At 40.2% G+C, this 55,923-nt stretch overlaps 1 protein-coding gene and 1 pseudogene across 2 annotated transcripts; both read left to right on the top strand.

Annotated features, from left to right (window-relative positions):
- Positions 1-71: 71 nt before the first annotated feature.
- Positions 72-7,585, top strand: LOC126505165 (transmembrane protein 179B-like; annotated as a pseudogene).
- A 17,415-nt stretch (positions 7,586-25,000) lies between these two features.
- On the top strand, positions 25,001-52,709 carry LOC126505164 (zinc finger protein 431-like). 2 transcript variants are annotated; one of them, XM_050147918.1, is made up of 5 exons: positions 25,001-25,252; positions 43,093-43,176; positions 47,683-47,809; positions 48,056-48,116; positions 49,331-52,709. In XM_050147918.1, the coding sequence occupies exons 2-5, from the start codon at positions 43,165-43,167 to the stop codon at positions 50,364-50,366; spliced, it is 1,236 nt and encodes a 411-aa protein (XP_050003875.1). In that variant the 5' UTR covers positions 25,001-25,252; positions 43,093-43,164; the 3' UTR covers positions 50,367-52,709. The 2 variants fall into 2 exon arrangements, with proteins under 2 accessions (XP_050003875.1, XP_050003876.1); XM_050147919.1 differs by lacking the exon at positions 25,001-25,252 and adding an exon at positions 38,589-38,717.
- Positions 52,710-55,923: the final 3,214 nt, after the last annotated feature.

Here is a 55,923-nt window from a genome sequence, read left to right as displayed (position 1 = left end):
CCCCTCCCCTCCCCTCCCCTCCCCTCCCCTCTCCTCTCCTCTCCTCTCCTCTCCTCTCCTCTTCCCTCTTCTTCTCTTCTCTTTCTTTTTTCTTTGTTTCCTTTTACACATTTCAGCCATTTAAAGTTTGTGATTCATTAGTTTGACTATAGTCACAGAGCTGTGCAGCCACCACCACGTGCATATTGAGAACATCTTCTTCTATATCCATAGTCAGAACAGTCGTTTCTTATCCCCCCATACCCCAACTCAACATCAATCCTTTTCCATTCCTATGTGTTTTCCACATCTGGATGTTTCATGCATACAGAGTCACATAACATGCAGTCTTGCCACTGGCTTACTTCACCTAGAATAATGCTCTTAAAATTGATCACCAAAATCTTGTCAAATCCTTTCATGTAGGAATGAACACTTCCTTAGAGGTCTCTCAGCAGACTTCCCCTCAAGATTCTTTGGACTCGTTTGGGATACATGGCCAAATTCCTATTCTAATCAATAGCCAAAAAGAGGAACTTCTATGGTTACTGCAAGAGAGAATAAAACGGTGGGGACTGGGTGAAAGAATCACCTGTGACACAGTCACAGGTAAGCAGGGCATGGGAAGGAGGTGGCCTGAACAAAATTAGGTTCCTATAAGGAATAGGTCGATATATGGATGCCAGAGAAGGAAGTAAAATGGGAACCACACTTCGAAACAACACGGTGGTTACAAGTGGAACTATGAATCAACACTGTCTAGGTTTCTATTGCTGTGCAGAGACATCATGACCTCGGCAACTCCTATAAAGGAAAACATTTCATTGGGGCTGGTTACAGTTTCAGAGGTTCAGTCCATTAGAATCATGGTGGGGAGCACGGCAGTGTGCAGGCAGACATGGAGCTGGACAAGTAGCTGAGAGGTCTACATCTGGACTGGCAGTCAGCAGGAAGAGCCCTGGCTTTAGACTTCAAAGCCTGCTCCCACAATGGCACACTTCCTCCAGCAAGACCACACTTATTCCAACAAGTTCACCCCTCCTAATAGTGCCACTCTCTATGGGCCAAATATTGAAACACATGAGTATAGGACACTCCTATCCAAACCACCATAAACAGGAAAAGACTCTGAGATTTTGGTTTGTTTATCCTAACAGACAAATCTTCATATTTTATTTTCACATATAACCTTCAAACTCTAGGACAGTGGGCGCCAGGCCCTACAAATCCACTCCAGAATTGATTCTATCACCAGGTTTAGCTAAGCTGACCTACTTCAGAGGGTACCAGGGAGCAGTAAAGGCAGGAGGGAGTAACTGAGGTGTAGGAGCCTCCCTATGCAAAGGAAGTCATGACACACCAGTTTGGAAAGACAGCTTTGCTTTTAGCTTTATGTAGTTGATGAATGTATGAGAAGGCAAGAATGGTGTGTGTGTGTGACAATACTGATTTAATCTCATTCATGTGGAGAAGAAACTGAGACATGGAGCTTTTTAAAATCGTGGTTCCTTCTCCCATGGTGTAGCCACATATATCCACATTCTCTTTCCTCACAGAGGTTGATGTGGGAGGTCACCATTCTTCCATTGTGACAAAATATATCAGAAAAGTAAGTTCCAGGCTAAAGAGCTGGCTCAGTGATTTTGCTCGGAGAACATTTGCTGCTCTTGCAGAGGACCTGGATGTAGTTCCCAGCACTTATACAGTAGCTCACAACCATCCATAATTCCAGTTCCAGGGAATCCAACACCCTCTTCTGACCTCTGCAGGCACCAGGCAAGCATATGGTACACACACAGGCAAAACAGACACACGGAAGATGAATAAATATATTAAAAAAAAAAAGCGGCTGGGAAAATGGCTCAGTGGTGGAAACACACACCTCCCCAGTGTGAGGACTAGAATCTGAAAACCCAGAAACTCACACAAATGCTAGTTTGGTATGGTAGCCCTTTATCATTCCAGTCTCTGGGTATTCTCCCTAGGATTCTCCTAGACCGAGTTGGCTAGCAAGAGTAGCCATGGTGCAGAGCTCTGGGTTTGACTGAGAGATCCTGTCATCATGAATACGGTGAAGAAACGATGGAGGATGATTACCAGCATTGGGCTTTGGCCTTCTCAGGCATGTATACACCCCCACACATATATGTGAAGCACCCCCAAAACCATGCATACATACATGCAAATCACACACACGTGTATGGAAAATGGAAAAACTAAGTTTAAGAAGCAAAGATTTATTTATAGTCATGATTTTAAAGGTTTGGGCCTACAGTCACTTGATATCATTACTCGGCCTCTAGTAAGGCAGAACTTTACAGTTGTGAGGACCATGCTCATCTCATTGTGACTAGGATGGCAAGGGAAAGAGTGAGGGTTGGGGGTCCAATAGGCCTTTCACAGTCACACCCACAATGCTCTACTTCCTCCAGCTAGGTTCTGTCCCTTAAAGTCTTACCATTCTGACAACATTTTCAGGAGACATTTCAGAGCCAAGCCACAATGGCAGGGTGGGCCGGACCAATTGGGATGTAAATGCTCCTTATTGAACGGTTGTGCCACTCTTGCCTCAGTTTCTTCCCATCCTACTTTTAGACAGAGGTCATTTCTCTCTAATATCGTCTGAGCCAAGAGAATGGTATCTCAGGGTTGTTCTGAACTAACTACAAGCTACTGCATTTCAAGATGGTCTGTGAGAGTTTCCTGCTGAAAGACTACACTTCCCAGCTTCCCTTGCTGACTATAGACATCCTTTCTGTCCCCATAAGGGACAGCTTCCCATTTTCCAAAGATGCCCCCTGGCCATGAATAAGCATAGTCTCACCTAAAGTTATACTGAACCTCTCCTTTACTTTCCATCTCTCCACAGCTGCTTTTAAGTAATCCAACAATCTGAGATCATTGGGGAGGGATTCTATACATATTGAGACTGATTAAGACTCTTCTGATTCTGGGATCTACAGGATATCTCCAATAACCAATATCATAGTCCTCCAATGTTTTCATTGGAACACGGATTGATTTTATAGGTAACAAAAGCCCATGCTTTCGATGTGTAGCTCATTTCCACTATACGGAACATGCCTGTGTGCCAGAGTGCCTGGTTTGAATAAGAGATTCTAGTCCCTATCTTTGGCAGTGCAAAATGTTCCTTTCCAAAGATTCCAGGCAAGTGCTCACTGTTTCTGTTCCTCCAGTCAGCTCTGTCCCATCAGCAGGCTTCCAATTAACCACACAGAGCCTTATTAGTATAATGGCTCGGCTGATAGCTTAATCTTGTTACTAACTAGCTCTTATCTCTTAAATAAACCCATATTTCTGATCTACACTCTGCCACATGGTGGTACCTTTTTCTGCAAGGTGTGTTCATCTTCTGCTTCCTCTGCATCTCACTGGTGACTCCTGTTGACGGTGCCCTTCTTCCCATCGTCCTCTTAGTTTAATGTTCTTGCCTAAAATCGTTCTGCCTCACTGTTGGCCAATCAACTCTTCATTAAACCAATAAGAGTAATACATAATCACAGTGTACAAAAAAGGATTATTCCACAGCTTGTTGGGGCAACTTCCAGTAGCTTCCAAGGAACACTTTCCTGCTCTTTGAGAACTTCTTTCAGTGATTTCACAGTGGTCAGAGAACACGGGATTGGAAGAGCACAAGCCAAGCCTGTCTTTTCATCTCCATGTCTCTTTGGCTTTCCCTGTGGCACAGACATGTTTTTGAACCCGGGATCTGTGCCCAAGATGCTGCCCCAGGTACCTAAAAGCCAATCATGTCAGACACACATGCTCATTTTGTTCCAGGGAAAAAGCTCTGCCAGATGTGTCCAACTTTGGATACTGTGACAAGACACTGTCATTTACAAAGTGTATACTTAGGAACCATGTCGTTAAGATACAAAAATATCAGAAAAATAATATTTTAATTAAGTTTGTGAATTCATGTTGGGTGACATTCTTGGCTATCCTGGGCACATGTAATCCAGAGGAGGCAAGTTGGTCATGCCAATAAGGATTTCCACAGCTGTGAAAGAAGACTAGTCCTCAGTTCTTGAGTAACAGGAGGTCTTGGGGCTAAGTCAGTGTCTCATAGACTGCAGAAGATCATGAAAAGCCGGTTAGTGTTAAGACTGATGATTTTATAAGCTGCATCTTGATGAAACAGGACTTGGAATACAGTAGAATTGACACAGGTCTCCAAACCCAACCTTCTTACCCACATGCAGGTGAGCATTCAAAAAGATCAGGCATGTTCATGGTTTTATGGTCATAGACTTCAGGTATATATTTAGAAATTTGTCCATTACCTTTGATGCCTTCATTCTTATAAAAAAAAAAGTCAAATTTGATACCTAAAGTGAGTGATGCACACTAGAAACATCACCCATTACCATTGTTTGGAAAGGGTCGGGTCAAACACCACGTAGGGAGGGGAAGCCTGGATAAGGGTATAGGCATGATGGTATTGTCGACGTATTTTCTGTGACTAGACAGAACACTGCAGCTATAACTGATACATCTAAAAATGAGTCTGTACTTAGTCCATGGATCTGAAAGCTGGGGATTCCAGCTGCTGAAAGTCTTTGGGTAGAAGGATAGGCAAACACTCATGAGAAAAAAAAATCAGGCCTAACTCACATGTGGCCAGCAGGAATCTGCTCCTTGATAATGGCATCAATCAATTGGTAAGGACAGGGTTCTCATTCTACTAACTTCATTAAAGGTGTCATCTCCTCTCACCCTTCCAACCTAGTAGTGAAATGACAATTAACCTTGACATGAGTTTGCAGAGGACACTAAATCCATAGGAGATGAATAGGGAAGGGGCTGGAGATACTATTTTGTAGTGGGGATGCATGCAGGAACCCACAGATGGCCTTATGCAAACAAAATGCCAAACATGAATAATTAACTACAATACTAATCTACTGAAAGTGCAGTATCAGTCTGGCACAGCTTGGCTTTCCTAGGAAGCATATTCCAAGACAATGCGTGCTAATCTCTTGTGGCTGCTTAACAAATTGCCCTTGTTTAATAGTTTAAAAACAGTCTTGGAAAACAGAGTCTAAAATGCATCTGTGGGGTTGGCTTCCTGGTGGCCCAGGCGCCATGGCGCTGCGCTGGTTGCAGCGCGTTGAGCTCGCGCTATTCGCTGCCGCCTTCCTGTGCGGGGCTGTGGCGGCTGCGGCACTCACCAGGACCCAGAGGTTCTATAGGACTCCGAATTGCTTTGGCCATCTCAGCTATAGCCATCTTCCACATCTTAGTGTCTGCCTGTATACGTCGATTTGGCACCCGTTCTCTCTGCAATTCCATCATCTCCTTGAACCATACAATTAGCTGCTCTGACGCCCAGAAAAATCTCATGGACACCCCCTGGAACTGCTGTGCAGTTTTACTCCAACCACGAAATGTTGAAACCTCTTCTTGGGTGAATCTGGTACTGTGGTGTCTGGTTTGGATGCTCCAGGTCGTACAGTGCAAGTCTGAAGCCACCCAGGCTCCAGAGAGGGGTGACCCAGAGTGGAGCTCTGAGACCGCTGCTCTTGTTGGTCACCGCCCATCTCGCTCCTGAAGAATGTTCAGCATGCTCTCTGCAGCCAGAAGCTCCATGCCCGAGAGCTTTTACTCTTGTCTCAAATACAGCCCTGTTTATACTGAGAGCCTCAATTTTCCCTCCAGGAGGGAAACATTAGAATAGACTCCCCCCCCCCCCGCCGCCATACATTTTCACCTTAACATTTTTTTTTGTACCAAAATAATATATATTACTTTTCTTTAAAAAAAAAATGCATCTGTGGAGTTACATTCCTTCTGATTCTTGGAGAGAATTACAGGCAAACTTAGAGTATTAGAACATTCCATGTAGTCAAATTCACACTAACACCGAATAATCATGTGATTTAACATATTAAATGTAATAATGTGATAATTACATTTAACATAGTAAAAATGGCAATCTTACTGAAAGCAATCTCCATATTCAGTGGAGTTCCCATCAAAATCCCAGCAAAATTCTTCACAGACCTTGAAAGAACAGTACTGAACTTCAATACAAAAAAGCAAAAATTCAGGATAGCCAAAACAATCCTTCTAGAGGCATCACAATCCCTGACTTCAAACTCTCCTACAGGGCTACAGTACTGAATACAGCCTGGTATTGGCATAAAAACAGCCAGGAGGACCAAAGGAACTGAATTGAAGACCCAGATCCACACACTTATGAACACCTGATTTTTGACAAAGAAGCAAAAAATATCAAATGGAAAAAAGAAAGCATATTTAACAATTGGTGCTGGCATAACTGGATATCAACATGTAGAAGAATACAAATAGATCCATATCTATCACCGTGCACAAAACTCAAGTCCAGATGAATCAAAGACTTCAACATAAAACCAACCACACTGAACCTCATAGAAGAGAAAGTAGGAAGTACACTTGGACGCATTGCCACAGGAGACAACCTTTTAAATATAACCCCAGTAGTAGAGACACTGAGAGAAAAAATTAATAAATGGGACTTCCTAATACCGAGAGGCTTCTGTAAACCAAAGAACATGGTCAACAAGAAAAACAGCAGCCTATTGAATGGGAAAAAATCTACACCAACTCCACATTAGACAGAGGGCTGATCTCCAATATATACAAAGAACTTAAGAAATTGGTCATCACAGAAAAAATAATTCTATAAAGAAATGGGATGCAGAGAACTCTCAACAGAGGACTCTAAAATGGCTAAATGACACTTAAGAAAATGCTCAACATCCTTAGTCATCAGAGAAATGGAAATCAGAATGACTCTGAGATTCCATCTTACACCTGCAAGAATGCCCAAGATCAAAAACATTGATGACAACTTATGCTGGAGAGGATGTGGGGAAAAGGGAACACTCCTCTATTGCTGGTGGGTGTACAAACTGGTACAGCAATTTATCAGAAAATGAAAAAACAACCTTCCTCAAGACCCAGCAATACCACTTTCGGGTATATAATGAAAAGATATTCCATTATACCACAAGGATATGTGCTTAACTATGTTTATAGCAGCATTGTTTGTCATACCCAGAACTTGGAAACAACCTAAATGCCCCTCAACTGAAGAATGGATAAGGAAAATGTGGTGCATTTACACAATGGACTACTACAAAGTCGAAACAAATAATGACATCTTGAAATGTGTGGGCAAATGGATGGATCTTGAAAACAGTATATTGAGTGAGGTACCCAGACTCAGAAAGACAAATATCATATGTACTTACTCATAACTGGCTTTTAGACATAAAGCAAAGAAAAACCAGCCTACAATTCACAATCCCAGAGAACTTAGATATACATGGACCTAATCCACATGGGAAGTAGAAAAAGGCAAGATCTCCTGAGTAAATTGGGAGCATAGGGACTATGGGAGAGGATAGATGGGGAGAGGAAAGGAATGGTGGGAGCAGAGAAAAACATATAGCTCAATAAAATCAATAATAAAAATGATACTTTCAACCCTCAATCCCAGCACATGAAAGGCAGAGACAAGAGGATCTCTGTGAGCGCAAGGCCAACCTGGTGTACATAGAACTTCCAGGGATACAAAGTGAAACAGAGACAGCTTGGAGAAAAAAGATAATTAACCCTTCAACAATATTGAATTTAAATCCCCAAACATGATATTAATCTCTGTTTATTTAGATACCACTTAATTTATGTCAACAATGTTTAAGGGTATGTCTTACATCCTTAAGTATATTTTTAGTTTTAGATATATTATAAATGGTATTGTTTTATTGTTTTCAATTTCAATCTCTAGTTGCTTGTTGCTAGAATATTGAAATAAATTTTTATATTTACTTTGGAGTCCTACAATGTTACTAAGCTAAACTAGAATCTATAATAATTTTATTGTTGGGTGGATTTTCTATGTATACAGTCAAGTCATCTGCATAAAAATGTTACTGGTGACAGGACAGAAGTCTGACTTTAGGGGGCCCAGAAAACCATATTTAATTACATGTAGGCTTGGAGCCAGGTGTACTGCAGTGTGAAATGAACTTAGTCTGGGAACACTGTGAAGGAAAGAAAGGACCACGCTATTATTAAGCCCTGCTCTGGAGGGACCAGCGTCCTAAGCTCTGTTCTAGAGGGACCAGTTTTCTAAGGCCTTCCCTGGAAGGACCAGCATCTAGACCCTGTGCTGGAGGAACCATCAACCTAAGACTTGCCCTGGAGTCACTGAGAACATTTACAGGGTTCTGCAGAGGAAAGGCAATGAGGAAAACAAAGTTATACTTAGTCAAGGCTCTGTGGTCATACTGTTCCTGATTGACCATTATCTCAAGTCTGACTCTATGAAGTCCTGTTGGTGTGTATGTCTCTGCAGTTGCCAGAGGTTCAAATTCCATTTCATCAAGAGAAATCTGTCTACAGTCTCCCTGTTCCAGGAACCTGAGATAACTGAGGAGAAATGACTCAGACAGAGATCATGCAAGAGGGGAAAATGGAGTTAGTTTGGATAATGACTGAGTCCCCTTTTATTTCTCTTATGGGAATCCCTGTTACAAAGGCAGTTTTAATAATAATCTGAACACATGCATGTTTTACTTCTATATCTCCCCACGGCCATATTAAGTAGAATTGGTAAGTGTGGCTACTGTTTTCTCCTTCTTAATCTAAGAAAAAAAGCACTCAGAATTTTACCATTTGAGTGAGCATAGCAATACATTGTTCAGAGATACACTTCATGTTCACTAAGTCATCAATATTTTCTAATTTTGAAGCCGTTATGAATTATTGTTCACGCCTCCTATCTGCATGTGTTTCCTTAGGACTAGACTGTAAGTTGAAGCATCATAATCTGTTATATATTCCTGTTGAAACTTACCTGAGCACAATGCCTATGCTCAGTGTGTGGCACCTCCACCAGGACACACACACACACACGCACACACACACACACGGCATTTATTGATCTCATAATTCCAGGGGCACAAGGATACAGACAACTTATAACTAACAGCAGCACATCTCGTGACAGGGCCCCTCGGCTGCATTACAAATGGCAGAGAAGGGGAAAAAAAGAGCTGCAGGCAGAAAGGGCATTTGTGTGAGCGAGGAAGCAAGAAAGTGGGGAAATACCAGGCTTCCTTTTAAAACAGTGTGAATCCATGGGAATTAATTCACACAAACTTGACTCACTCCTATGAGACAGCATTAATGTATTCATGAGGGTAGAAACAGAGGCTTCATTACTCTGTCTCTTAAAGGTTTCTCCACCAAACCACCACCAAGTTGTGTTGTGGTGTCATGATTCAACTCTTCTTCTTCTTCTTCTTCTTCTTCTTCTTCTTCTTCTTCTTCTTCTTCTTCTTCTTCTTCTTCTTCTTCTTCTTCTTCTTCTTCTTCTTCTTCTTCTTCCTCCTCCTCCTCTTCCTCCTCTTCCTCTTATTCTTATTCTTATTCTTATTCTTATTCTTATTCTTATTCTTATTCTTATTCTTATTCTTCTCAAGACAAGTTTTCTCTGTGTAAGAGCACTAGCTGTCCTGAAACTCACTCTGTAGACCAGGTTGGTTTCAAACTTACAGAGATCTCGAGAAGATTCAAATCCTATTTGAATGAAAGTACTCAGCACAGGGTACTGAGTCCACTGGCATAGGCTGAATGTTTGAGGATAAAGAGTTTACATTCTCTTAGATATTATTTCTTCCTAATACTATTTCTTTCAAATCTCATTAAAACCTTCCCAGTTAGAGACTACTTAGGCATTCTACATATCCCCACGATGCACAAGGGACTGATAATAAAATGGATAGTGCTTTGTTCAAATTGTTTTGCTTTCATCAAACTGACAAACACTAAGAAAACTCAGACTAGGCATGAGATGAATGGATGAAGATGGCTGCTGGAGTGAGAAGAAGCCCAAGAGGAGGATAGAGGGAGCCTGAGATGCATTGTTATTGTCATTGATGATCCCGGTGACAAGCAACAAATCACTAAAATTTTGTTCCCTTATATTATTCTTTCTTCAGTAAGGATGATTACAAACAAGTACTTGACATGAAATTATGCTTTGAACTATTTTGGCGAGTATGTCCTAGACCTATTTCAAAAGACTAGATATATAGACAGAGTAGGTGAGTCAGAGAGATGCCATGTAGCTGCCGAGGAAGACATGCTGGACGCTTACCAGTAAGCCACATCCTCTTGGTGATACACAGATTAATAGAAATGGATTAATTTCAGATGTAAGAGTTAGTTAATAAGAAGCCTGAGCTAACAGGCCAAGAAGTGTTGTTATTAATATAGTTTTTGTGTCATTATTTAGGTCTGGACAGCCAGGAAATGAAAGCACAGCCTCCGCTTACAGTTATTCATCACTATAAACATCATATTACGATTTGAACAAATCAGTAGATGTCAAATCACCTAGTCTGATATCTATAGCAAAAAAAGTACAAATTCTCCTTTTAATTCCATGCCAGATGTTTGCTAAAGTGGATTTTAAATATTCTTTATTAATAGTACAATTAATATAATTATCATTCATTAGCAGTAACTTCGAGGATTTAAAATATATAGGGGCTTGGAAAACTCCTCAGAGTTAAGAGCACTTATTGCTCTTGTAGAGGACCTGGGTTCAGATCCCAGCACCCACATGATAGCTCACAGCCATCTGTCACTCTGAGCTCTGAGGGCGTCTGCATGCAAGCATGCATATACTCAGGCACACACACACACACACACACACACACACACACACACAAACACACACATGTAAAATAAAAATAAATCTCAAAAATAAATATAGAAGTGGAGATAAATTTTTGCAGGAAATAAAGAAGACAAGAACCACCATTGTAACTATTTAATGTGTGTTTACATTATGAGAATTCTAGGTCCTGCCTGAGAGACAGTGGCCCCGTTCTTTGGGATAGTAGTTTACAGGTTCAGACTGGACTAAAGCTGACTGACCCATCCTTAGACCATCAAGGCAATTTTGGTAAAGCACAACAATTTCGAAAGGGAACGGCTACTCTGAAGCAGTAATACAAGAGGCCAAAGGCGCTTCACTCAGTTGGGGTTCTCGTCTCATTTCCTAGACATTTGGCCTTGGACATTTAATGAAGGCTTATGCTGGGTCAGATTCTCTTTTCAACTTCTCAGCTCTTCGTTGCCAGTGCACAGACTGAATGTTTGATCTTGGCCTCATTGTCCAAAATTGCCCAATTTCCAAATTTTCACGATTTGTACCCTTATAAAATCCTGCTACTAATTGCGCGTGTAATGGCTGAGATTAAGTCATGTGACTTAAAATTCTGTGACCTTAATCATAAAGCTCTTGATTTGTTCATTACCATTTGTTCTCTTCCTTAAGAGGAAGGCTTTCATCCCTGCAACTTTAAACCAAGGCATCTGGATCCCAGTTTCCTTTGTGAAGGCGCCAGATTGAGAAGCATACCACGAGGTGGCGCTAAAGACCCAGCAGAAGCAGGAGACTGGAAGACAAACTGCGTGGTATTTTCCTGTGTTGCCCAGCATGCCTGGGATCTTAGGGGAAGTTTTGGTTTGAGTCTGATGGAGTCTGGTGCAACAGTCTTCCCACAGTGCTCGGCATCTAGCGAAAAGGTCTTGAGTTTTGCAGTAGCTTTCCAGCATCTTTACAGGATCGTGAGTGACCCATTCTCCTGCCTCTCCTCCCTTTTCTTCAGTTCCCAAGTCTGGGGACCCAGCGGATGCATCTTCACTCACTCGTGTGAGTATCTACAGCCCGGAATTATGTGCCATCCACGTAGTCAGGAGTTTGATCTCAGAATCCAGGTCTTCGGTTATTTGTGGTTTTTTAACCTGTCATCGGAAGGAGGCTCGGGTATCATGGAGTGAGGGTGTGCTTATGTACTTGGGAAACAGGATTCTGGGAGCTGAGCTGTGTTCAGGAAAGGGGCATAGGGAAATATAATTCTGGTATTCATGGCCAGTCCACAATTTATCCTTTGCCAGTACACACTATCTGCATCCTCTGCCAACACACACTACCTGCATCCACAATCCATCCTCTGCCAAGATGCACTAGATGCAGGAAATCTTATGTTCTGTCTATCTATTCATTTACACTAAACCTCCCTTTTATCCTTGTTTTTTCTTTGATGCAGTTCTTGGACATTTAATTTAATTCTAAGGCAAGATAGTCTCTGGTCATTTTTTTTTCAAGGAAAAGTTTTTGGGAATGCATTTCTAAATATTTCTAAATTGGAATATTAATCAGCAACAAAACAAAATGAATTAGGGCTGAAGAGATGGCTCAGTCAGTCAGGTGCTTGCCATGTGTCTTAGTTAGGTTTCTATTGCTGTGATTAAAAAAAAAAAATGACGAAAGCGACTTGGGGGAAAAAGCCTTGTGCTCAACATGACAGCTATCATCGAAGGAAGTCAGGACGAAACCCAAACAGGGCAGGAACCTGGAGGCAGGAGCAGTGCACAGGCAGAGCAGAGGGCTGCTTCCTGCTTGCTCCCCATAGTTTTCTTCCTTCCTTTCTTCCTCTCTCCCCTCTTCAACATTTTTAATGATTTATTTATTCTTATTTTATGTGCGGTGGTGTTTTGCCTGCATCTATGTCTGTGTGAGGCTGTCAGAACCCCTGGAACTGGAGTTACAGGCAGTTGTGAACTACCATGTGGGTGCTGGGAATTGAACCCAGGTCCTCCGAAAGAGTAGCCAGTGCTTTTAACTGCTGCGCCATCTCTCTAGCTCCAAGCCTATGTTATTTATTTATTTATTTATTTATTTATTTATTTAAGATTTTTGTCTCTTCCCCGTCACCGCCTCCCATTTCCCTCCCCCTCCCCTAACCAAGTCCCCCTCCCTCGNAAGAGCAATTAGGGTTCCCTGCCCTGTGGGGAGTCCAAGGACCATCCACCTCCATCCAGGTCTAGTAAGGTGAGCATCCAAACTGCCTAGGCTCCCACAAAGCCAGTACGTGCAGTAGGATCAAAAACCCATTGCCATTGTTCCTGAGTAGTCCTCATTGTCCACTATGTTCAGCGGTTTTATCCCAGGCTTTTTCAGACCCAGGCCAGCAGGCCTTGGTGATTTCCCGATAGAACATCCCCATTGTCTCAGTGTATGGGTGCACCCCTCGCGGTCCTGAGTTCCTTGCTTGTACTCTCTCTCCTTCTGCCCCTGATTTGGACCTTGAGATTTCAGTCCGATGCTCCAATGTGGGTCTCTGTCTCTGTTTCCTTTCCTCACCTGATGAAGGTTAATATTCAGGAGGATGACTATATGTTTTTCTTTGGGTTCTCCTTCTTATTTAGCTTCTCTAGGATCACTAATTATAGGCTCAATGTCCTTTATTTATGGCTAGAAACCAAATATGAGTGAGTACATCCCATGTTCCTCTTTTAGGGTCTGGCTTACCTCACTCAGGATAGTGTTTTCTATTTCCATCCATTTGTATGCAAAATTCAAGAAGTTTTTGTTTTTTACTGCTGAGTAGTACTCTGATATGTATATATTCCACACTTTCTTCATCCATTCTTCCATTGACGGCAGCTAGGTTGTTTCCATGTTCTCAAGCCTATGTTCTTATAGAACCCAGGACCACCAACCCAGGGAAGGCACCACCCACAATGGGCTGGACCCTCCCCGTTTAATCACTCATTAAGAGAATGCTCCACAGGCTTGCCTATAACATGATCTTACGGAGGCATTTTCTCAATCAATGTTCCTTCCTCTCGGGTGACTATAGCTTGTGTCAAATTGACAAAAACAATCCTGCGCACCATGTGTTTGGGTCCCCAGCTATGTTAAAATAAAAATCTGACCACAGTGGTGTGTAGCTGTAATTCTAGTGCTGGGGAGGGGGAGACAGGAGAATATCTGGAGTTCCACGGCCAGCTGGTCTTGCAGAGTCTGTGAGTTCCAGGTTCAATGTGGAACGCTGACTAGGAAAGTACGGTGGAGAGTGATCAAAGACAACCAGCATCAACCTCTGACCTCCGCAGGTGCATGGGCACCTATAGACACACGCACACATGCACACACACACACACACACACAGACAATGGGGGTGGGCTATCAAGTTTTCAATGAAGAGGCAAGGGGGAACATTTTAGGCGAAGGAGCCAATCTGAAAGGGTAATATTTTGCAAGATTCTGACAGTGGCCCTGCTGAAGCCTTGACTTCACCTTTCCAACCCATAGAACTTGAAAAGGAGTTCCTGCTGTCTTAGCTTTGCTGTTGTGGTTGAACAAATACAGTTCTCATCTGACCAGATGCTTACCCTAAAGGCCCCCTTAGTTCCCATGGTTTAGAACCATTTACGGATAGGCTGTACAGTAAAACTAAGTTAGGCAGACAGTAGTTCAATCCAACTCACATAGCAAAGAAAACAGTTCCTACTTTTTCCATATTCACTTTCCATGCCCATAAACCAGAATCTATTTAACCTTGTTCTGGGGATGATGGTGTTGGCGAGGTGAATGTGTGGTATTAGTGGCCACAAAGCAAGAAGGAAAGCAAGCTAACTTCTTGTGCATGAGCCTCTAGGAACTATGGTACAAAATTCTGGGGATTTCTATGGGCCTTCCCTAAATGTTTGCCTCTGGTCTTGTATGCTGATTTAGAGATTAAACCTGAGGTCAGGTGAGTTTCACTAATCGTCCCATGCCCAATAGCCAGGCCTTATGTGTGTTTACTTGGACTTGGTTATGAACGTCTCATACAAGCCGTCTTCTCCTCCTCACCTGTCTCCCACGCTGTTCAAAAACAATCTCAGGGACTACAGAAATTGCTCAGTAGTTAAGAGCACTGGCTGCTCTTCTAGAGGATCTGGGTTCAGTTCCCATCATGGCACCCACATGGCAGCTCACAATCATCTGTAATTCCAGTTCCAGGTAATTTGATGTCTTTTCTGGCTTCCATGGACATCTGGCACACACATAGAACACATATATACATGCAGGCAGTCCACCCACCCCCACTGACGAACACATACACACACACACACACACACACACACAAACACAAAAACCCTGGAAAATATAGTCTCTGGGAGTTCCTGTATTCAGTTTCTCCCCTACATCTAGTGTTACCATAACAACCAGACATTGTGATACCATAGGGAAAGTAACCAGAAATAGCCTCAAAGCGATCCCTACTTACATTGGCCCCCATGGTGTCCATTTGTCACATGACAGCAGGTGTGTCCTGGCTATGCTGTTTAAAATACTGAAAACATCTCTCAATGCCTTTTGCATCATCTCTGAAACCCTTCCTGGGCTTGCAAGCTGCAGTGCCAACCCCTGGCCTGCTCCCCTACTAGGTGCTGGGTCACCTCCCTATGGTTTACTGCTATGCTGTCTGCCTGGCTCTTTTCCTTCCATATCAGACTCTTTCCCACCCAGCTGCCTCTGTAGGCAGGAAGGACCTCGTGTGCAAAGACATTTCCATGGACGACTTCTCCTCAGCCTCAGGGCTTAGTGGGAACTCACCTTGTGAAAGGCATGCCTCCACTCCCTAGTCTTTCTTCGGAGTCTCACCCTTCTCTTGTCACCTTGTCCTTTCCTATGAGCACTGACTGCAGTTTGCATTTAGACATTCAGGAATTAGTTTCTTTCTTTTTTCTCTTCCTTTCCTCCCTCTCTCCCTTCCTTCCTTTTTTGAGACCTATATTACACATTTCCCATACTGGCCTCTTAACTTGTTATGTAATCAACCTTGTATCAATGTAACCTTGATCTTCTGATCCCCCTGTCTACACGACAGCTTTGATTATTGAGGTTCACCACCATTTCTGGTTTATGTGAAATATTGAGGGCAGAACCAAGGGTTTTGTGCATGTTAAGCAGGCTCTTTCACTAAGGTATGTCACCAGACACTATTAGTTTCTTATAAAATGCCTGCCCCATGGGGCCTGCATCTTATTCAAGCTGTAAGTTTTATGGGGATAGGGGCATTACCTGTTCTTTGTCATCATTGTATATTTAGTATTGGCCACATAGTAGACACTGAAAAATTAAAACCCAACAATTGTGACAATTACTGGGAGGGACAAATCCATTTTTCTGAAGACAAGTATAAGCATGGATAGACATGGGCTGAGATTATTGGAGAGCTGGTCTGAGGAAGCTACGCTGATGTGCAGACCTGAAAGATTGTAACTGCTGGATAGGCCAAAGGATCAGGGCTGGGTAGAAAGCCTCCAGGCCTAGAGGGAGCAGTGAGTTTGAAAGCCCTGAGCTGGAAAGGGATATAACACACGCTAGGATCTGAAAGATAGAGCTGAGAGAACAAGGAGAATATTCAGGAACAGGCTACTTCAGGTGGGTCCTCAGGCTCTTTAAAGAAGGTCTTTATTTAAATGCCATGTTCTACAGATCTTTGTAGTGGTTGAAGATTACCTATCTGTGCAGAATACAATCTCTATGTATCTAAAGAACCTAATTAGTCTGACTAAAAGTATAATAAACATGAACAACTATTGACCTATAGTACCTAATAACTATATAAGTTAAAGATATTAATATCTTCATATCAGAATATTAAAAAAATCTTTAAATAACAGTGCAAAAAAGGAGGACAATGACCTCAAAATGCAAACAATGTATAAATATTTTGATCAGAGGTAGAAGTATATAATATAATATAATATAATATATATTACTGAGGGACAATGGCTTGTACCCTGTCAATTGTATTTTAATAAAATGCTGAATGGCCAGTAGCCAGGTAGGAAATATAGATGGGACAACCAGGCAGGAAGTAGAGGTATGATGACAAGAACAGGAGAATTTTGGAAGAGGAGTCTGCAGTTCTGATCCAGCCACAGAGCAAGCAAGATGTAACTGCCTTGCCAAAAACGGTACCAAGCCACCTGACAAACATAGACAAGAATAATGGGCTAATATAAGTTATAATAGTTAATAAGAATCCTGAGCTAATGGGTCAATCAGTTTATAGTTAATGAAGACCTCTGTGTAATTTCTTTGGGACTTAATGACTGTGGGAAACAGGCAGGACAGAAACCTCAGTCAACAAAATATATCCTAAAATTGTATCAACATAAAAAATGTCTTAAACAGAGGCAGAAACATGCATGCATACAATCTGACAAAATAACTTTTATAGATGTACAAATATTGTAAACAGAAATAGGAGCATACTCAATATAACAAATATAATTTGAACTTGTATCAATAGACAACAATCTATACTAATATAAATTGTCCATAAATAATATCTCACAAGTATTCACCCTATTACTCACTATTATTATTTGTGTGAATAAGTTCACACTAAATTACCTATTATCCCATTCAATTTTCCCTCTTTTTTAAAAATATCTGAGCCTACATAATTTCCATCCCAAACCGCAACCCTATATGAGTAATAGTCAACCCTGAAATCGTGTCCCTAACTTTGGGGACAAAGTTCGTTGGGACTGGGGACATCATCTTCTAGAGTTGCTTCCAGCTGTCATGGAGGCAATGTTTTTTTTCTATGGGATCCTGTAAAAGTACAATGATGATTAAGTTTCAAGATTGCTGTTTTATATAATTGTAAATGTCTCTGAATGGTTGATAGGATTCTTTTTTGTTTGTTTGTTTGTTTTGAAGTTCTCATTTGGAGTTCTGGCCAGAACTTTGTAAGAAGGTACACTATTTCCACAGCTGGTACCCAAAAACCAGTCTCATAGTAGCGCTGTCAGCATCATGACATCATATTAACCAGGTGGAGTTGTTGTTGTGGGACCCCATCTTCCTCCTGGAAGCTTCAAAAATTACTGCAGAAAAATCTACTGTTATAACTAAAATAATGTTAAGAAAACTTAAACATTATTCATATAGACATATATTCAATGAAAGATACAATATAGACAAAATGGTTATGAAGAAAAGTAAAATATTTCTTCCTTAAAATCTATTTTCTTTCTGTCCCATAACAGATGGCTCCTGACATGAGACAGAAATTCTGAATTTTTCTTTTTAACAACATGGTTGGATTTAGGAAAAGATAGTTCATATTCAACTCCAAAGCCAGCTCTTATTTTTAAGCAGAGATGTATATACATGTCCAGATAATCAAAGTTTACCATGCAGATAATACAGCATCATAAGTCAGATTTCTCTTTGCATGTTGATTCTTTCTGAATAGCTATCTTTTAATCTTTAGGCATCTAGTTGTCCAAGGTCTCTCAACTCTGTGAAGATGAATATTTTTCTGAAAAGAACAAAACCCTGCCCTACCCCTTATAAAGCTTTCTTACCACATGCATGGTTGTCACCTTTGTGAATGAGCTGTCATTTTCTCTTTCTCAAGAGGCTTCTCTTTTTCAAACCTAATCTTTATTAATTTTGATGGTATCCATAGCTTTTCTTCTCCTGTGGAAACAAGAGCAAAACTCCTTCCCCAATGTAGCACATTTCCTGGTTTCCATTATGAAATCAGTACATCCTTGAAATAAACTGACATTTAATTCAGAAGTTTTTTCTATTATCCAATGTCTCTTTGCTGCCATTGTTCCTTTCTCATTAGTATTAAGAAAATCCAAGGTTAATAAGGCATTATGCAATCTATTTCTGTTGGTATTTTTCATCCCTTTCTGTTTGTTTAACATATCATTTATAGTTTGATTTGATTTTTCTATAACTGCCTGACATGTAGGCTTGTGTGGTATACCTGTAATATGCTTTATATTATAATAAGCAAAAAAACTGTTTCATTTTCTTAGATATATATGCTGGACCATTGTCTGTCTTTATTTGTGCAGGTATACCTGTGATGGTCATGACTTCTAATAAATGCACGATTACTGAATTGGCCTTTTTTAAGCTCAAGGCCATTGAAAACCTGAAGAGGTGTCAATGGTGTGGTGTATATATTTGAATTTTCCCAATTCTGTAAAGTGGAACACATCTGTCTGCCAGATCTCATTCCATTGAGTACCCTTTGTGTTACTCCCTGCAAGTAGTGGTGTTTGGTTATTGAAAGAGCAAGTATGACATCTATTTATAATCTTCTTAGCTTGTTGCCATGTAATAGAAAACTCTTTCTTTAAACCTTTTCTGTTGACATGATATTCCTTATGAAATCCTTAGTCCTTCAGCACACTTCCAATCAATAATTGATCAATTTCTGCATTACCTCTGCTAGAGAACCTGGCAGACCTGTATGAGATCGTATGTGTGTTGTGTATATGGAACAAAGTCAATTCTTGATTGTATCTTGCACCTGGATAAATAATGAAGTCAATTCTGTATCATTTGGTATAAATTCAGTGGTTTCAATATGCAAGACAATTCTTTCTGCATATTGCAAATCAGTAACTATATTGAGAGTCCTTTAAAATCCCTTAGTAACATGAGAATAGCATATAATTCTGCCTTCTGGATAGAATTATAAGGGCTTTGTTCCACCTTACTTAATTCTCCTGATTTGTAACCTTCTTTCCTGATTTATTTGCATAAGGATAAAATATACAGGCTCCAAGTTATTGGTGCATCATGTACAATTTGGGAAAGAATCCAAGTAATTCTCTTTATAACTTTAATTCTATCACTTTTGAAATAATTGCTATTAATTTCTCCCAAGAAATTAGCACAAGTTCTTTGCCATGGTTCATTGTCTTTCCATATTTTTTTTAATTTCATCAGCATTAAATGGAACTATAATCTCTGCTGGACCTATACCTTCTAGTTGACGAAGTCTCAGTTTTCCTTTTATGATTAATTCAAATACTTTTTCCACATAAGCTTTTAATTTTTTGTTTGGTTTATGTGGTACAAAGACCCATTCTAAAATAATACCTTTCATCTGCATTAAAATTCCTGTAGGGGAAATTCTGGAATGCAATATGACTAGAATACAATTAAGATTTGGATTCACTCTATCTACATGTGCCTCCTGTAATTTCTCTTCAGTGACCATCAATTCTTTTGATGCTTCAACTGTTAGTTCTCTGGGACTATTTAAGTCTTTGTCACCATCTAAAGTTTTGTTTAAAGGAACTATTATATCAGGTGTTATCCCCACAGCTGGTCATAGACTGGAAATATCTCCTAGCAACTTTTGAAAGTCATTAAGAGTCCACAGTTGGTCTCTCCTAATTTGTGCCTTTTGTGTTCTAATTTTCTGTAAAGCTATTTTATAACCTAGGTAATTGATGGTATCTTCTCTCTGTATTTTTTCAGGAGCAACTTGTAATCCCCATTTTGACAAAACTTTCTTTATTACTTGAGGAAGTAAAGAAAGTTTACTTCTTTAACCTTCTTTCTAAAGTATCTGCACTTGTGTCAGATAACAAAATGTCATCCATGTAATGGTTAATTATAAACTCTGGAAATTGCTTACATATTTTTTTAAAGATTTATTTATTTATTTATTATGTATACAACATTCTGCCTCCATGTATGCCTGCATGCCAGAGGAGGGCACCAGATCTCAGTACAGATGGTTGTGAGCCACCACGTGGTTGCTGGGAATTGAACTCAGGACTTCTGGAAGAGCGGCCAGTGCTCTTAACCTCTGAGCCATCTCTCCAGCCCCCAAGCATATTCTTTATTTATTTATTTATTTATTTATTTATTAAAGATTTCTGTCTCTTCCCCACCGCCGCCTCCCCTTTCCCTCCCCCTCCCCTAATCAAGTCCCCCTCCCTCATCAGCCCAAAGAGCAATCAGGGTTCCCTGCCCTGTGGGAAGTCCAAGGACCACCCACCTCCATCCAGGTCTAGTAAGGTAAGCATCAACGAAATGGCAGATTTACAAAGCATTGGCACAGAGTGTCACCATTGAGCATTCACTGTGAGAGGACAGTCCACTGGTTTCTTCTAGTAGACTGATAATTATTATAAGTAGGCACCGTGAAAGCAAATTTTTCTCTATTCTTTTCTTGTAAAGATATAGTGAAGAAATAATCCTTTAAATTAATTACTATAAGAGGCCATCCTTTTGGCAATAGAGAAGGCAGAGGAATTCCGGATTGTAGAGGGCCATAGGTTGAATAAGCTTGTTGACAGCTCTTAAATATTAGTGCTTTCCAAGTGGGGTAGATGGTCTTTCCAAGGATTACCAGATATACAGTTGAAACTCTGTGTAAGTCATCCCATGATCTGGCATGTGCTGATGAAGCTAAATCCTGTCTTTGTACCTTCTGTCCCTGCTCATCAATTTCAATAAATTCCTATATCTTTTCAAATCTTTTTACTACTGCCTTTTGTAAAATCTGAATCTCCTGTCCAGTGTTCTTTTTTAATGCTTTCACTGAGGATTCCAAGGTATGAAACTTGTCCAGTAAATATAATCTCTCATCCTTGGACATAATATTGATTACATATTACCTTCCTGGAGAGATAACTTATCCATTAATCTATCATAACTTTGCAACAGATTCTAATAGTTAAATTCAATAGCACAAATTCTGTCAGATAATTTTGTCAAATTGATACTATCCCTTTCCATAGTATTGAACCATTTTTAAATGATATAATATTGAAAACAAAACTAATTCCTAGAATCAAATAAAGGGATGTAGAAGGAAAATTGCACAAGCCTTGCAGAATACCTTGCATAGAATAAACAAAATAATTATTGAACTCCTGGATGTTATCAGTCATTTTTTTGTAGTTTTTCAGATCTTACCTTTCATAAGGCAATTACAATGAATTGGAGTAGGTATAATAATTGTTATCGGTCAACAGGTGTTGCAGTTGCAGCCGTGTGGCTGAAAGACTCCAGCAGCAGCAAACAGAACATGTTGCTTACTTAGGTACTAAAAAAATATGTTTTGTTTAACAAATTAAGAACAGTTATTAAGGCGATCAAATTATTCTGAGAGTTGGGGCCCAGGATAAAGAGAAAACCCAAAGTTTTCCATCAGTGCAAGCTGCAGACTGTGTGCACTGCAGGGATTGCAGGCAGCAGTGTGTCAGGTGGCATGTGGGTTACGGTCTGGGGACTGCTGAGCAGCAGCCTGCTGCATCTGAGGGCTGGCTAGAGCCACTGGCAGGAGAGTCAGTGCCCAATGCACCACATAGCTGGTGGACTGATCCCAAAAAGTGTGGACAGGCTCCCATGTTGGGCACCAGATGATGACGGAAGTTACAAAATAATCCAACACTACTTTAGAATTACGTATAATAAAGGGTTATTTATTTAGTGGAGACTCACAGATCACTGTCCTATATCACAGTCCTCTGTATGAATGGGGACCAGGAACAGAGTCTAGCAGCCAGCAGCAAGAGAGCAAGCACACACTTTGCAGCTGCATTTATAGTATAAGAAACCATGCCCAAGTGGGCTGGAATCTTAAAGGCTATTGGCCAAAGGAGCTCCTGCAGCACTTCCCCTGTGGATTCTGGATGGGGATAGAAGAGGTATTTAGCCATCACTTAATGTGAGGGTTTAATCATTGATGGGCCTGTTTTCCTTTGGTGTGGGCAGGTGCTCAGTGAGCCAAGGTATGATGAGGCTCATGGGCAAATTCTTTTTAGCAAGAAGAAAATATTAGTGATATTGCTTGTCTAAATAACATATCCTGTAGACTTACATCTAATGTCTGTGGAGTTGTTACCAATTCTCTTAGCCTTTGGTTAAACTTTCTTCTGAGTGCTAAAGACTATGCAGTTGGCCAACATTAAGTTTTCTTTTTGTGCTGTCAAGATCAGTTGAGCAACTAGTCCTCAGGGATCACTTGGGCTTGAGAGGAACCTCAAACTCTTTTAGCCTCTCACTAGTTGTCCATCAATGTGAGGATAAGCTAAAGGCTTTGCTTTATGTACTGCAACTCCCTTTGAAGCCTTAAGGAAATCTTTCCTACATTGAGCCTCCTTTTCTAGACTGGACAATGTTTCTGATTCATTGAGTGGGGTTTCCATGACCTCCATGAACAAGACAAATGTCCAGTGACCTTAACCCCCAATGACTTAGACCTCATTGACCTCATAGTGAAAATGGAGAAATAGTCTCCCATTTTAGTGCCTCTAACCACATTAGAATAATCTCCAAGAATGATTATTAAACACCCAGATGATCAGTTTTAGATGAATTTGTACTTTTAAACTACTGTATAATATTTTAATAGCCAAACACTACTCAATAAACTTTTGTTTAACATTTTAACCAGTCCTTGAAATAGTTGATACCTGACCTTGCCAACTTTAATACAGTATATCACCTCTAAATCTCACTTTTATGTATCTTAAACTTACTCAGAACTTCATAACTTACAAAACCTTTCCAGTCTTCATTTTTCTGGAGCCATCCAGTCATCATCCTCTTCATGTATCTAAGTCCTTAATAACTAAGGCTATTCCCACATTTATATTCTTCTAACATGTTCGTTTATGTGCTGGTTCCTTTTGCTAATACATTAACAAATATAGGTATGATCAGTTGTGAAACTTTTCACCCTGGTGGAGGGGGATAAAACAATGTCTGTCCCATTCCCATAAATCCCAATGACAATGCAAATACAATTCACCAAAGTCACCTTTACTGAGCTTACTGAATATAATTGAGGAGACACTTACAGGAGTTTGGATACTGTGGTGGATTGACTAAAAATGGCCCCCATAGTCCCATAGGGAGTGGCACTGTCAGGAGGTTTGGCCTTGTCGGAGGAAGTATGTCAGGGTCACTTTCTCTGCCAGCTGATAGGGATGTAGAACTCTCACCTGTTTCTCCAGTACCATGTCTGTCTGTACACCACCATGCTGCCCGCTTTGACAATGATGGACTAAACCCTCTGAAAGTTGAATTGAAATTGTATAAGAAAATTAATATTTCCTAGGTGTAATCTGCTAAATTAAACCTTTGAGAAAACACAAGTTAGTCTTCATATAAATACATGATATCACTACTATAATCAGGCTTTTGGTTTTAATGGGTATGTGTAGGCAATAGAAAAAAAAACAGCAAATAGATAACAAAACATCGAATTGATATGTACAGTATCTAGTACAACACAACTAGAAATCCCTCCTAAAGCTGTGATGCTGCAGAGGAGTATAGAGAGATCTACACACAGAGGGTCTCCTCATTCCCTCTGCGAATGAGCATCCCATTAGCTGTTTTAACCACAGATATGTATACCAATAATGGTATACATAAAAGGCGAATAATCATTTATATCCTAGCAGCCTAATCTCTAACAGGCCTGGTTAACATACTACTTTGTGGTATTTTAGTGGCAGCCCTCTGTTAGCTAAATTCTCCACTGTGTGATTCACTATCTCCCAAGCATTGGTATATCCTTTATACCACCAGTTTTACTCTTGTACAGTAAAGCTTCAAAATGGAGTGCTACCCAGTACCTGAGATGCGATTTACAGCATCCACAAAGTTAACTCCAAATGGATCTTACACCTAACTGTCAAATTCGAAGTGCAGAACTTATAGAAGATAAGTTTGGCCAACTGTCTAGACCTCGGGAGCTTTCCTTACCGGTCTAATGCATAGAGAAGAAACAGAGGTCCTTCTCTAAAACTAGAAATATGCTTGGGAGAGTTGGTAAAGGGCTGGGCCAGGGCCTTTGGGAATGGGGTTGCTTCAGATCCAGAGAATCCAAGTCTTTTCATACATGGGTCTGTCTGTGTTATCAGTCCCAACACCATTGTGAAATATATATACATATAATGTTCCTGAGATACCCTTTTTCTTTTTGTGTGATATTTTCTTATTAGCGTCCTTCTGAATTTGCATACTTCTCCATTAGCGGGGAGGGAGGGGAGTTGGAGGGTGGGGAAAAGTGGGGGAGAGTGGGGGGTGGGAATGGGGGTGGGGGGCGGGGACAGTGGTGGTACATGGCTTTAATCCCAGCACTCTGAAGGTAGAGGCAGGCAGATCTCTGTGAGTTCGAGGCCAACCTGATCTACAGAGCAAGTTTCAGGACAGGCTCCAAAGCAACACAGAGACACCCTGTCTAGAAAAATTTAAAAAAAAAAAAAAAAAAGAAAGAAACCCAAAAAACCCTGAAACCATTGGTTTACATTAGCCAGGGATTTTCTGTTCAATTTGGCAGGAATCTCCAGCCAGTGTGGGATAGGTATGTGTTGCGGTGAAGCCAGGGTTGGGTAGCACTGCGTTGAGTCCTTTCGGCTCAACCAGTCCTGTCATTCAGGCCTCACAAGCCAATCAGAGCCTCCATCGGACCCTCCAGTCAGATGGGAGGGTTCTTCCGGATGCCAGGCTCAGCTCCTCTGCTCAGAAAGTCGGAAGTTGGCCTGTTTGCTGTCTGTGTTTTGGCTTCACTGTGGGGAGTGTGCAAGCTAGCTTGTCAGCAGCACCGTGGTGAGTGAGAGGCTGTCCCCAGGCAGGGAGGTGTGGCCGACCGTGGCGAGCGAGGGGCTGCTGTCCCCAGACTGGGAGGAGTGGCTGGCTGAGCGGGAGTCGGTGTGGCGGGTCATCCCCTGGCAGGGTAGGAGCCAGCGGCCAGACGCAGTGTTCCTGCCTGGTCCTGCGTAGTTCTGCGTGTCCCGTGCATTCCTGTGTATCCCGTGTGGTCCTCCGTGTCCTGTGTGTAGTCCTGCGTGGTCCTGCGATGTCGTTGCAACTCCGTGGGCCAGGACGGCAGCCTCTGAATAACTTCACTCCGTGGGCTGCGTCTGGGCAGGGCATTGGGAGCTGGACTGCCCTTAGGAATAGCCTTCTTGTTTAGGTCACTCTGAAATGCTGGCGCCTGGAGTGTTTGTATGGTCACTGTGTCAGATTTGGCAAACTCCAAGAACCCTTGTCTCTCTAGCATCTTCCAGAAGTTCTGCACTTGTAACATTTAACATTCAGGTTTAGAATCCTTCTGGAGTTAATTTTGTGGAGCTCGTAAAGGGTATCATCTCCTGTGTAGAACAACGCTCCACTGCTAAACTGTGAAGTGGAAGGGTGGATTTGATGCTATAATGGTTTATCAAATCACAAAGTAAAGAGAAACTAAGAGAGGGCTGGCTCCTAGGTACCTCAAAGATAAGTACTATGATAACCAGGCCTTATGGCGATTAGTATAACTGTAAATGTTTGTTCACGGGGATTAACCAGCCAGTATACTACAATTCCCATAACAAAGGAGAAAATCCCGATTTACTACCGGCCAAGAGTCCCATCCCCCTATCAAAGAACAGGCTCTGACATGGTGGTGCTCAAGGGACCATTACAACACCACCAACATTAAGCCATGGTGTGCCATGAAGATTATATATATATATATATACACACACATATACGTATATTGGTTTTGTTTGTTTTTTTTCGAGACAGGGATTCTCTGTGTAACAGCCCTAGCTGTCCTGGAACTAGCTCTTGTAGACCAGGCTGGCCTCAAACTCACAGAGATCCACCTGCCTTTGCCTCCCGAGTGCTGGGATTAAAGGCGTGCACCACCACCGTCCAGTTCAACCATGAAGATATATTAATTCTAGAACAGCTGCATCTCCAGTTTTGAAAAGCAGGTTTGAGTCAAGATCTTCTATGTTGATTGAGGTGGACTTGAACCCTGTCTGTATCCCTACGGGGCTTTGCCCTGGCTATATCCTCCTGGCTACCACCCTAAATTCTTGGATTATAGGTCTGCAGCACCACAGTTCTAAAATCACCAGTTTGAGTCATGTAGTGGACTGCCCGCTGCAGTAACAGGGAAAGGATCTGTGTATGTGCGTGGCTTGTCCCTTCAGACCAGAAGAGGAGGAACGGTGTCTTGTGTATACTGCAGGGGAAACAGACTGGACAGTTGTTAGATCAGAGACTGAAGGTGAGCTGCAGGGCCTCCATCGTAAAGAAGGGCCTGGTGGGGCAGGTTGGGTGACTGTCATTTCCAAGCCTGTATTAATTCCTTCCATGGAATGAAGACAGAATTAGTCGTATACAATTTAGGGAGGGTAACTTGAACCACTGGGGTATTCAGTTTCCAGTTAGGGAACTCTCCTGTGCAAATATAAGCAATTCTGGTTGACATAGTTAAGTCAGCTGAGAGGTTTGAGACACAGGCCATTGGCTGTAACTCTGGGCCAGTTTACAGCACTCAGCAGCTTACATTTTACATGGGACAAAGTCATACAATATCTTAATAATGGCATTCTCTCTAGCGGGGACGTGCCTACTCTGTTTCAGAGTCAGTGTAGCTGAGTCAGTGTTCTTTCGATTAGCTCTATCATTTTAAAGTCAGTTATTGATTTCATTTTTAAAATTTTATTTTCTTTCTTTTCTTCTTCTTCTTCTTCTTCTTCTTCTTCTTCTTCTTCTTCTTCTTCTTCTTCTTCTTCTTCTTCTTCTTCTCTCTCTCTCTCTCTCTCTCTCTCTCTCTCTCTCTTTCTTGAGACAGGGTTTCTCTGTAGCTTTGGAGCCTGTCCTGGAACTAGCTCTCGTAGACCAGGCTGTCCTCGAACTCACAGAGATCCGCCTGCCTCAGCCTCCCAAATTCTGGGATTAAAGGTGTGTGCCACCACTGCCTGTCATTAAAATTTCATTTTCTTTAAATTCATTACTGCTCTAATTTCTATTTGTTTATATTTTCCAATGCTTCCTTGTCATTAAGAATTTCATTCCATTTTTTCTTAAGCACTATTTATTTATTTGTTCATTGGTTTGTATCAGTTTCGAACAGTGGTTTTCAACCTGGTGGGGTGTCTAGTCTCTCTTTGGGGGATCAAAGGACCCTATCACAGGAGTAGCCTAAGATTATTAGAAAACACAGATATTTATATTATAGTTCATAATAGAAGCAAAATTATAGTTATGAAGTAGTAGTAAAAATAATTTTACAGTTGGGGAGAGTCACCACAGCATGAGAACTGTATTAAAGGTTCACAGCATTAGGAAGGTTGAGAATGACTGGTTTAGATCAATGTCTCCTATAGCTCAGGCTTGCCTCATACTGTCTAACTGAGAATTCCTATGAACATTGAATCCTTCCTCTCCTCAGCGCTGGGTAGACAGTCCTGCAACTCCTTCCAGGCTGAGCCTTTACTGGTCCGTGAGAAGGGAAAATAGATCAATGAAAGGGTGTGGTTCAACTTCTCTGACTTGTATTGGGAACTTATCAAATGAAGAGGGACCTGGGCAACAGCCGAGTTCACTGACCAACTGTAAAGCAGGGGTAGTCACAGCGCAAAGGGAGAGGGGCAAGAAGGAGGACAAAGGCCTTCCTGCTTTGACCGTAGTAGACATTAGCCATGAGTACTGACGTCGTTAATTTTAGATGATCAATAAATGTTCTGACAGGCCATTTCTCAGGTTCACAGACCAGGCCATCAAGAATCTCACTGAAGAACTAAACTTTCATGAAACCAAATTACTGTAGTCACACTGGGTCAATCGAAATAGGTGAACTGGATAAGATGGTGCCTAGCATGGCTGTGTTTTCCAGGTTTAAGATGAACAGTCCGAGAGAAGTGGCGTGAGTAGTACTTGGTGTGCTCTAATCCAAATCCCTAAGCTCTGGAGCACATGGTTATAAAGCCTGTTTCAACTTCTTAACATGATTTTTGGAATTATAATGACATCATTTCCACTATCTCCTTCCTGCATCCAAGCCCTCCCAATGACCCTTGATGTTGTTGTATTCGATGGCCTCCTGTTGTTTTAACAGGTACAGTTTGAATGTCATGTGTGTTTGGCTGCAGGACGTCCCAGCTGTGAAGCAAAGGGTTAACCACACTGGACATTGAGTGTGTACTGCAATGTGCTCAGAGAGGACCCTATCCCCTGGAAGAGGAACAGGAAGTGCTCTAGGAGAATGGAAGATTCTACTAACCTTCAAATTTCCCAGACTAGGGTCCTGACTGACCATAGTGTGGAGGGGCAGAGCTGGGAGGACTTGTGGGGGCTGTCATTTGATCTCTACCCAGTAGGGGAACTGCTAATGTCCTGAGATCCAGTTCCCCCGTCCAAGCTAATGAGGGACTCTGGAAGGCTTTGTAATGAGGAGCAGTGGGAGGTAGCTTACAGGTACTTTCCAGGATTCTCCTTTAGTTCTGCTATAGAGAGCTGTAAGGAAGACCACAAGCCATGCCACCATGAGTGTGGGGGCACTGTCCACAGACCAGGAAGAGCAGATCAGCTGAGCTGTCAGAGTCCTAGCTGTTGGAACTAGGATGGACCATGAGCCAGAAGATGGTTCTGTTGGTCCCTGTGGTGACCTGGGCAGTGGATATTGGCCTCTAAGCCTTGCTGAGTGTGGATTCCCTGGGGAGAGGGAGGCTCTGCTACCCTGGCATGGGATGCTTGTAATATTTTGTGCAGTGGGAAGACAGATTGGAAAACCAAAGGCCTGGTTTCTAGAAGTTCTGAATGTTGCTTTCCACTTTCAGGTTTGTCTTATAAATATTCCAGAGAGTTTATAAATTGATAGGAAGGAGGTGATGGGGTTCATCCTTCAGCAATACATGTTTAGAATACTTGTAACTTCTGCTATCATCAGCCACTATGGTGTGATTCTGTGAAGTTAAGTTCCAAGGGACCAAAGGAGTTTCTGAGCTCCAAAGGCATCTTAGGTTTCCATGGTATTAGGCAGGTAGATAAGGCATATTCCATATTTGTGCAGTAATCCATGTGGCAGGAAACAGACATTAAATTATTCTTCTACTTTTTTGTGTGATTGGGCATCATTGGGGCTGAGTTTGCCTGAAACCACAGGGGCATGAGGGGTTGTAGCTACAGTCAGCTCTGGAGGAGATCATCTCCATTCATAGAGAGGGCTCTAGCCATGGGTTCTCCCCGGAAGAATTATCAGTAGCTGGAGAGTCAGAAACATAGCAATTCAAGGGTCACTTTGAATTAATTTTGTGGGAGTGGTAAAGTCTGTTTATTTAATCTCTATACACATAGAACCATAGGTCATGGGGTAACATTGGTCAAAATCACATTTTTTTCCTGACTGAGTTCTTTTGGTCTTTTATTAAAAGTTGACTATAGTTTTGTGCTTTTGCTCTTTCCTTTTCTCTCCATTCCTTTTATTCTTTCACAGTTTTGTACACATTCTTGATTATTACACCTTTAGTGATAAACATAGAAGTCACATTGTGTCAATGTGTGTACTATTTTTTTCATAATCATTGAGTATTTTGAATGTTTCTACTTTGCATGTAGCTTTGCAGTTTTCTTATTATAAATTGTTGGTCATTGTCTTTGGATTATATTCAGTTTATGGTGCACATTGACCATATACAATATCTTAACATTGATGCGTCATGTTCCCAAGGATCATTTATTTGCCTCTTTATTTATTTAGGTTTTGTTGTTGTTGTTAATCTGTGAAAGACTTTTAGATTATTGGGTAAAAAGGTTTTTTGTTGTTTGTTTTTTAGGTTTTTTCAAGACAGGGTTTCTCTGTAGCTTTGGAGCCTGTCTTGGAACTAGCTCTTGTAGACCAGGCTGGCCTCAAACTCACAGAGATTCACCTGCCTCTGCCTCCCAAGTGCTGGGATTAAAGAAGTGTGCCACCACTGCCCAGCGGTAAAAAGTTTTAAGGGGCTTGGTAGGTTGCTCGACACATATTCTTCTTGGGGATGACCTGAGTTCAGATCTCAGCATCCAAGTTGGGATGCTCATAACCACCTGCTACTCCAGGTCCAGGGGATCTGACATTCTCTTCTTTGGTTTATCACCTGTACACACATGGAAGACATTCTCTTGAACACACAAACATACACATAAAGTTGGGGATATATTTGTTTTCAAAAGTGCTTGTGACTCATTAAGCAATCAAAGCAAGGCAAGTTGCTTTAGGTGTATAATACAAATCATACAATTTCTTTAAAAATCTGTTATCTTGCATTTGGTTTGCAAGTTTTCCTCTCCTCACTCTGATGCAGATTTATATCCAATCATTAATCATAAGAAAGTGATCCTCACTTCCATGAGCAAGGTGGTAGCTATATGCATACTTAGTATAACAAAGGTTATGTTTTATTATGCTGAGAGTCATCACACAAGGTTCATACTCTTAATTCCTAGCTAAGATTTTAAGCCTTCTTGCCAAGACTGCTCAACTGTGTGATGTATATTAACTTCAGTCATGTCCAGTCTCTAACAGAAGTCTCTGATTCAGGGGTTAGAATATGGGGGAGACGATGTAACCACAGGGCTGTTCAAGGTGATGTCTCTCCCCATGTGCAGAGCAAAGCATTGCTCTTGGTCTCTCATTATATACTGTCCAGCGGGCATCATGGGTTCTAGAACTGTGATTATCTTGAGTGATATCTCTTGGTTCTGGTTGTCAGGGATAGCCTTGGGTATTGTGGAATTCATGACTAAGCTATTTTTACATATCTAAAAGACTTTTTAAAAATATACTATGTTCATTGCATTCCATTCCCTGGTCCTTGAGGCATACACAGTGCCAATGGAAACCACATATAAGAATTATTAACAGTTTGGGTTGAAGAGAAGGCTCAGCGATTACAAGCACTAACTGCTCTTCTGGAAGTCTTGAGTTCAATACCCAGCAACCACGTGGTGTGGCTTACAAACCATCTAATGAGATCTGGTGCCCTCTTCTGGCATGCAGGAAGAACACTGTATATATAATAAATCTTAAAAACAAAACAAGACATTCCAGAAAAAAAAAAAATATTAACAGTTTCACAGCAGGTCCCGCCACCAGCTAGCTTTACCGGAAATAACAACACACAAATTGTATTCTTTTAAACACTGCTTGGCCCATTATATCTAGCCTCTTCTCGGCTAACTCTAGCACCTGGACTAGCCCATTTCTAATAATGTGTGTAGCACCCCAAAGTGCGCTTACCAGGAAGATTCTAACCTATGTCCATCCTGGGTCGGAGCTTCATCGTGTCTGCCCTGGAGAGCAGTGCCTCGCATCTGCCCCAGAGAGGAGAGCTATCAAGTCTGAGCTCACTTCCTCTTCCTCCCAGCATTCTGTTCTGTTTACTCCACCCACCTAAAGGCTGGGCCAAGGCAGTTTCTTTATTAGCCAATGACCTTCCTCCATCAAGCAACCATCAATTGTAAAGGTTTTCTTGCAGCAAACCTGTTTCCTGAGGAGTAGGAGAAGGACTGGTATTCTCCTAAATTCAGGCTCAGAGCAGAGTTCTTTAGGTGGGAGCCATGATTGGAGATTGAAGGTGAGTGAGATCTTCTGGATCCTAGGTGTCTTTCAGGTAGACTAAGGTCAAGCATCATCATGGGCTCTGGCAAACCACTGGTTGGGAAGTAAGAGGGTTGACAAATCCCATCTTGTAGTGGGCTGTGGAGGATTTGTTGCTTGCTACATGCCACAACATTATTCAGTAATTGCTCAGCCATATTCTCACAAGCAACTTATCAGAGCTTATCAGTGGCCCTGGTAAAGGGTAAACCAAAAGGCAAGGCTTTTTGGTGTTACTGCTTTGTGAATAAAGTAGCTGTCCTTTGTGTAGATTTTTCTCTGTACATGACTTCCCCTTCTGTTAACATATTTGGGAATTAATTTCCTAGTTCACAACAATTTCCCACACCTAGACCTTGCTCCTCTCTCCTATGTAAATGCAGAGATCTGCCTTCCTACAGTTATCTTTATCAGCAGGCATTTGGTCAGCGTTTAGGGTCCAGGCAAAGAGCATTCACCCCATCTAAGATGTTCACAGCTCTCCAAGGACATAGAATTACTACCTGCCCAAGCTGCTGCTCTGGATTTTCCCCACAGCCAGAATGGCTGATAACAGCACAGTCTGGAGCTGACTATTAGAGGCCTGGGTCTCTTCTTTGCTTCAAGCAGTAAGTCTAACTACAGACCTAGGCCTATAGAAACTGCAGCCTCTGGTGTATGTGCTTGATACAGAGCTATGGCTTCTCCCTGACTGTTTACATGGGTTGCTTGGTTACCTGATTCTATGCATGCTGGGAGAGGAAAAAGCAATGCAGCAATGCACTAGAAATAAACTCTTTTTTTTTTTTTTAAAGATTTATTTATTAAGCATACAATGTACTGCTGGTAAGGTGGTTGTGAGCCACCATGTGGTTGCTGGAAATTGAACTTGGGACCTCTGGAAGAGCAGCCAGTGCTCTTGCCCTCTGAGCCATCTCTCCAGCCCTAGAAATAAACTCTTTAGCCTTTTATTAACCACCTAAAAATTTAGTATAGCATACTAACCTTTTCCTCTAGAATTCCCTGATGATTTAATTCCCTCTTAACTAATTTTCTCTATTATGGAGTTTACCAGACATGTACTAGCCACTCCCACAAATATCTCTCTCTCTCTCTCTCTCTCTCTCTCTCTCTCTCTCTCTCTGTGTGTGTGTGTGTGTGTGTGTGAAAACCCTTATCTGATTTTCTATGGGGCAAAAGAATTCAGGCCGTGGAACCTGCTGGGGCTGGAGAACAAGAAGGAATGATGAGAAATGGTGGATTAAAGAGAGAAGAATAAAGAATTATGGATAGACGGAATCTGTTGTGAGTAGACTTCCTTACCCTCAGATCCTTAACCCCTTTTAGCTGTTTGTGACATCTTTAATTGAACCCTGGTAGTTGTTCACATCCCGTCCTCCTCTGTCAATAATACATGGCGTCAAGCTGCCTTTGAATTCACAGGACTTCCACCTTATGGGGAAGACATATCTCGTATTAAATTGGAGTCCTTTGTGCAGAGTTCCTGAATGTGATATAATGAGCTTGGTCTAATGGGCCACAAAGTCTCCAGTGCCCCATTCTATGAACAGTGGTATTTGAGGAATCATGTAAAATTAATAGGGAAGCCCTGGGATTGTTTGCTTTCACGATTCCAGTTTGGAAAGATCCATACGCCGTTTTCCACCAATGTAAGTTTCTGTGTCTGCTTTTTGATGTGACTTCTTGGCACAAAGGAGCCATAGGATCTAGGACATCTTTTGGTTGCAAATTGTATCATGTCCACTCTTAGGTTGTAATCAGTTCAGCAGCCAGTATAAGTCCAGGCTGGAATTACTGCAGACTGGGAAGTAATGTTCCATCTCTGTGAAGAAGTGTGTGATGTCCCTGGCATGTACATCCAGAGGAATTCGGAAGTCTGTTGTTTCATTGTCATGTAGTGTACACATGGAATCACAGCTAGAAATTCTTCCTCATTTAGCAAGCTTATTTTTATTTTTTGGTTATAAAGGTGGGTTTTAGTATATCATCGATAATATACAATAAATAATAACAAAGCCATTGTTGCTTTGGCTTCATAATTTTCCTTAAAAAATGTGTCAGGAACTAGTTGTCAAGTGGTAAATCTTCTGAGAGTGGTGTATGAAAAAGACTGGTAGGTCAGTTAGGTTGCTTCATTCTCTATTCCACCACTTAGATGTGTTGTTTCGGCGGTGGTGTGTTAAACCTTGTATAGTGGTGGTCCAGTTGAAGTTGGAGCCCTTGATGAACTACAAGGAAATTTGTACATTGAGCATATGGAACATAGAATGCATTCCTGATATATGTGAGGTTTAGGATGAAATCTTCATGGTCCCAGTTTTCTGCTAAGAACCCCTCCAAGGTATAGTAGAGCAAGTCACCAGTATCATACTTTACTCTTTGTTGCGGTGGTGGTTGGTATGGTGGATGTTTCATTCATTGTTCCTTTTGCTATAGGTACTTTTGTGGATGAAGGTGATGATGTCTCTAACTTTCACTATCTCAGTGCTGTTGGTGATGGTGAAGCTAACAATGGTGCTGTTGATGAGCCTGAGCATGACTCACTGGGCAGAGTTAAACTTACAGAACTCAACAGGAGGAGTCCCAGGAGCAGTGTCTCGGGTGCCTTAGCCCAGCAGATTTCTACCATGGCATTGTTCCATCTTGTGTTCTCTTTTATTTTCTTTTTAAACTTTCTGTTAGGCATAGCGTGTCCGTTGTTATGGCCCTGCCTTGCCATGTTCTGTTTCCCTCCATTTCTGGGGTGAAGGTATAATGATCTGTTAGCACCAGTGCTTAGTGAAGTAATTCTAAGACTGTTACTATCCTTATGAAGGTGCAAATCCAATACACTGGTTTAGCTACATTATGCTTGTAGATCATCTCATTTTATAAGGTGTTGGTTTCTCTTCCTTTTGTGGTCCAGATTGTATTGCCTGTTTTGGGAGCTGTGACTTCTATCTCTTTTAATTCTTGAGTATTTCTGTCCCTATAAACACATTTATGGGGAATTATTCTGCATGGTCAGGAAGTATCTGGTTGTTCTCTCTCTAAGTCTGACTTAATAGCATCTTCTAAGGGAAAAACTCTATTCAATCTTTGTCTAGTATTTAACTCATAGCATGCAATTTCAATAGCCTTTTTCAAGGGGTGTCTTAGAGTTGTAATAGCTTGGTTTTAAGGAGTCCAGTCCATCTTTCTATATTGCCAGCTGCAGTTGGGATATATGCTAAGTGGAAGACCCCCTGTGTGTCCATAGTCTGGGACCTCCTCTGGACTTTAGAACCTGTAAAGCATGTCCCTTGATCTGACTCAGTAGTTCCTGGGCAGCTGTATGGTGACCATCCAACACCGGAGTGTGTGTTTTGTTCCTAACTGGTCTGGCCTATGAGTTTCCTTAGCTAATCCAAGCCCTGCACGTAGAACTGTAAGTGTGCCGGCATGTGGCCCTGGGAGTCTTCAGGGGTCCAATGAAATATATTTGTAGTTTTTAGTTAAATTGTTTTAGAGACCATGCTACAGCTGTTACTTGATGTCTGAATCTACCTTAAAGTGCTGGACAAAGTTGGCAGTCTCTAGTGGCTTCTATATAGACCTGCCTGGATACCTTAAGGTTCCTTTTATCAACCTGTGTGTGCCTAAATATCCCAATATTTTATGTAATCTTAGGATTTTTCTTTACTAATTATGCTAACATTCTTAGGTTTCTTAATTTTCTAGTCTGGGTTTCCTTTAATGATATTCTCAGAGGATTGTCCTGATCTAATTTGATTGTCCATTTCTCCTCATTTTATAGTTAGTTAGGGTTTGTAAACTTTCAAGTTTACCAACTGTGTGATCTGTCATCCTTGATAGTTTATTCTGAATTTGTTCCCTAACAAGTCTTAATATTCTAGTCTTTATTAAACATAATGCCAGTTTGACTGCTCTTTCATTATTTTTAGATGTCTGTCTTGCCTTTGTGTGCATTTACATGGGCTACATAAATTTTTATGTTTTTGCTATGTTTTGCCATTACTACCTATGCCTCCCTTAACTAAATGTCTTTGTTATTTATTTGCCAGTTAGTGTTTTCCATTTTGATGGCCATGTAGCTATACCACTTCACACACAGCACAGACTGGAGAAGATACAGACTTTTCCTTTTGCCTTCCTCAGCTGTTTGTCTTGTAAGCAGCAGTGCTGGTATCATGTCAGCATGTTATGCTGATTTGGTGATTCCTTTTCAGGAGCAGCCATTTGATTCCCCGGTCTATTGGCTCCTGCTTTCCCTGCAGTTTTGGTTCCATCGGTGTTGCATGAGCCATCAGTAAACAGTTTGTGAGCCAAATGCTGTGCCCATTCTGTTGGCTTCCATAAGCCAACAGATCTGTCTTTTGGGTGAGGGTGAGAGGTTTAGGGATGAGAACTATAGGCAACCGAGCTATTTCCTCAGTGTGGGAAGGCACAAGATGGAATGCAGATAGGTACCATTTCCACAGTGATATCCTTTGTTACATGGATAAGCCTACAAGGAACACTGCCTTTGAGCAGAACCAGTCTATCATTGAGCAAGTAACTAAATACCTGTTCTCAAAGGTTCAGTAACTCTACCAAATAGCATCTCACATTTGTGTTTTTTTTTTTTTTTTGGTTTTTTGAGACAGGGTTTCTCTGTGGCTTTGGAGCCTGTCCTGAAACTAGCTCCGTAGACCAGGCTGGGTCTCGAACTCACAGAGATCCGCCTGCCTCGCCTCCCGAGTGCTGGGATTAAAGGCATGCACCACCACCACCCGGCACCCTCTCACATTTGTGGAAGGTCCACGGGTTCTTCCTGCTAGGAGAATGAATGCTTTTAGCAAGCAGGAAATGGCCTTAAGCTCCCGAGGAAATGGAGGTATTTATTCAAATACTTGACTTTGGGAAAAGGACTTCCTTGGGGAATAGACACTCCACTACAGTCGAAGAACGATGCAGTGTAAACACTGAGCTGTTCCCTGATTGTGTTCCCTTGAGTCCTAGTCTTACTATATGGGCCTGTTCCCCACATAAGCTCCTCAAAGGGAAGGAAGATCCTGATATCCTATCCTTTTGCTATTTTACCATATTATGATTTCTCTCTACTTACTAACTGAGCCTTTAATGGCCTCAGGCTCTCCCCCTGCATTGTGTGCTTTTTACCCTTGGGGTCAGGTGTATCCAGTTAGTAAATCTCTAACTTACCTGGAGGGCACAGTGGGGATTCCTGTGTGTGGAGTCATCACATTGTATGGTTCCATGGTCCATGGTGACAGGAATAGTTTCCAAAGAATTATTTTGTTTAAGGAGACTGCCATTGTATATATTTTCATTCTTTAAAACCAGCACAAAATTTCCGAAAGGAAAAGGCAGAAGGGCACTCCCATAACACATAGTGAGAATTACCAAGATTAAAGTAAACAGGTGCTGGAGAATTGTGGTCTGCAGTGGTGAATGCTGGAACTTTGTCAAGCAGCAGTGGTCCTCGCCACTCATTACCATCCCACCTTAATGTTCATGCAAGAAAACATCTGTAAATTATGTCATCAGTTGATAGTGAGGCAGTGAGTTCCTTTAGAGCTGAAATTATTCCTCTCCGAATTCTGTTGCTTCATCATGCAACAAATGTTGCATATGTGCCAAGAGTCGCATGATACTCTTGCAAGTCAAGCTACACTGTCATCTTTTGCTTGGAAGTTTCCTTACAATTTTGGCCTGGATGTGGGCCTAGTGGTAGTTGCTTGCATTTTTGTATTTTTTCATAATTTTTAATTTCCCTTCTTAAATGATCTTCTAAATGTGTGTTGGCTTTTGTTTCCTGTTATATGTATCCTTGTTGATTAGTTCCATTTGCAAGCGGTTTGTTCGACATTCTTCTCAGTTGTTAAGTCACTTCCACTGCGTGTGTCTCTTCTGGAATGAGACAGATACCATATCCCCATTCTCTCATAGTCCTTACAATAGAAATGAAATATACCATATACTAATCTTTTTTTTTTTTTAATTCAGGTTTTGGTTCTTACTCTAGAACTAGCTGGAATGAATCTTGATATAGACAGCTGGCCCAAGCCACTGAGACTCGCCTGTCTCCCATAAAATCACCCTTTATTCTTGAATTCAGAATATATCTTTGAAGTTCATTATACATGCTTATGTACTGTATAATTTTTTCTTTGTCTTTTTTTGAAACAAGGCCTTACCCCACAGCCTCAACCTCCTGAGCTATAGGCTTAGAGGAATGATCCACAGTTTCTGGATCCACAGTTTTATTTTCATTGTGTTCAAAAACAAAAGAAGAGAAAGTCTTGAGAGAAGCCTTACAATTTAAAATAAAACTCAAACTTAAGAATGGTACAAATGAGGCTGGAGAGATGGCTCAGACATTAAGAGCACTGGCTGCTCTTCCAGAGGTCCTGAGTTCAATTCCCAGCAACTACATGGTGGCTCACAACTGTCCATAGTGAAATCTGGCGCCATCTTCCAGCCTGCAGGAATACATGCGGGCAGAGCACTGTAGTCATAATAAATAAAAATAAATCTTTTTTTTTTTTTAAAGGAACAGTACAAATAGTGTGGGAGAGAAGGCTGTGGAGTCTTCGTAGGGATTTCATGGAACTGTTCCGGAAGTCCAGTCTTGGAGTACCCATTCCTATGCTTGCAGGAGCAAGTGATTTGGAGGATATGGTAGATACCAATTTTAATGTTGAACAGTGTCTCAACTGAATATTTATTAGTTCCAGACTGTGTAGGATTTTAGTAAATTACATATTTCATCACTTGCGATTGGACATTGTGTTAAGCAGGTAAAAAAACTTCATGTTTTAGAGACTAGCATTGCTTCTAAGGACTTTGAAGTTTCTAGCTATATGATGTTTCTTATCCCATCAGTTCTAGAAATGTGTTCTCATCTTCTAATATATTCACTGGGTATGTTGAACATGCCTTGTTAGAAAATCTGAAATCCTGTCAAAATGTTGATAAGCACTTTGGATGAAAGATGCTTAGCTGGTAAAATCTAAAGAGACACCTAAACGTCAAAAGTGTTCTGAAAATTTTTGTTTAATACACTAACATCTTAGAGATGTTAATGTTAATGCTAGTAATGATCATTTAAATGTAAATAACTTTAATTTTCTAGATATAGTCTAATAACATCTGTGTCTTTTTATAATAGCATTCAGCGTGACCTTATGCTTATTGAGGTTCAGTTAAAGAGGCTTTGAAATTAACAATAGAAACTGCTGAGATACACTTGGCTCTCGTGTTGACAGTCTAAAAGTAGCATAAATCGTATCTCTATTTTTACAGTTTTACAGAGAAGGAAATAAAATGGACAACTATTGATAGGTGAGTCAGGAAATTCTCTTTGACACAGAGAGAAGTGAGAGGAACTGAAAATTTATTTGGTAGTGTGTAATATGGGATGAATTAGTAAAGTATACATGTTTATCTCTAGGCCAAGTTGTTATATACTAATATGTATGTACTGATATTTTCTATTTTTACTAGAAAATCTTTTGCTGCATACATGGATTTGCCTACATGTATGTGTATGTACCACTTGCATTTCTGGTACCTATGGAGGCCAGACATGGATGTCAGATTGCCTGCAGCTATAACTAAAGATGGTTGTGAGCTGCTGTGTGGGTGCTGGGAATCAAACTCAGGTCTCCTAGAAAAGTAACCAGTGCAAGTGTGAACCATTGTCACAGCTGTCACACGTGTTGTTGGTGATATGAATGCAGGGCAGACACTCTACCAACTAGGGAGCTTCATCCCTAGCCCCTATAATAGTGTCTTAATAGCAGTGTGTGATTTTCATGTGTGGTTTATATACTATACTATAGGCTTCTGGTAATCAGAGATTGTCACTGTATTTTGTCCATCCCTAAAAATGCTGCCATGTTGTGCTCTATGATCTTCATTCTTGAGAATCACTATTCTAATTTAATCCCACGGTTTATCTTGTTGGGATTTTATTCCTGAAGGGACTAGTGTTAACAGGGAGTCCCTTTGAATCAGAACACAGTGAGAATGTCAGTACTGCATGGGTAAACTAGCCCTTTCTTACACATTTTTACAATTAATTGACTTTTGGAAGTAAACCCTTAAAAACCATAAAAGTTCTCATTCGGCAATGGCTCAGTGTTTATACGTCTTGGAGACTGGTTTGACTGGGTTATGTTGCAAAGTCACTTGTCAGATAAGTCAGTGTCTCTTTAAGTCTCATCTGCTTGTCACATGAAACACAGTAAACCAAGCTGCCTTCTGTTTCACAGTGTGTTCACTGAGTCCACTGCTTTCAGTAGTCAGGCGTGTGTTTAGTGATACAGGAGCTAGGTCATATTTGAAGGTGTAATAAATACTGTAAGAACTGGTGTCAGCATTCTTACTGTCGTGTCTTTGTGGTTTTCCACCACTGTTTTGAATATTAATCTTATAATAATGTTTACTTCTCAAAAATCAGAACACGGTCACCTTTTCAGTATGTTCCTGTGCATTTTTTTTTTTTAAAAAAAACTGTTTTCTGGGTTTAAGAAGCAATCATTTGCTTTATAGGTGCTAGTGTGGTAGTTTATCATGTTGCATTTGCTCTTTTACCTAGGCTCATAAAAATATACAGAGCAGTAACAAAATGTATATTTGAAAATAGTAATTCAAGAACCTTATATATTAAAAATAAAAATTCCTATTAATATGCTATAAATATTGTAACTGTTCTAATCATGTAATGACCAAGCATTAAAATACACACTATCCAAGAAGAGATTTCACAAAGATTCCCGGAACTAATAATAAAATACAATTCTGTATTTTAGTCTGCCTTTGAGGATATTTAGGAGACTTGAAACTATGGTAGCATATTTCAATAGATATTAAAATGGCTACACCAGCATGCTTCATAAGTCCATTTGCTTGGAATATCTTTTCCCAACCCTTTACCTGAGGTAATGTCTGTCTGTCTGTTTGTTTGTTTGTTTGTTTGTTTATTTATTTGGTTTTTTAGACAGGGTTTCTCTGTAGCTTTGGAGCCTGTCCTGGAACTAGCTCTTGTAGACCAGGCTGGCCTTGAACTCACAGAGATCCACCTGCCTCTGCCTCCCAAGTGCTGGGATTAAAAGCGTGCACCACCACTGTCTGGTAATATCTATTCTTGATGTTGAATGTTTTTGTATGCAGCAGAAGGATGGACCCTGTTTTCACATCTACTCTGATAGTTTGTCTTCTTATTGGGTAATTGAGACCATTTATATTGAGTGATAAAAATGACCAATGGAAAAAAAATGACCAATTATTGTTGACTCCCGTTTAATTGTTGTTGTTCTTGTCGTTTGTGCATTTGTGTCTGAGACAGACAGACAGACAGAGAGCAGATGAGTGAGTTTCCTATCTTTTGGCTTTACTGGTGTGAGATTATTTCCTGTGGTTTCATGGTTATAGATTGGAGTTTTCCTTCTAAGACACACCTTTTTTGTAGGGCTGAATTTGTAGAAAGATACTGTTTATATTGGATTCATCATAGAGTATCTTATTTTCTCCATGGTAATTTTTGGGTATAGTATTCTGGGCTTGCATCTGTGGCCTCTTAGTGTCTGCAGCACTGTGTCCAGGCCTCTCTGGCTTTCGGAGTCTCCATTGAGAAGTTGGGTATAATTCTAATAGGACTCCTTTATTTGTTACTTGGTGTTTTCCCTTGAAGCTTTTAATATTCTTTCTTTGTTTTGTATGTTCAGTGTTTTGATTATCATGTGATGAGGGGACTTTTTTGGTCTAATCTGTTTGGTATTCTGTATGCTTCTTCTACTTTGATAGGCTTCTCCCTTAGGTTTATAATATAGAGATATTTTCTTCTATAATTTATTGAAAATATTTTCTGTGCCTTTGACCTGAGTTTCTTTTTTCTCTATTTTTTTTATTAAATGTCCTCTATTTTTTATTATTCTTATATTTGTTCTTTGTAATAGCCTAGATTTCCTGGATTTTTGTCAGGAATTTCTTTTAGATTTAATATCTTCTTTGACTAATATTTCCATTTCTTCTATCATATCTTCAATGCCTGAGATTCTTCCATCTCTTCTATTTTTTTTGGTGAGGTTTGTATCTGTAGTTCCTGTTTGTATTCCTCAGCCCTCTTTTTTCCAGAATTCTGTCAGTTTTTATCTTCTTTGTTGTTTCTGTTTCCATTTTCAGGTCTTGAACAGTTTTAGTCATTTCTTTCAACTGTTTGTTTCCTTTTTCTTGGCTTTATTTAAAGGATTTGTTTATTTCCTCTAACTTTTTGTTTATGTTTTCCTGTCTTTCTTTAAGGAATTTATTCATTTCCACCTTAAGGACTTGAATGATTTTCATATAATTTGTGTTAAGGTTTTCTCTCTCTCTCTCTCTCTCTCTCTCTCTCTCTCTCTCTCTCTCCCTCTCCCTCTCCCTCTCCCTCTCCCTCTCCCTCTCTCTCTCCCTCTCTCCCTCTCTCCCTCTCTCCCTCTCTCCTGCTTGAGCTATGCTGTTAGAATATTCAGGGCCTGCTGTGGTAGGATAACTGGGGTCTGGTTGAGACATAGTGCCTTGATTGTTATTGATTATGTTCTTACACTGGCATCTAAATTTGGGATGGTTATATATAAATCTAGGTGTTGATTAAAGGGTTTATCTTAGTTGGGTGGGTATTATGTTCTTTGGTTTTTGGTTTCTTTCTGGATTTTTCTAAAGTGTGATGGCTGTGCTTATTGGCCTACCCAGCTGGTGTGTTCACAGTGAATGCCTGCTGGTGTTGGTGACTGGAACACAGCAAAGAGTGTGGGGAGGGAGGTGTAGAGAAATTGGTCTGTGGGGGTCCCAGGAGATGTGGGCAGTGGGGAGCCTTCATCTTCTGATCTCTTGCAGCACTAGGGATAAGCCTGAGGGTTGGGACTGGGGGAACAGTGCACATCTCTTCATTTTCTGCTCTTCCTGCCACATCTTCCACAGTGATCCCTGAGACTTAGGAGGGGCTTGTATTACACATGCTGCTTTAAGACTGAACATTCCCCCATCACTTATTCTCTGCATCTTGGTTACCTAGGTACCACCATGTCAATCACAGTCTACTTCAATTAGAAGCATCTGAGTTGAGGGATGGGAGGTCCGTTGATCTATGGATATAATGGTAAGTTATTTTAAGTCATATTAATTCAGTGTCCACTTAGCAGTATAATAGTAATACATTCTTCCCTAAAGCCAATGACCGGCCAATCCTTAAGTTCTAAGTCAGCTAATGAGGCCAGATATGTGTTTAATCCTGTGGAGAGGGACTTGGATACAGTCAGGAAGTGGTTGCTTACTCCCATGATATTTGTGCTGCCCTTTTCCCCGTGGGCAGGCCTTGTCCGATCAGTCATCATTACAGCTTGAACTGTTTGCAGGTGGGCATGACTTATGATTACTGGTCTCCTCCAGTAACTTGCATAGCACCTTCCAACGCTGTGAAAACCAGTCAGTGGGGATGAAGCTTCTGCTTCTTTACCCCTTTGATTTTGCCATCTTCTATGACTCAAGCATATGGTGTCTTCAGCAATAGGTCTCATCGTCAAGTTCTTGATCACCATGAACAATAGCAATACAATGTTGTAAACAGAAACTACTCTTTTGTTCCCAGCCACCCAGACCCAAATAATCACACAGGAACTATATTAATTATAATACTGCCTAGCCAATAGCTTAGGCATATTCCAAACTAGCTCTTACATCTTAAATTAACCTATATCCATTCATCTGTGTATCACCACAAGGCTGTGGCCTACCAGTAAGAGTTTCGGCATCTTTCTTTGTCAGCTTCTGGCATCTCCCTGACTCTGCTCCCCCACTCACATTCGGATTTCCCACCTGACTTTGCTTTACTAAGCCATTGGCCCAAACGACTTTATTCATCAACCAATAAAAGCAGCACATATAAAGACGGACATCCCCACATCACAATGTACTGTTTGAAGAGTCTTTGGGACCTAATTGGCAAGAATTTCAAAAGAAATAACTTAAACATTGCACAGAGTTTTTATTTGTTACCCTTTGGTGTCTAATAGAAGTAGTGCTGCTCTGTTTTAGAATAATTCCATTTTAATTAACAATTCGTGAGAATTTGGTAATCAAGTTCACTAAGTTTGGCTAATGATTTGTATTGAGGCCAAGCTGTTTAAATCCGTGTCCATGGAAAAAGAGAGAGGGTGTTTACAGAAGTTTCTGTCCCACCTGGTCCCACAGTCATTCAGTCCTGAGGAAACACACAGAAGCCTACAATAATTATAAACTGGTTGGCCTATTAGCTCAGGCTTTCTTATTAACTAACTCTTACATCGTACGTTAACCCATAATTCTTGCTGTGTTAGCCACATGGCTTGGTACCTTTTATCAGCAAGGCATTTTCATCTTGCTTCCTCTGTCTGCAGACTGAGTCTTTCTTCTTTCCAAAATTCTCCTGTACTAGTCACCCTGCCTGTATTTCCTGCCTGGCTACTGACCAATCAGCATTTTATTAAACCAGTACAAGTGACAAATCTTTACAGAGTACAAGATCATTGTCCCACAGCAAGAGGGTATCATAGCAGAACATGGTAGGGGTCATCAGACTACAAGGCAAGAGAATACTGGGAGGAAGAGAGAAGGAAGGTGTTTACATGGGTCAGCAGGCAAAAAGAGCCAGAGCCATGAGGTAAAGGGTTGTTTCAGATCCTGAGAACCCAACACTTCCTACCACATGGAGCTGTGGTTATTAATCTAATGGCCATTGGACTTAGTAATGTTCTTGAGATACCCTGTGTTTCCCTTTTGCTACATTGTTTGATTAGCCTTCTCTTGAGTCAATCCATTGTATCGACTGACTTCATTTGCTTACCTTTCCCCCCTGGAAGTTGTATACAAGATGTTAACCCTTCCCCAAACTTCCTGGTCCCAGTCCATTACTAGTTCTTTCAAGCATATTTCTAGTTTTATAGATTTGGTTTTCGTTTGTTTTGTTTTTTCTCTATACCTAAGGCACTTAGCGGAAGCTCCTGAGGCCTAGGCCCCAGGCTGTTACTGGTTCTTGAAAGCATGTTTCTTCTCCCTGCATGAGGCCCTAATAGGACAGTCTTGCTTGACTAGTCAAATCCTCAACACAAAGAGTTGTCATGTAAAGTCATATTGCCCATCAATCAGAACTATGCTATTTTCAAAAAGAAAACTGGGCCTTTAGGGTACATCAGTCTTAAGCTACCTTCCTTCCTTTTTTCCTTCCTTCCTTCCTTTTTTTCTTTCTTCCTTTCGTTCTTTGTATGTATGTATGTGTGTATGTATGTATGTATGTATATAGAATAACATATGTCTTACTTGGCATAACACATAGCTTCTGCAAATCCCCCAAATCCACCTTTAGCTTTTATACTTTCTACTTTTCTGTCTTTATCATTTCCTGCCTCTTGTCCTTTAGGACCTTGTCACTGAAGGATGACCTGCCATTTCAGGTCACTGGTGTACTTAAGAAATAGTTCTGGTAATATCTTTGCTCCGTAAGTCTCCCATCTGCCCATGTGTCTAGACTTAGAGTCTATTTAAAATTTTCAGTGTGTAAACTGTAGCCTGAGCCCAAGACACACTTAAGGATAATAACATATGTATATGGAGTATTATTTAACTGTTAAAAAAATAACATCATGAAATTTGCAGGCAATGGATAGAAGTAGGAAAAAATCATTTGGAGAGAGGCGACCCTGATCCAGAAAAGGAAACATAAGTACTCACTAATAAGTGGATATTGGCTGTTAAGTCAAGGATAATGACACTACAATCCACAGAGAGAGTAACATGGGGGCTCTCGGGGAACACAGGAAAAAATGTTTTTTCATCATCATCTGACATAGTGACCGGGGGCAGAAGATGTAAATGACTGAACAAAACCCTCCCGTATAGGATGATATATATGAACCCTTGTCTCTCATTCATGACTTTATTTGTGGTTCTTATGGAATCTTTAGTAGGAGGAGCCTTCTAGAGGACACTCCTCTTGGGGGATGTGATTTGAGTGTCTATAGCCTCATCCCATTTCCTGTTCCTTGTGTCTACTTTTCTTGTGGTTGAACTTGATCAGCCAGCTTCCATCTCATGCTGTCATGGGTTCACCACCATTATAAATCTGTCCCTCCATAACATAAGGTGCAGTACAAGCTTTTGTTTTGAATACTAAGCCTTTTTGATCACCTGTTTTTATTTTGTTGTTTTGTTTTTGAAGACAGGTTTCTCAGTATAGCACTGACGATCCTGAAAATAGCTCTGAAGACCAGGCTGGCCTCAAATTCAGAGATCTGGCTAACTTCTGCCTTTGAAGTGCTGATGTTAAATGTGTGGGCTAACACACCCACTTTTTTTTTAATATTATTGGCTGGTGAAGCTGGAATGTAGATTTTTTTGTACATTCCAAGCATGTGCTGATATGCTGAGCTTCACCAACATCTTGACTTCTAAACTTTGGCAGAGGGTGTCATTTTTTCCTCCTTGGATGGCATATATTCATGACATTAATAATGTCTGAGGGTCATCTGTCAATAGATAGCAATTTTGTGACATTCTTCCTACTTGTTGTGTATGTATTGAAATGTTTTTATAAATATGAGCATTTTGTCGGTATGCAGGGATATGCACCGTATGTGTGCCTAGTGCTCCTCGTAGGCAGAATATGGTCTCAGAATCTCTAAACTTGGAGTTATGGATAGTTGTGAACTGTGTAAGTACTTCCAATTGAACCTGTCTCCTCTACAAGATCAGCAAGCGCTGTTAACTGCTGAGTTATCTCTCCTGTGCTAGCTTTTTATTTGCATTTACAATGCTTACATTTCATCTGTATATCTCTTAATGGGTCAAACATGTATTCCTTTTTAATAAGCTCTTATTAATGTTACAGTTTTAACTGTGACACTTCATGTTTCTAGGAGATGAATATAGAACTGGAATGGATGCATTTCTCTTTGTAGGAACATCAGTGAGAACCTGATTGGTTAGGATTTTTTGGGGGGGGGGGTGACTCCAAATATGTACCCTTGGTTACACTGAACTCATTTCATAGACCAGGTTGGTTTCCAACTGAATGAGATTCACCCACCTCTACCTCCTGTGTGCTCGGGTTAAAGATATGAGACAGTACACCCAGCTTGCCCATTTTTTTAATTAATTTATTTCTTATGTATATACATGCTAGAAGAGGGCACCAGATCTTATTATAGATGGTTGTGAGCCACCATGTGGTTGCTGGGAATTGAACTCAGGGCCTCTAGAAGAGCAACCAGTGCTCTTAACCACTGAGCCATCTCTCTATCCCATCCCATCTTTTTTTTATAGTTAGTTATTGTTCATGCAATTTCTCTGACATGTATTTAGTGCTGTTGATTTGTTTGTTTGTCTCTCTGTATGTCTGTTAATAGTCATTTCTCTTGGAAGGGTAAATTCTATTCAAAAGGCCAAGAAATGTCATGTGTGAATCTTCTTTTCAATTTCTTTCTAAAGTAATTTGGGATTACAGTATAACTTCTCTGTCATCGAGTAAGTGTGGGAAGCTCCAAAATTATTCAAATATATTGACAAAGAAATATACATTTACAATGTGATCAATATCACTCTTTCTGTTGTACACATGTATGGTATATTTTAGAATTCAGTGACCTATGATGATGTGCATGTCGACTTTACTTGGGAAGAGTGGGCTTTGCTGGATGCTTCCCAGAAGAGTCTCTACAAAAATGTGATGCTGGAGACCTACAGGAACCTTACTGCTATAGGTAAGACTGTGAATTTTCCTTCAACTTTTAAAATAAGGGGACAGATGTTTCTTGGCTTTTGATGCCTTTCTGTAATTTGGATTGATAAAGGGGAAGAATGTGGTAAATAAATCAGGTATGGTTTTTAGGTTAATATATATAATATTATATTTAAGTTAATATAATATATAATATACTGGATATATTAATTTAAATTTTGCATAATTTCCAATAATATAGCATACATTTTCTGTTACTGTATTTTAGGCTACAAATGGAAAGACCACAATATTAAAGAACTTTGTCAAAGATCTAGAAGAAATGGAAGGTAATTTTTATGTGCAAGCTAAAACAAATGTTCCACAGAATTTTTTTTTTCTCGTCTTTCAAGACAGGGTTTCTCTGTGTACCAGTCCTGGCTGTCCTGGAACTCTCTTTGTAGACCAGATTGGCCTCGAACTCCACAGAAGGATTTAATGTGCCCTAAAAGTTATAAGGAAAAGCAACAGTGTGATAAGCATAGTTTTGAGTGTATTGATCATTACTAAATTCTCACAACACTATCTACCTCAATAGCAGGCAGATTATCTGTGTTTTTAAGGTATTCCTTTAAGAAAGAAGACAGTAAAACAATGCTCCATTTTCATCATCGCCTCGTGAGAGCCAGGCTGTAGACCTGTCACTCCATGTAGTTCCATACCATTCAGGCATAGCAAAAGGCATACCTATTGCCTGGCTGATAAGTATATGTCCCAAATCTTCAAATCAGCAAGGACTTCATGGTAAAGCTAGTGTTACTGATATACTTGTGAGCTATACCAAAGCTTAGTAAGGGGGTAGTTTATGAGAGTTAAGAAAGCTGTTGTGGAGAAAACTGAATACCTATACCATATGTCTGTGAGGAACAAACAGTCAACTGTGTGAATGTAATATGGGACCCTTTTATTTGTTATTCTTTCTTTAATGTTGTATCATATGTTACTTAGGGAATAGGCCAAGTGTTCAGATGATATGGGAAGAAGCAGTGTACCTTGCTCTTTCCCAGAACAATTAGAAGATATGCAGTGGTCCCCACTTTGAGTCTTTCTGAATGTGATGTAAGTTTACAATTAATTGCTTTTCAAACCTCATTGGGAATGCATCAATACACCACAGAAAAGCCCTTTCAAGTCCAAAGTGTGTAAATTCTTTTGTTTGTCCTAGTTCACTTTGCAAATGTATGATTCACGGTATGGGAAAATGTTATGAATGCCATCCGTGTGGTAAAGCTCTGAGTTCTTCCAGTTCTCTTTAATTATATGAAAAACTCATGAAAAAGATGTTATAAAAATAAGCCATGTACTAAAGGCTCTCACCATCACAGGTATCCTCAGATAACCAAAAGAGCACATATAAGAGGAATGCTATGACTCTAAAGAACGTGGTAAAACCTTATTATTGGACTTCTCTGTGCCACACTGTAAAATTAAGTTATACAGATAAAAGCATTCATCTGAGTAGTGAATTTGTTAAAGCATTTACATGTGCCAACTATCTTTACAGGCATGAAAGCCATCCTACTGGAGAGAAACTCCATGAATGTAATCAGTGTGGTAAAGCCTTCTCACAGCAGAGTCATCTCCAAATACATAGAAGAACTCATACTCGAGAGAAACCCTATGAATGTGATTATTGTGGGAAAGCGTTTATACGTTACACTCATCTTGAAAGTCATAAAAGAATTCATACTGGAGAGAAACCCTATGTATGTAATCAGTGTGGTAAAGCCTTCTCACAACAGAGTCATCTCCAAGTTCATACAACAACACATACTGGAGTGAAGCCCTATGAATGCAACCAGTGTGGGAAAGCCTTTGCATGTTACAGTTATCTCCAAAGTCACAAAAGAATTCATACTGCAGAGAAACTCTATGAATGTAATCAGTGTGGAAAAGCTTTTGCACGTCATAGTAATCTTCAAAGGCATAAAATAACTCATACAGGGGTAAAACCCTATGAATGCAATCACTGTGGGAAAGGCTTTTCTCGACAGAGTTATCTCCAGATACATATACGAACCCATACTGGAGAGAAGCCCTATGAGTGTAATCAATGTGGAAAAGCCTTTGCACGACAGAGTTATCTCCAAATACATATACGAACCCATACTGGAGAGAAGCCCTATGGATGTAAACAATGTGGTAAGTTTTTTGCAGATTACACTTATATTAGAGTACATGAAAAAATTCACACTGGAGTGAAACTGTATGAATGTAATCAGTGTGGGAAAGCCTTTTCACAACCGAGTTATCTCCAAGTTCATAAAAGAATTCACACTGGAGAGAAACCCTATGGATGTAGTCAGTGTGGAAAAACTTTTGCACGTCACAGAAATCTTCAAAGGCACAAAAGAATTCATACTGGACAGAACCGGCATGAATGTAATGAGTGTGGAAAAACCTTTTCACAAGAGCGTCATCTCCAAGTTCATAAAAGAACTCACCTGGGAGAGAAGCCCTGGGAATGTAAGCAATGTGGTAAAGCCTTTGTGTGCCACAGTAATCTTCAAAGGCATGAAAGAATTCATATTGGAGACTAACCCTATGAATGTAATCAATGTCATAAAGTCTGCATTTCACCATAGTCTTTGAAACCATGAGTAAAACCTGTCATGTTTAATCAATCTATCTATTAAAGTCTTCATACATTATAGTAGTATTAAGGACACAAAAGAACTTACACCAAAGGAGAATCTATGAGAATAAGACTTTAGCCAGCAAATTTACATTTAGTTACACAAGATTATTTATGGTGGAGATAAAACTGACAGATGTCAACAATCTATTCAAGCATTATGATGTCTCTATTTATTTTTTGCACCTATAAACTCATATGGACAAAAGCCCTGTGGATTTAACTCGTAAGGCAAACATTTTAGATATCACACTTCTCTTCAATTACATGAAATAATTCATCCCAGAGTAGAATTTATGGATGTGTACCACTCTTCCTGTGATAAAACACCATGTCTAAGGCAACTTAAAAAGAGCTTAATTTTGGCTTATGGTTCCAAAGCTAAACAAGATCATTATGAGAGAAGCATGCAACCAGTGTCAGACCTGACAGCTAAAGCAGGAAGCTCAGGGCTCACATCCTGAACATGAAGCATGGGGCAGAGAGTGGAAACCGGGGGTGGTATGAGAATTTTATTATCTCAGAATCTACCCCCAGTGACATTTTTCCTCTCACGGGCTGCATTTTCTAAGCTTTTCCAAATGGTACCATCAACTGAAAAGTATTGCTTCTCTGATTTTGAAGCCTACATGATTGCTTTCTGTTATATGAACCAATTCATGATGAAGAAAAAACTCTGTAGGGAAGCCTTTAGATGCCTCAGCATCTGGGTTACAGGCAAGAGTGCTTATACAAGAATAATATTCATGAGGGACAATGGTTGTTTAGCAATTTGTTCTAATGTTTATCTTGTTATGTCAATGTGTCTTTGGATATAGGCATTGTCTGATGGTTCCAAAGGATAGGCCCTGTGGTCTTCTGGATTTCTAGCTGGAATTACAGGAAGTTGTCCAGAATCTCACCTGGATTCCGAGCATAAACTTTTCTTAACTGCTTGGCCCTGTCTCTAGCCCTGTAAATATTTTAAAGCTTTTATATATAATCGTGCCATTAGGAAATAGGGAAGAACTCATACAAATGAGAAACCCTGGGCATGTAAACACAGCGGTAAAGTCTTTAGACATCAGAGCTATCTTCAGTTTCAAGAGAAAAAAAAAAATCTTGTTTCATCTCTTTGTTAGCAGAGCCTTGAAGCAAGTAAATTGTTTACTATGTTCACTGAAGTCTGATGTTGGAGATCACAGTATTGTGGTTTGTAGTTTGAAACTTTTGGAGTAGGTATTGAATTATATATGGCAAATTCACTTACTGAAATTTATCTGGTGGTTCATATAGTCCTTTTTGACTTCTCATCATCTTCTGTTGTGATCTGACTTGGAGGTAGGTATTTTTCTGCTGAAATGCATAGAAAGAGATGCCCATCATTTACGTGGTTCATTGTTTATTTAAATACCTGGCAAAAAGCAAAGGTGTGGTGAAAGGGCAGTGGGTTGTTGTTCCTGGTTTGGTTTTTCAAACTTTCACAAACTCCCTTTAGAGATTGTTTGTTATCTAGCCTGGCTCGGATGCCAGTAATTCATTGGAACTACGTTTGAACTCATGATTCTCATGTGTCAGCCTTCTCAGTACAAGTCCAAGTGTAGACGATAGATCTCTAATGTGTCCTGCTTTGACAGTGCATTTTAACAATGACAATGTTAATGTTAAAATGCTTAGTAGAAGTGAATATAGGAAACATTAAATACCTCATGTGTGTATCCAAAGCAGTATTTTCATCTATCTGATAGATAAAATAAATTAGAATAATCAGCAACTAACTGTATATCTCACAACATAGCTTGATGTGCTATGGATAGGTATAGATTATTTTGACATTTCTGCCTCTTCATGATCCAGTTTTTACTTGTTTGGCACTCCATCTTGAAGTATTGCCTCCTAAAGGAATTTTCTAGAGAGGCCAGATAATGTAAGGGCAATGAGATTTATTTTCTAAAGCAGTTTTGTTATGTCTGTGGTGTATGTGATTATATGTTTGAATGGATGACAGATATGTTGGGACCAGAAGAAAACTTTGTGGGGTTTCTTTTGGCCCTCTTCACATGGATCAAGGTCAGGTTGCCAGCCTTGCACACCAGAGACATTTTTTTCCTGATGAGGCATCTCATTAGTGCTCAAATAAGATTAGTAGAAACATTACATCATAAAATACCCATTCAGATTGTAAATATATTGTCATTTAATAAGGATAAAGGAACAGTATAATTTGAATAATGAATCCTATTTGCAAATAAATATATTTATACTGCTATCTTTTTGATTGTGTTATTTTATTCTGAGGACTAACCACTTGTTGATAAAACTTTGTCAGAACCACAAATGAATTCCCGAGAATTGCCTCAGTGGGTAAAGTTGCTACTAAGCATAGTGACCTGGCCAGATGACGTGGGTTCAATCTCTACTACTAATCCTCCTCAGTAATAGTTCACGCTACTTGAAAAGTTTTCCTCTTATTTCTACACTTGGACTCTTGCATTATTTTTCTCTTATTCCTATTCTTGGGCTCTGGCATGTGCACAACACAAACACATAGAAAAATAATTTTTAAACCCAGATAAGGTCAGTGAGGTCACCTGCAACCAAACTTGATTACCTGCATTTGATCCCAAGAACACACATAGACAAAACAGTAATCGACAGCTTTAACCTGTCCTGTAAGTGTTACATGCATACCAAGGCACAAGTGTATACACACAGTTAAACAGTTTAAGAAGTTGAAGTTAACAAAATAAACAAAATATTGAGATTATACGAAATGATTTACCAATTGAAATTAATACATTGTAGGATTTTAAGAACATTGCTGTTCATCAAACAATAATGGTTCCTGCTTAAATTTATATTATCTTTTCATTCTGATTCAGAGATAGGTCATTTAAACAATATATCCAAACTTGGTGTAGTAGTGACATGTATATATGGCGGAATAGATGACTCAGCAGCTAAGAACACTGGATTTTTTTTTTTTTTTTTTTTTTGGACCAGAGGACCTGTCTATGATTCCCAGCACCTACAAGACAGCTCAGAATTGTCTGTAGAACCAGTCACGGTGGATCTAACACTATCTTCAGGTCACCATTAGTACCTGGATTGCAACTAGATACACATTAGCAAATTTATACACCTAAATTAATTTTATTTAGAAAATAACACCCACATGAAGAACACTTTTTTTACAATATGTTGTCACATATGTATCTCTTCTACACCATTTGCATGCCATGGTGCCCAAGCAGGCAAACAGTGCATCCTATCTACTGGACCTGGCATATGGATAGCCCAAGACATCTGATGTGCTAGGAACCAAATCTGGGTATCTAACATGATCAATACTACTGAGCCAACTCTCCAGCTCCCACATATGTCATTATAATGCAGAAGATGAAGATGCCCCATTATTCCTGTCATCTGTCACTTGTTTTTGTTTACTTGACCGAAGCCACGAGAGTGAGTTTACTCCAAATGTGATAAATAGGCAGCAATTGGAGCCCACAAGGACAGGTCAGGTGTACCTCAGCTGGAGCTTCTGCCTCCTTCATGGAGGAAAAAAGGAATTTGCAGACATAAAGGTTGACTTGTTTGAAAGGGATTGTATTCTGCTTCCCTGATGCCTGTGAATAGAATGGAAATACAAACAAAAACATTGTTTTAGAGCCTGGTTGGGTAAAAGTGGACAGCAAACATGTACCAAATGGTTCCTTAAAGAAAAATTCTTGGAAATTTCAGGTGGGAAGCTGGGGCTAGGCAATAATGCCCAGCACAGACTCTAGCTCCAGCCTGCAGCTGTAATACCTGCCTTCTGGCAACAGCTTCTTTTTAGCGCCCGATGTTTATTTCTTTTGGTTCTGGTAAGGCCTGTGCTTTGCCAAGAATGATTCTAAGCTGATGTAAATTTGACATGAGCCTTCCAAGCCTAACCATTTAAAAGTGTCAGGTGATGCCTTGCTAGTTTTGGAAAGTACATGACTAAGAAATTTCTTCACTTGCCTCTTGAAGCCATTAAATAGGTCATTAAATATTAACTATATCAGCCATTAAATATATCATTGAATATATCAGTGTGTCAAAATCAAAGCTAACACACTGTAGTAGTCTGTTGTCACCTCTTTAGTATAAATGTGGTAACCATTGACAGATGTTTTTGTCCTACCAGGTCCCACAGCCGCTTAGTCCCAATTAAACACACAGAGGTCTACATTAATCATAAACTGGTTGGCCTAGTAGCTCAGGCTTCTTATTAACTTTTATAACTTATATTAGCCCATATATTATGTTAACCATGTGGCTTGTTTCCTTTTTCAGTGAAACATTCTAATCTTGCTTCCTCTGTGTCTGGGTGACAGCTACAGACTGACTCTTTCCTCCTTTCAAAATTCTCCTTTTCTCGTCACCCTGCCTCTACTTTCTGTTGGCTACTGGCCAATCAGCATCTTATTAAAAATAATAAAAGTGACAGGATAAAAGACCATTGTCGCACAGCTGTAATCCCGAGGGCTCAGTTGCACCAGGAAGTCTATAGATACTCCATTTTGTTTTTTGCCACAGTAACTAAGAAGTGTCTTGGCACTGACATTTTTTAGGACATAGTTAGCAAAGAAGATGGCTAATTCACATGCTTGCTTCCATTGTGATGAGGTCACCAGCCAACTGGAAGCAAACCACATGGTTCCTTTTTGCTCAAGGTTAGCTCAGCCCCGTGGGAACATGAACCCATCCCCCATCAGACAAAATTTCTGCAGGATCCAAACGTATCACAGGTTAAATATGTACTGTCGCTCCCTAAACACAATCCTATTGAGCAATTCATAGCTTTTCTGCTTTCCATATAGCTTTAGAAACAACTTTTCTTTCTTTTTTTTTAGAAACAACTTTTCTTTAACAAACAGTTGAGCATTTTCTCTGAGTGTGTTGAATTTATATTGCAATTTGAACATTTCTGATACCTTAATATTGAGTTATCATGTACACAGGGATCATCAAACCACTCACCATTTATTTAGTTCTTTCGTTTTGTGAAAATGTGAAAGACTTCATTTGTTGCATGAAATGTACTTTGGGGCTGGACAGGTGGCTCAGCATGTACTCTTCTTGGGAATGACCTATATTCATATAATAGTACCCATTTTGGGAGGCTCATATGTGTGTATCTGAAACTCCAGATCCAAAGTATCTGACAAACTTATTTCCTTGGGTGTCACATGAAAGATTCTCTTACACAAGCAAACATAAAAATGCAATTTAACCTTTTTTCAAAAGTGTTTATGGCTCATAAAACAATTGGAGCACAAGTTGCTTTCAGTTCATAAAACAAATCATACAAATTTTCTTTTAAAATCTGTTATTTTGCTTTTGGTTTTTTTTTTTTTTTTTTTTTTTTTTTTCTTTTTTTTTTTTTTTTTTTTTTTTATTTTTCTTTCTCTTTCTCCCCCCCCCCCTCCCCCTCTCCCCCCCCCCCCCCCCCCCCT

This window comes from Alexandromys fortis, unplaced genomic scaffold (assembly GCF_014885135.2).
Source record: "Alexandromys fortis isolate MF-2015 unplaced genomic scaffold, M_Fortis_MF-2015_v1.1 scaffold_57, whole genome shotgun sequence".
NCBI lineage: Eukaryota > Metazoa > Chordata > Mammalia > Rodentia > Cricetidae > Alexandromys > Alexandromys fortis.
The sequence above is the reverse complement of the archived record's forward strand: the minus strand, read 5'-3'. Positions and strand labels throughout refer to the sequence as shown.

What these genes read in the sequence shown, in the direction of transcription:
- LOC126505164 (XM_050147918.1), top strand. An exon ending in CAGGAACCTTACTGCTATAG is followed by an intron (nt 47,810 to 48,055) that starts GTAAGACTGTGA and finishes ACTGTATTTTAG; the next exon opens with GCTACAAATGGAAAGACCAC. An exon ending in AGATCTAGAAGAAATGGAAG is followed by an intron (nt 48,117 to 49,330) that starts GTAATTTTTATG and finishes CTATCTTTACAG; the next exon opens with GCATGAAAGCCATCCTACTG.